Source organism: Bos indicus, chromosome 29 (genome assembly GCF_029378745.1).
Source record: "Bos indicus isolate NIAB-ARS_2022 breed Sahiwal x Tharparkar chromosome 29, NIAB-ARS_B.indTharparkar_mat_pri_1.0, whole genome shotgun sequence".
In the NCBI taxonomy this organism is placed as follows: Eukaryota; Metazoa; Chordata; class Mammalia; order Artiodactyla; family Bovidae; genus Bos; species Bos indicus.
This window is the reverse complement of record NC_091788.1, coordinates 33,606,201-33,677,084: the sequence shown is the minus strand read 5'-3', so window position 1 is coordinate 33,677,084 and position 70,884 is coordinate 33,606,201. Positions and strand designations below refer to the sequence as shown.

The 70,884-nt window shown below is 53.7% G+C and overlaps 1 protein-coding gene across 1 annotated transcript; it reads right to left on the bottom strand.

The window, feature by feature from the left end:
- Positions 1-19,320: 19,320 nt before the first annotated feature.
- Positions 19,321-66,648, bottom strand: IGSF9B (immunoglobulin superfamily member 9B). Its single transcript, XM_070783151.1, has 20 exons — positions 66,430-66,648; positions 57,326-57,523; positions 55,728-55,874; positions 50,460-50,611; positions 50,110-50,227; positions 48,953-49,094; positions 48,551-48,696; positions 46,324-46,466; positions 45,902-46,042; positions 45,703-45,819; positions 45,220-45,370; positions 44,407-44,518; positions 42,217-42,392; positions 41,030-41,256; positions 40,310-40,394; positions 38,068-38,229; positions 37,774-37,819; positions 35,573-37,222; positions 28,509-28,630; positions 19,321-24,966 (listed from the first exon to the last, which is right to left on the bottom strand). The coding sequence occupies exons 1-20, from the start codon at positions 66,491-66,493 to the stop codon at positions 24,758-24,760; spliced, it is 4,308 nt and encodes a 1,435-aa protein (XP_070639252.1). The 5' UTR covers positions 66,494-66,648; the 3' UTR covers positions 19,321-24,757.
- Between the last annotated feature and the right edge of the window lie 4,236 nt (positions 66,649-70,884).

Here is a 70,884-nt window from a genome sequence, read left to right as displayed (position 1 = left end):
GAGGCTGAACAACGCGCTGCTGAATAACCAACAAATCACAGAAGAAATCAAAAAAGAAATCAAAATTTGCATAGAAACAAATGAAAATGAAAACACAACAACCCAAAACCTGTGGGACACGGTAAAAGCAGTCCTAAGGGGAAAGTTCATAGCAATACAGGCATACCTCAAGAAACAAGAAAAAAGTCAAATAAATAACCTAACTCTACACCTAAAGCAACTGGAAAAGGAAGAAATGAAGAACCCCAAGGTTAGTAGAAGGAAAGAAATCTTAAAAATTAGGGCAGAAATAAATGCAAAAGAAACAAAAGAGACCATAGCAAAAATCAACAAAGCCAAAAGCTGGTTCTTTGAAAGGATAAATAAAATTGACAAACCATTAGCCAGACTCATCAAGAAACAAAGGGAAAAAAAATCAAAGCAATAAAATTAGAAATGAAAATGGAGAGATCACAACAGACAACACAGAAATACAAAGGATCATAAGAGACTACTATCAGCAATTATACGCCAATAAAATGGACAACGTGGAAGAAATGGACAAATTCTTAGAAAAGTACAACTTTCCAAAACTGAACCATGAAGAAATAGAAAATATTAACAGACCCATCACAAGCACGGAAATTGAAACTGTAATCAGAAATCTTCCAGCAAACAAAAGCCCAGGTCCAGATGGCTTCACAGCTGAATTCTACCAAAAATTTAGTGAAGACCTAACACCTATCCTACTCAAACTCTTCCAGAAAATTGCAGAGGAAGGTAAACTTCCAAACTCATTCTATGAGGCCACCATCACCCTACTACCAAAACCTGACAAAGATGCCACCAAAAAATAAAACTATAGGCCAATATCACTAATGAATATAGATGCAAAAATCCTTAACAAAATTCTAGCAATCAGAATCCAACAACACATTAAAAAAAATCATACACCATGACCAAGTGGGCTTTATCCCAGGGATGCAAGGATTCTTCAATATCCGCAAATCAATTAATGTAATACACCACATTAACAAATTGAAAAATAAAAGCCATATGATTATCTCAATAGATGCAGAGAAAGCCTTTGACAAAATTCAACATTCATTTATGATAAAAACTCTCCAGAAAGCAGGAATAGAAGGAACATACCTCAACATAATAAAAGCTATATATGACAAACCCACAGCAAACATAATCCTCAATGGTAAAAAATTGAAAGCATGTCCCCTAAAGTCAGGAACAAGACAAGGGTACCCACTTTCACCACTACTATTCAACATAGTTTTGGAAGTTTTGGCCACAGCAATCAGAGCAGATAAAGAAATAAAAGGAATCCAAATTGGAAAAGAAGTAAAACTCTCACTGTTTGCAGACGACATGATCCTCTACATAGAAAACCCTAAAGACTCCACCAGAAAATTATTAGAGCTAATCAATGAATATAGTCAAGTTGCAGGATATAAAATCAACACACAGAAACTCCTTACATTCCTATACACTAATAATGAGACAATATAAAGAGAAATTAAGGAAACAACTCCATTCACCGTTGCAACGAAAAGAATAAAATACTTAGGAATATATCTACCTAAAGAAACTAAAGACCTATATATAGAAAACTATAAAACACTGGTGAAAGAAATCAAAGAGGACACTAATAGATGGAGAAATATACCGTGTTCATGGATCGGAAGAATCAATGTAGTGAAAATGAGTATACTACCCAAAGCAACCTATAAATTCAATGCAATCCCTATCAAGCTACCAACATTATTTTTCACAGAGCTAGAAAAAATAATTTCACAATTTGTATGGAAATACAAACAACTTCAAATAGCCACAGCCATCTTGAGAAAGAAGAATGGAACTGGAGGAATCAACCTGCCTGACTTCAGGCCCTACTACAAAGCCACAGTCATCAAGACAGTATGGTACTGGCACAAAGACAGAAATATAGATCAATGGAACAAAATAGAAAGCCCAGAAATAAATCCACACACCTATGGACACCTTATCTTTGACAAAGGAGGCAAGAATATACAATGGAGAAGAGACAATCTCTTTAACAAATGGTGCTGGGAAAACTGGTCAACCACTTGTAAAAGAATGAAACTAGAACACTTTCTAACACCATATACAAAAATAAACTCAAAATGGATTAAAGATCTAAACATAAGACCAGAAACTATAAAACTCCTAGAGGAGAACATAGGCAAAACACTCTCCGACATAAATCATAGCAGGATCCTTTATGACCCACCTCCCAGAATATTGAAAACAAAAGCAAAAATAAACAAATGGGACCTAATTAAAATTAAAGGCTTCTGCACAACAAAGGAAACTATAAGCAAGGTGAAAAGACAGCCTTCAGAATGGGAGAAAATAATAGCAAGTGAAGAAACTGACAAAGAATTAACCTCAAAAATATACAAGCAATTCCTGAAGCTCAGTTCCAGAACAATAAACAACCCAATCAAAAAAATGGGCCAAAGACCTAAACAGGAATTTCTCAAGGAAGACATACAGATGGCTAACAAACATGTAAAAAGATGCTCAACATCACTCATTATCAGAGAAATGCAAATCAAAACCACAATGAGGTACCATTTCACACCAGTCAGAATGGCTGCTATCGCCACCAGGAAACTCCTATCCAAAAGTCTACAAGCAATAAATGCTGGAGAGGATGTGAAGAAAAGAGCACCCCCTTACACTGTTGGTGGGAATGCAAACTAGTACAGCCACTATGGAGAACAGTGTGGAGATTCCTTAAAAAACTGGAAATAGAACTGCCATACGACCCAGCAATCCCACTGCTGGGTATACACACGGAGGAAACCAGAATTGAAAGAGACACGTGTACCCCAATGTTCATTGCAGTACTGTTTATAATAGCCAGGATATGGAAGCAACCTAGATGTCCATCAGCAGATGAATGGATAAGAAAGCTGTGGTACATATTCACAATAGAGTATTATACTCAGCCATTAAAAAGAATACATTGGAATCAGTTATAGTGAGGTGGATGAAACTGAACCCTATTATACAGAGTGAAGTAAGCCAGAAAGAAAAACACCAATACAGTATACTAATGTATATATATGGAATTTAGAAAGATGGTAAAGATAAACCTGTATGAGAGACAGCAAAAGAGACACAGATGTATAGAACAGTCTTCTGGACTCTGTGGGAGAGGGCGACGGTGGGATGATTTGGGAGAATGGCATTGAAACATGTATAATATCATATGAGAAACGAATTGCCAGTCCAGGTTTGATGCATGTCACAGGATGCTCGAGGCTGGTGCACTGTGTTGACCCAGAGGGATGGTATGGGGAGGGAGGTGGGAGGGGGGTTCAGGATGGGGAACACATGTACACCCATGGCGGATTCATGTTGATGTATGGCAAAACCAATACAATATTGTAAAGTAATTAGCTTCCAATTAAAATAAATAAATTTATATTTAAAAAAATAAAATTAAGTCCAACTTTCCTATTTTTGCTTTTGTGACTCATGCTTTGGATGTCATATCTAAGAATTCATTGCCAAAAGTAAAGTCTTGACAATTTACTCCTAAGTTTCTTCCAAAAGTTCTATAGTTTTAGCTCTTATATTGTGGTTATTGATCAATTTTAAGGTAATTTTTGTATGTGGTTGAGGTAGGGGGCCCAATGTCATTCTTTTACATGTGGATATCCAGTTATGCCAACACTGTCTATTAAAGAGACTGTTTATCCCCACTGACTGGTATTGCCGTACTTATCAAAAACCAATTGGCCATGGATGTATGGGTTTATTTTGGAAATCTCAATTTTGTTTCCCTGGACTAAAATATCTATTCTTATGGCAATTAAGTATCATTTTTATTGCTGTAGCCAGCCTTTTGTTAATTTCCAGAGTTCTGAAAGTGTTGATTATCCATTTTTTTATTGTTTTTATGGAGGTGCAGATTTTCAGAGGTCATTATACACTCATCTTTGTGGATGACCAGTTTGTGTTAGTCTACAAATATGTGCAAAATTATTCAATAGTCATTGTGTAGTTCAAGCTTCATCATTATAAAAGTATTAATTTCTCTCTCATTTTCTTTTTCTGTCCCTAAATAAAAGTTTGTCTGATACTGAAGTTGTAACTCTGGCCTTTTTTTTTTTTTTTTTCGGTTGCAATGGTTGTGATGTCTTTTATTATCATTTTATTTTCATTTTGAACTTGGAAATTAACTGCGATCAGAAACACCCTATCCTATTTGTAAAATATATGTATATGTATTGCAGTATAATTTACATAGAAGTGCAAAGAACTTTCACAATCTTGACACATCTGTGTAAATATTATACAGCTTAAGGAAAATAACATTACCCAAACCTCAAAAATCTGCTCACATTTCCCTTCAGCTGTTTTCACCCTGTAAGGATAAACTTTATCTTGACTTCTCATAGTGTAGGTTAGTTTTACCTGGGTTTTTTCTTTTTCTTTTTTTTTTTGGTACTGTAAGTGAATTATATACTCACTGTATGCTTCCCTTTGTGTGACTTATTTTGCTAAACTTTACGTTGGATGTCTCCCTCATTGCTCTGTGATGCAGTGGATCATTCATCTACATTCTGGATATTATCCTGTTATGTCAACTGTACCATGTCTTCTACTGAAGGGCATTTGGGTAGTTGACATTTTATGTATACGAGGAATGCTACTGCTCGGAACATGCAGGTCTGTCTCATGGTACATATATGTTTCAGTACACATTTATTAAGTGTAATCTGAGCTTGAGATTGCTGTGTACAAGCATGGGTATGTTCAGTTTTAGCAGGCATGGACAGAGTTTTCCAGAAGTGTTTCCAGTTCATTTATATGAACTCAGTAATACTTAGCATTTTAATCTTTTTATAAATCATTGCCAAGCTGGTAATATTTTTCATTTGCATTCCTCTAAAGTTGAGAGCTTTTCATGTGCCTATTTTACATTTGCATTTATTTTTTCAGTTGCCTTGACAAGTCTTCTGACCAGCATACAACTGAATTTTCTGTCTCCCATAGTGATTTCTAGAAAATCACTTGTGTGTGCAAATCTTTTGCTGGTTGTATGTATATATTACAAATGTCTTCTCACACTTTGGATTTTTGTTATGTCTTAATAAACAAAAGCTCCTAACTTTGAAAAAATGATTCATTTATCTTTTCCATTCAGATAATCCTTATCCACTGAATTGGAGTAGTGCCTTGTCATAAACAGATGGCAGTGCGTTGTAGAGCTACTTCTGGGTTCTCTTTTCTATTCTATTAATCTGTCTTCCTTTTTTGACATTAATAGCACTCTTCCTTAATTTTTATCATTGGTCTTGATATTTAGTTATGGAAATTCTCCTGCTTTTAAATTATTTTTCATGATCATCTTGGCAACTATAGGTCTTTTGTACTTCCATATATATATTTAGAATCAAATTGTGAATTACCAAAAAAGAAACTTCTGGAATTCCAGTTAGTATTTTATTGATTCTGTAGCTCGACTTAGTGAGAAATGCTATTTTTAAAAAGAGGTTACCATTCTTGAACATACTGTATCTTTCCATTTAAGTTTTTCATTCTACCAACAATGCTTTTGTAGTTTTCAGTGTAGAGAGTTTGCATATCTCACTAGATTTATCTATTTTTGTTGTTTAGTCTCTAAGTCATGTCTGTCCCTATGGACCCCAAGGACTGTAGCCCACCAGGCCCTTTTGTCCATGGGGTTTCCCAGGCAAGAATACTGGATGGGTTGCTATTTCCTTCTCCAGGAGATCTCCCCAACCCAGAGGTCAAACCCACATCTCCTACATTGGCAGGAGGATTCTTTACATCTGAGCCACCAGGGAAGGCCAGGTTTATCTGTAGGTAGTTGTTATTTTAGTGCTACTTTCACCTGTATTTCTTTTTATTTATTTATTTATGGCTGTGCTGGGTTTTTGTTGCTGTGCAGGCTTTCTCTTGTTGCGGCAAGCAGGGGCTACTCTCTAGTTGCAGGGTGTGGGCTTCTCATTGCAGTGGCTTCTCTTATTGCAGAACACGGGCTCTACAGTGTGCAGGCTTCAGTAGTTGCGGTGCATGGCCTCAGTAGTTGTGGCTCCTGGGCTCCAAAGCACAGGCTCAATAGTGTGGCACACGGGCTTAGCTGTCCCACAGCATGTGGGGTCTTCCCAGACCAGGGATCAAACCCATGTCTCCTGCATTCTTTACCACTGAGCCACCAAGGAAGACCTCAACTGTATTTCTTATTTCAGTTCCATTCTATTTCAACTGCTTAGTCAGTAATAAACAAATGTTTTGAATTGTCCATGTATCCAGTAACCTTTGAAATTTACTTATAATGATTATTTCTAAATTCTTTTGGATTTTCTACATATGCAATCATATCACAGGTTAATAATGATCATTTTTTCCTTTCCAATTATTAGAGTGTTTCTTATTCTTGCTCTTTTGTTCTAGATAGTATCTTCAGTAAAATGTTGAGTAGAAATGGTATAAACAATCTGCTTTGTTTCTAAACTTAGAGGAAGAGTGTTCAGTATTTCACTGTTAAATAAGTACTAGATTTTGAGTAGCTTCCCTTAAATATAGTTTGTTCTATTTCTAGTTGGCTGAGAATTTTTGTCCAAAAAAGGTGTTGAATTTTACCACTTTTCCTCTGCATCTATTGAGATGATTGAAGGGCTTTCTTTTAGTCTGTTATTATGGTGAATTATATTGACTGGTTTTCACATATTAAGTGAAAGAAGTGAAAGTTGTTCAGTTGTGTCTAACTCTAGCCAGCCAGGCTCCTCTGTGTATGGAATTCTCCAGGCAAGAATACTGGAGTGGGTAGCTTTTCCCTTCTCCAGGGGGATCTTTCCAACCCAGGGATCGATCCCAGGTCTCCCGCATTGCAGACAGATTCTTCACCATCTGAGCCACCAGGGAAGCCCAAGAATACTGGAATAGGTAGCTGTTTCCTTCTCCAGAGGATCTTCCCAACCCAGGAATCGAACCAGTGTCTACTGCATTGCTGGCGGATTCTTTATCAGCTGAGCTACCAGAGAAACCACTGAAATTATGTGACAAACCCACTTGTTCAGTGTTTATATAAATATATACACATACACATAATATATAAGTACATATATATATACACACACTGGTATACATGTAGCCTCATTAGCTCTTTTGCCTCTTTGATAATAAGGGATATTGGCTTGTAATTTTTTTTTCCTTGTCAAATATTGGTATCAATGTTAGGCTGAACACATAAAATAATTTAGAAGTGTTGACTGTTTCTATCCTCTGAAAGAATAAATTTAAGATTTATATTATTTCTTCCTTATGTGTTTTGAGAAATTCATCTGTGAATCCATTTAGTTTTCTTTATTGGATATTTTTAAAGTAGAGCTAACTTCTTAAAATACATAGAGAATTATTCAGATTTGCTTTTCTTCTGTGTAAGTTTAAATATTATATTTATCAAGAAATGTAACCATTTTATCTAAGTAGTCAAAATTATTGGCATAAAGGTGTTCACACCTCTTGATACCTTTCTAATGTTTGTAGAATTTGATATGATTCTACTTATTTATTCCTGAGAATGCTAATATATGACTTTCGTGTTTTTATCTTCATTAGTTTTTCTGGAGGTTTGTCAATATTATTAATCTTTTCATGTAACTATCCTTTGTTGATTGCATGTGTGTGTCACACACATGACATTATCATTATCTTGATAATGTCTACCGTTATTCTTTCTTTCTATGTTCTTTGGATGTAGTTTGTTTTAGTTTTTTCAGATGACATTATCACGGATTGTAAACTATTTTCCTTTGCTAATATATACATTCAGAACTAAAAATTGTCCTCAGAACTTTGCTTTAGTTGATAATAATGATATTTTCAGTATCATCCAACCCAAAGCATTTTCTTACATTGCAGTTTCTACTTTGACCTTATGTAGAATTGTATTTCTTAACTGAAAACATTTTGGAGGTATCTAATTATTAATTTATAATTTAATTCTACTGTAGTCAGTAGAAAATTACTCGGGCTTTCTCTTTTGAAATGAACTGAGGTTGGTGTTCTCGCCCAGAGTACAGTCTGTTTTGGCAGCATTTGAAAGAATAAGCACACTGCAGATGGTGAGTATAGAGGTCTACATATGTCAGTCAGTTCAAGTTGATTGAGCATGTTGTTCCCTGTAGGAATTTAGTAATATCTTTAGTAATTTTTCCTTATTTGTTTTACAAGTTACTGAAGAAAAAATGCTAAAACCCTAAACTATGATTGTGTATTTCTCTATTTTTTCTTTTAGTTCTGTCAATTTCCACTTCATAAATTTTGGAAAGTATGCTATTAAGTACATACAAATTTAACATTGGTGTGTTGTTGTTGTTCAGTCACTAAGTTGTGTCCAACTCTTTGCAACCTCATGAATTGTTGCATGCCAGGGTTCCCTGTCCCTCACCAACTCCTGGAGTTTGCCCAAGTTCATGTCCATTGAATTGATGATGTTATCCAGCCGTCCCATCTTCTGTTGCCCTCTTCTCCTTCTGCCTTCAATCTTTCCCAGCATCAAGGTCTTTTCAAATGAGTCACCTGTTCACATCAGGTGGCCAGAGTAAACTGCTATTGATCAACAAATAGCCCTACTGAACAAAAACAATATTTCTTACCTTAAAGGTGACTCTAATTTAATATGACTATAGCAGCTCTCTTTTTTCTTAGGACTTAATGTGGTATATATTTTTTAATTTTATTATTTCCCATCTCTTTATTTGTATAATATGCTCCTCTAAAGGGTATACGTCAAGGCTGTATATTGTCACCCTGCTTATTTAACTTATATGCAGAGTACATCATGAGAAACGCTGGGCTGGAAGAAGCACAAGCTGGAATCAAGATTGCCGGGAGAAATATCAATAACTTCAGATATGCAGATGACACCACCCTTATGGCAGAAAGTGAAGAGGAACTCAAAAGCCTCTTGATGAAAGTGAAAGTGGAGAGTGAAAAAGTTGGCTTAAAGCTCAACATGCAGAAAACGAAGATCATGGCATCCGGTCCCATCACTTCATGGGAAATAGATGGGGAAACAGTGGAAACAGTGTCAGACTTTATTTTTGGGGGCTCCAAAATCACTGCAGATGGTGATTGCAGCCATGAAATAAAAAGATGCTTACTCCTTGGAAGGAAAGTTATGACCAACCTGGATAGTATATTGAAAAGCAGAGATATTACTTTGCCAACAAAGGTCTGTCTAGTCAAAGCTATGGTTTTTCCAGTGGTCATATATGGATGTGAGAGTTGGACTGTGAAGAAGGCTGAGTGCCGAAGAATTGATGTTTTTGAACTGTGGTGTTGGAGAAGACTCTTGAGAGTCCCTTGGACTGCAAGGAGATCCAACCAGTCCATCCTAAAGGAGATCAGTCCTGGATGTCCATTGGAAGGACTGATGCTGAACCTGAAACTCCAATACTTTGGCCAACTCATGTGAAGAGTTGACTCATTGGAAAAGACCCTGATGCTGGGAGGGATTGGGGGCAGGAGGAGAAGGGGACGACAGAGGATGAGATGGCTGGATGGCATCACCAACTCGATGGACATGAGTTTGAGTGAACTGCAGGAGTTGGTGATGGACAGGGAGGCCTGGCGTGCTGTGATTCATGGGGTCGCAAAGAGTCGAACACAACTGAGTGACTGAACTGAACTGAACTGAACTGAAACGGTATACAGTTCTGGATTTTTATCCAGTCTGACAATGTTTGTCTATTAACTGGATTATTTGGTCCATTTTAAATCAATGTAATTACTAATACATTTTAGATAGTTTTAAGATTAACATTTTTCTATTTACACAATCTGTTCTTTCCTATCCTGTCCTTGTTTTACCTTAGGTCACATATTATTTCATTGTTCACTTAGAGGCTGACTGTTCCTTTCAGCGCTTTAAAGATATCTCCACTATCTTATGTCTTCCATTGTCATGTGGGAAAGATTGTCATAAATCTTATTGTTGCTTCTTTGAAGATAATGATTTTTTTCCCCTGAACTTTTTAAGATTTTTCTCTGTATCTTTAGTTTTCAAGAAGCTATTGTGTGCCTGGTGTATTTTGCTTTGTATTTATCGTCCTGTGATTAACTGAGCATCTTGAATCTGTGTTCTGATGCTTTGACATCTGGAGCCTTGCTGACCCTGGAGGGACTGCCCCTCTGAGGATCAACCACTTCCCTGAGAGAGCAGATAACTTGCCCACAAGTGCACTTTCAAACACAGGCCAACCGATCCAGGGTCTACACCCCACCATCTCCTTTATCAGGCCGTCACACTCCAGGCCATTATTCCCCACCCTAATCACCCAAGGGCCAGGCACCAAACAGTAAGGCACCATCTGTTGGCCTTACTATTCACAAATGTCCTATACTTTAGGACACTAGGCTTCTCGAAAGTGTTGCCTGTAGACCGTGTCTCTGATTGCTAACTCCCCCTGCCTCACCATACTCCAGCCTGGAGTCTGTTCCATTATTCCATTGATGCTGTTCATACCAAGGTTACCAATAACCTCCTCGTCTGATGATGCCAAACACCTGCCAAACAGGTGTTTTCTGAGTAGTCATTCATTCTTCCATTAAGTTTTTAGTAAGTCGCACTTTTGTGATAGGCACTCGGGTTCTGACAGTGAATAGGACAGACGGGGCCCAGACCCCGAGGAGTTTACACACTAGTGAGGCAGACACAATGTGAGCAAGTGTAACAGAGTGCTAAGTGCACATAACAGGCGATACTTCTGCTGCCTTCAGGTTGGCAACCCAGGCCCCAAACTGAGGACAAACAGGAGCTGTGTGCCTCTTCTTCTCAAGAGGACTGGCTACCACCAGCACAACCTCCCAAGGGGCAGCATGTCAGCCTGAGCACCACCCCCCAGGCCTCTGCAGCTGGGGAGGGACCTGTGCAGAAGGCCTGCCCCGTGTCAGTGCCCAGGCAGATCCTGCTCCTCTCTGTGCTGCTGCTGCTGCTAAGTCGCTTCAGTTGTGTCCAACTCTGTGCAACCCCCATAGACGGCAGCCCACCAGACTCCTCCATCCCTGGGATTCTCCAGGCAAGTACACTGGAGTGGGTTGCCATTTCCTTCTCCAATGCATGAAAGTGAAAAGTGAAAGTGAAGTTGCTCAGTCATGTCTGACTCTTCGAGACCCCCTGGACTGTAGCCTACCAGTCTCCTCCATCCATGAGATTTTTCCAGGCAAGAGTACCAGAGTAGGTTGCCATTGCCTTCTCCCCTCTCTGTGCACGTGGGAGGAAAGAGCTGCCCCGCAGAGCAAGGGCTCTGAGATAGCCTGTCTTGGCAGGAGAGAGCGTCATCTCTCTTCTTGGAGTAGCCAGTGGCTGAACTGCAGAGCCTGTGACTCAACCTATACCCAAGAGGGGTCTCGGGGACCACACAGCACCCCTGACTCCTGACATTTGAACCTGTGTGCCTCCCCCAACCCCCAACGCCCATATTACTGAAGGAGGGAACCTGGCAGGACCAGCTCCCTCAGGAAGGTTGAACAGTTTGCTGATATTCATCAGTTACTAATGGAGAGTAAACATTGTAAATGCTGGTGGTTTATGGGCTGGGGCTGCGACGTCAAGGAGAAAAATACAGAGTGATCAATGATCTAGGATTTCAAAGCCCTAGAGAAAGGATCCTGCCCACCACCCCCAGCTGACAGAGACCAAACCATCTTGAAATCCTTCCTTGACACCATGTTTGTAGACCAAGGGTCCAAGACCCCCTGACTAGAGGGACAGATATCCTGGGACAGGGTCATGGTCCATCTGAAAGGTAGACTGAGGGGAAAGTACCGGACAAGTACTCAAGACTGAGGCATCTTCTTTAAGGTCATTTCTTGCTGCCTTAAACCTTTGGGGAAGAAAGAGGGGTATGGAAAGGGAGAGAGGGACTGAGGGATAGGAGAGGCAGTGGGCAGGGGGAGAGGGGAAGTGGGGAGGAAAAGAAGGGACATTGGTTGATTCTACCAGGTCTCACAGCCCATTCCTATCTCTAAAAAAGAGAAAACAAGCACCTTACTTAATCCCTAAGGTCACCATGGGTACCAAATGAAATGCACACGGAAGAATGTTCTAAAGTATGGAGCACTGGGTTAGCCTGAAGTTAGGGACAATTTTAAAATAGATGAAGGGCCTTTAAATAACAGTTTAATACAGAGAAGAGGCTGCTGACTGAAACTATTTATTTCTCCTCACCAGTTAATTTTTTTTAAACTTAGCTTTGCCACAGAGCTGACAGATCTAGCCAGAAAGGTTCATTTATGACCATATCCTCAGCCACACAAAATCCAGGGGTCCCAGTTTACAGCCTGTTGTTGCGGAGTTTGAAGGGTTGGCACTCTTATTTGTGTGAAAACAGGAGACTACAAAACAATCCAAGTACCTGCTTTTAAGAATTAAGACCAGAGTGTATGAAACATCAAAAAAAAAAAAAAAATATGTATATATATATATATATTTTTTATTAGACTCAAAAAGGACCAAGGAAACAGGAAATGGAAGCTAGGAGAATGGCAGCAGTTCACTGAGGCAAAGAAAGCCAGACAGACACTGGGAGGCATGCTGCTGGCACAACAGCCCCGCTACCTGGCTCTTAGGGCATTTTATATGGAGACTTTTTATCATAAAAGATGTTTGTAAATTTGTAGCTGGCCCTGTTTCTGTTTTTGTTGGGCTGGTGGTGCAGCTGCTTTCTTCACTTGGAGCCATGAGTGTAAAGAGAAATGCACTTTGGTATTTGCACTCCACCTGAAGACCAAAGGAAGTTAAAGCAAGCCTAGTCTGAGCTGGTACACGAGTAGCGTGCTGCTGAGGCAGACCCCGAGGAAGCAGGGCTGTTAAGCAGCAGGGTGCAGTGTGGCATGACCAGGGAGGAAAGTGTGCTGGTCTCAGCAGTCGGGTCCCTTGGGTCCACCCAGACGACGGCCCCTTTGGGGTTCAGCACAGAGTGGCTGCCACACCACTGACTCGTGTATGAAATGTCGCCATAGGCCTGCTTGTGAGGGCTAGGACCCACTTGGACAGATAGAGCCAAGGCCAAGGATTGTCTTCACCTAACCAAAGAGTCAGCATATCTTCTCCCAGCTCTTTAACATTTCAGGTGCTGTGAAAAGTCTACAAGTTAAAGAACTTTGTAAGTGGCCCGCTCACTTTTTGCTCAGGGGCTGACTTCTCTTCGTAAGGCCCCCAGCAGTGACTGAAACTGCAGCCAACACTTCCTCCTCACTCCACCTGCCCCTCACCCTGCCTAAGTTTCTTCCCCAAACTCCTACCACCTTATTCTATTAGGTCAGTACAAAAGTAATTGCAATTTCAGAGTGTGAATTTTATGTCATTATAACTAGGCTCAAACACATCTTCATTACTCAAAATAGGAACCATTACAATCAATACAATTGCCGACAAGAAATAAGTTTGTTTACTCCTATAGCATAAAACCCTGTGCTTTGGGATTCGATGAACCCTTAGAAAGCATCCTGCTGGTTATGGAAGCGTTTTCCCTGCAAAAAGTTTTCAAGATGCTTGAAGAAGAGGTAGTCAGTTGGCGAGAGGTTGGTGAATATGGTAGATGAGGCAAAACCTCATAGCCCAATTCATTCAACTTTTGAAGCGCTGGTTGTACGACATGCGGTCAGGCATTGTTGTGGAGAACTGGGCCTTTTCTGTTGACCAATGCTGGCTGCAGGCACCGCAGTTATCGGTGCATCTCGTCAGTGTGCTGAGTATACTCTTCAGATATAATAGTTTTGGCGGGATTCAGAAAGCTATAGTGGATCAGACTGGCAACAGATCACCGAACAGAGACTATGGCCTTTTTTGGTACAAGTTTACCTTTGGGAAGTGCTTTGGAGCTTCTTTCATACTACTGGTTGTCATATAAAACCCACTTTTCGTGGTATGTCACAATCCCATCGAGAAATAGTTGTTGCATAGAATAAAAGAAGACACTTCAAAATGACTATTTTTTTTTTATTTCAGTCAGCTCATAAGGCACCCACTAATTGAGCTTTTTCACCTTTCCAATTTGCTTCAAATGCCAAATATCTATAGAATGGTCAGCGTTGAGTTCTTTAGCAACTTCTCATGTAGTTGTAAGAGGATCAGCTAAGTTGATGGCTCTCAGTTGGTTATTGTCAACTTCAGACTGCCGGCCACTACGCTCCTCATCTTTAAGCCTCTTGTCTCCTTTGAAAATGTCTTGAACCACCACTATATTTCATTAGCAGTTCCTAGGCCAAATGGGTTGTTAATGTTGCGAGTTGTCTCCACTGCTTTAAGACCCATGGTGAACTCGAATAAGAAAATCGCTCAAATTTGCTTTTTGTCTAACATCATTTCCACAGTATAAAACACGTATAAAATATAAACAGCAAGAAATAAGTCATTAGCAAAAAACATAAAGCGAGGAATGTGCATTAAAATGATGTATAACATAATCACATTTAAGAACGTATTCCAATATCAAACGGCAAATTTCAATAATGCAAAACCGCAATTACTTTTGCACCAACCTAATACATCTTATTTTACAGGGTATGATTTCCTCAGCACTATCATTGCTTGCTGTCTGTCTCCTGGAAGGGCAGAGGCCTTGCCTGCTCGCTCGTGATAGATCCTGAGTGAGTGGAACGGTGACGCACGTGACTGGCCCTCAGGACACGTCTGCTCAGTGAATAAAGAGAACTTCCTTCATCTCTAGTCTTAAATCCTTCCACAATCTCGTTGAGCCATAAGTAAAATCTGGGGTTGATCAGGGGGACCAAAAGCCAGAGGTGAGAGTAGATACCACCAGAAATGACCTCCTAAGTATAAATAAAAGTTAGAAAATGAACTTTTTTAGCAAATTTTTATTTCTATCAAAATACAAAACATTTCTGAAGCAGAGTAATGTTACATGAGAAGCAGTTAAACCCTAAACTTCTTGAATTTTCACTTGCAACACTCCCAGCATTCCTTCACTGGCTACACATCTCGTCTCCCTGTGTGCCCTCTCTTCTCCCATTGCTCGTTTGCCCATGTTTGTGTTTGCTTGTTTTGCTCTTTAACTCATGATATGAACATGCAGTGTTACTGGCGATGCATTGGTTAGTATCTGGCAAGCCTGGAAATGCCAGCAAGGGGAGCCCAGCATGGCAACCCAAGCCAAGGCTGGCCACATGTCCTCTCCTAACTGAGTCTGGGGTGTCACTCAGCTTTCAACTGGCAGGAGCCTAAGGCCAAAGGTCACTGTCTGTGGTAGGCAGGGCAGGCTTTATTGCTTAGGCCACAGAGCAGGCATGGTTAAGGGGCACCTCCGGCTGGGTCTTTTGTGTGGATTGGGAAGAAGGGGTCGGGCAGCCTGAAGGGTGGCAGCTAGAACAGGCCAAGGCCCAGAACGGGTGGTCAGTGGACCCTGCAGGAGGAACCCCTTCTACAAGAAAGCAGCCAGAGCTGAGGGGAAGCAAGTTCCCTCCCCGTTCTGGCAGTCTGTGATTTGGTGGTTGGCAGTGCCTGCTTCTTGGACAGGCCCTATATAAATGCTTAGACTTTGGAGATTTTGAGGAAAAAGCACCTGGTTAAGAGTGTAGCTATTTCCATAAACCTCCACTCCCTGACAGAGGGGATGGGGAAGGAGACAGGAAATGGGAGGAGGAGGTACCCTCCCCTCTGATTACAACCAGCCCACTCCAGAGCCAGCCTGGGTCTCCCCTTCAGGCCCCCAGTTGGTGCATTCACTTTGGCATTGTGCACCTGTAGCACACCCACACACGAATGTACACACCACACCCCAGTCCCCCTCCCATACACACACACATGCGCACACACACACACACACGCCTGGTGTCTTCCCAGAGTCTACTCAGGATGCAGATGGTGTTCCATCTTCACAATTACCCTCTGCTCCAAGGGGTCTCCTTGGCCCACAGGTTCCCAAGACCCAGCCCCAGGCTTGGCACATGCTGGCATTCCCAGGCTTTTGAGAAGAGGGTGACAGAACAGGGCACTCACCAGAGACAGGTGGTACAGAGTGTAGGATTATGTTCATATAAGGCTTTGGTACAGCACCGGTTAAATGTTCTTATCATTTGACTTCTAAGTTATCTCTTAGAAGAAAAAAAAAGCTTACTGAAAAAATAGTGTTTTTATTTACTTTTGAGTTACATACCTGAAGTTCAAAAAGTAAGCCTCTAGTTGCCATTCAGATTCACACTCAAAGGTGTTCTGTGTGCAGCTGTACAATTTGTTGATTTGTCTTTAATAGTTAACCAAAGTCAGCCAACCAGTACCATGAAGTCAGCTGCCCATGATTACTGACTTTACCCAGTGCATACATACAGAAGAGAGAGAGAACACAAAAGCCACCCCTACGTCTCCCACCCCAAACCCCTAGGGGAAAAATAGAGGACAAAATACAGCAAGATTTAAGGAACCAGTGGGACGCAGGAGGTTCAGTCCAGCTGGCCTCATCAAGAACAGCACCATAAAGCACCCTAGCGCAGTTACGTGGTAGTATCGACATTCAAGAAATGGAAACGAGGTTTGAAGGGTCTTCACGAGAAGACCTGGCATGGATGGGGGAAAACCCCCAAAGAAAGTTGAAGACGGAAAAAGTGTGCCATGAGAGCAGGCACTCCCACCAGCAGGCTGAGTTGTACTCAGATTCCTAGAAGAAATGAGGTGAGAGGCCCCTGGACATCCAGAGGCGCAGAGCAGTTGGGGTCTTGGGAGGTGGCCGCGGGACCCCTCCCGACCCACCCTCAGTGTGTCTACAGACCGCTGGGTGAAATAGGGAAAAGAAATCCACACACATTGCTTCCAGGTGTGCTATGGAAGAATCATACCCAGGGTGATAAAGTATCTTCCGGTGGAAGAGAAAAAGTCGGGGACGAGAGGAACCGGGCGTCACTGACGTGAAGCTGCTATAGTCCCTTCAGGTCAGCTGCTGTGGAAGGAAGGAGCCACTGGTGGGAGCACCACCCCGCCTTGTGCCCCTTCCTCTGGCCCCACAGATGGCAGTTTGGAAATGAAGTCTGAACGAGGCGTTAAGACCTTTGGAGATTGATGTATACAACTTGGCAAGGGGGGCTTTAAACTGCTGTTCTTCCCTAAACCAGCCATTCAGTCTGAAGTCCCAACGATCAAGACCACTGCACAGAGTGTTCCCCCAGGCCCTGGGCACAGAAGAGACCCCTACAGGGCAACATCGGGGCCAGACCCTTCGGGACAGGCAGTGTGCTGCGTGGGTTCTCCTGCTATCCCCCCTACTGTTTGAGGTTGCCCAAAGTGGCTCAGCACGAACACCTGCATCAGACAGGAGATACAGGGCCAGAGGGCAGTGGGAACCCCACTTCCCCAAGCTACTGCTTGATGCCCAAGGGGGAAGGATACACCCACGCTGACTTTGGGTGAGGAACACTCAGTGACTCTGTCCACTCCAAACCCTGGTTCCATGAAGCAGACAGAGGTAGCAGAACTAAAACAACTCCACAGACACCCTCAGCACCCACCAAAGGGGAAGAGCACCAGCGTTCGGTGTCCCTCCCACCACGCGGGCACCAAGGCACAGGCACAGCCTATGGGGTGGCCTCAAAGACCTAGTCAGCACACTCATCCCACCAACCTGTCCTGATAACAGAGGTTCAAAGGCAGATGCTGTTCCTCTACATATAATCAGATCTCCATCATCCGTTGGCTTCACGTGCCTTTGCGAAAGGCCGGCTCCGCAGAGAAACTGGAGGTCTTGGCTGGGCTACCTACCCTTTCCCACCTTCCTGAGGCTCAGGGTAGAGATAAACTTTACAACCCCTCCAAGCTCTAACGTCTCAAGGTAGGGCTATGTCACTTGTCTTCCCTTTTCTTCCCGTAACTGACTCCAGTTAGAGGTAGAGGGGTGGGATGGGAAGGCTGAGGGCAGTGACTCCCTGGTGTGAAGGACCACACCTTAGGTGTCATGTGAAAAGAAGCAGTTTCAGAGTAGCCCCAGACCCAGTGCGGTACTGTGATGCAGGATACCAGAGGTGGGACAGGGTCTGTGGAGAAAGAGAGGATCGCTCCGGGAGCCAAAAGAACGGTAATGAAAGCCCTCTTGTCGTGGAGGTTCGGGCAGGCTGGACAGGACAGAGACTGTGTTGCCCTTCTTGCCCAGCCTCCCTGAAAAGTCTTACAAGGAACGTCTGGCTGCATCCTCCCCTGGTCCCCTGAGAAGACTGCAGGGACAACTGGTCACCTGCCAAGCATGGATATGGCCACTGGACCCCATGCTGGAGCTCCCCCAATGTAGACTGGACACAGACCACCATCCTCCAGTGTCCTTGGGAAATGGAAAGCGTCTTGAGCAGGTATGCCAGGGGCTGAAGGACAGGCCTGAGTGAATGCCAGGGCCCCTTAAAGCTAAACTGAGGCACGAGATGGGTCAGGGGTCAGACTCGAGCTGCACCCTCACCCCCTCTTCTCATGGTACTCCAAAAAAAAGCAAAAAAGCCCCACCCATGGCTGAGGCACGCGAGCTCCTCTAATGACCGAGTTCCATAAGACAAAACCTCTTGGCCTATGTGACGCCCTGCTTGGGGAGGAGGGGTCAGCATTGGCTCTTCAGTTGACGAGCATGATGCGAGCAGAGACTGCACCCACAGGTGTCTCCTGGCTGCCGGCACCATGCGGCCCTGCACCAGCTTCAAACACATGACCCTTGGCAAGTCAGAGAAAGAGCTAGCACCCAGGGACAACTGTTGAGCCGCAAGGTGTGAGATCCTTGCAGCGTATGTGAGGTCTCGAGTTCTCAGAGAGGTATTCTTCAGGGCACACACTTTCCTGCTCAAATGCTAGTGAGCACCTGTTCCCCCAGAAGCTCCAGCTCTGGGTCAGACTCTACGATACTCTGCTCTGTTCTAGAAGTCCCTGGCCAGGTGCCAGAAGGAGGCTTTGTTAAAATTAAATTTTCATATGTACACATTTCCATCAGAAAGACCCAAGTGACTCTGAACAGAGAATGTCTCAAAAGACAGACGAGGCATGGAGGAAGAATGGGTGGGAGAGAGGGCACCAAGGCATGAGCTAGAACCCAGGCCACCCCAGGTGGTCGTGCTCCAAACATGTCTAAGCACGAGTACAAAAATAAAGCAAACTATGACTGCATATAGATATATAGATATATAGACAAGCTAGCTAGCTAGACTTCATATATATGCGTGTGCCGAAGGCACAACCCCGCTCCTCTCCCCGGCTGCGGTCTGCTGCCCTCCCATCTCCCACTCCCCAGAGGCCCCAGCTCCCAACCACAACTATTGCATTCGGTCCCTGCACCCACCCACCCCCTTACATAAGCTCCCCTCTCTCCTTAAAATAGAACAAATCATATATATTTATATAATTTTATATACAATCTCCATAAAAAATACACTAAAGATGGCATATTACTATTTCACCCTCCTACCAAATTAGGAGTTGCCTCGCAAAGAAAAGAGTCAACCAAAAAGAGGGTCTGCTAGGCCTGAGGCTACTCAGGCAAATTAGTGTGTCCCTACAAATCTTTTGTACACACACACAGCACACCCAAATGCATACCACAAACATACCACACACACACACACACACACACACACACACCACACCACAAACGCACCACACACACCACCCTCACAAATGCACACGACATACCACACACATAGGCACCATACATACAGAATACACCACACACACACACACACACACACACACACACACACACACACTCTTACTTCCTGAGCCCAGGAAAGGAACATGGACAAGATAGCCCCCTGGGGCTGGAGGCCACAGAGCCAGTCTGGTGACTGCAGAGGGCCACGTGAGACAGCCCCACCTCTCTGCCCCAGCCAGGACACTGTCTGCTCACAACAGACCCTTCAGGTTCTCAGCAGGTAATAGAAATTTCCGATGAAAGTGATGGACAGTTTCCCTTCAAAGAACTGCAAGACGACTATAAGGACATCTGTCCCCATGCCAGAAACAAGATCTCTTAGATGCTGTAAGCCAAGAGGGGGCAAAAAGTCTCTCAGCCCTCATCACCAACACAAGGAGTCGGCATCGGCCCCTTCCCTCCACACGTGTGGAAACCCCACACACCATCAGAAGCACACTCACAGGGCTTCTAAGGCGGAAAGTGGAAACCACCCGCCATGAGCCCAACCCTTCTCCCCTCTCAGATTCCCTTCCCTACCCAACCAACTCCCCATCGCAAACCATCCACGAGGTCAGGATCCCTTGAGCCATGAAGAAGTGGGATGGGAAGGAAACGAGGTAACTGGTATGTACCTGGGGCGGAAGGGAGACCGTGGCCTGGTTCTAAAATAAACCCAGAGAATCCAGTGCCAGGGAGAGACTGGTAGGACTGGTGGAGCATATTTCTTCAAGATTCAAGAGGCCCAGCAGCTGTTTGTGTCACCATCAAGGGGGCTGGGACAGATGGCAACGGACCAGGCCAGGGGCTGAGAACTTGCAGCACTTCTCCCTACCACCCGGCCCAGCTCTCCCCACCAGCGATCCAGAGTGGACACTGTTTCCTCGCTGCTTCAGATCCACCAAGGAAGACTGGCCCAGTGATGTCATTAATGGCTACTGCCTACCGAGGATTCAGCAGTCCAGATGTGCTGCTTGTCTGGAAGGGACAGGCGCCAGCAGGGCTGTCTGCACAGCCGCCTCACTCTACCTCGTCCTACACAGACACCCCGGGGTATGGGACTGTCTAGGGATCAGACTCAACCTATTTATTCTTCCAGCTTAGAATGGGTCATGAAAACACTTCTACCCTCTCAGTAACCCAACATGCAAAACAGTACATTTGCTTATGGAAGCACTGATGAGAGCCCCAGAAGTAAAGCACTGGACCAAGGTGGACTCACTGCTGGTCAGTGGGGTGGTGGTGGACACCCCAACCAAACTCCCAGTTGCTGAAAGCAACTCTTCTCAGAGCAGCAGTGCAGCCCCAGGGGGCTCCAAGCTCCAGCCTCCCTTTATGTGGAGAAGAAAGAGCTGATCAAGGATGCCCACTTCCTTGAGGGAGCCCCTAGGAGCCTACCCACCTCTGCCCCCCTGCTGCTCCCCAACAATCCCTGCCCCCCAAAGCTCCATCACATGCAAGCAAAGCAAGCCCCAGATTAGCCACTAGCTTTTCTTTCCCTATGTTTCTCTATATGGTAATCAAATGTACTTTATGTACAGTTCTTCCCCAGCCCACCCCCAATCCCCTAAAAGGCTTTTTCTAACAAAACTGGAAGTAACAGCTCTAGCTGTGCACACTTGGGCCCTGAATTCTAATCCTGGAGAGTGACAAGGTCGCCCTGTTGCTCTCTGAAGTCTGCCTCCTCCCTGAGGCTATTTTGTCAACCTTGGAAAAAAAAAAAAAAAGCCTAGTCAGGAAATTTCACATCTGATCCTACCAGGTTTCCTCTGTATGAAAAGGGCACAGGGAAACAGCTGAAATCAGTTTAACCCCAAATATTTTAGATACCAAATCAAAAAGAGACAGCACTGAAAAATAGAAAAGGCGACTCCAGTCCACCCTACTTGAGACGCCCCCATGCACAGGATCATGGATCATGGGCCTCCTCAAAGGCGGGGCAGACCCTGCCCGCCCATCGTCCCCCTTTCAGACCCATGTCTGGGGAAAGTTGAGAGAGACAGGCTGAGGGCTTGTGGACAGAGATCACCAAGTGCTGGGCTGCATCCATACTCAACCCCACTGACGCCGCCAGCAAATCGAGAAAAGGCCCCACCTTCTCCTTATTGCTTGCTTTCCCCCAAACAGCTGCAGCCTCAGGCTCCCTCTGGCAGCACTTCAGCCTTTCCCTGGTCTTCAAGTCACCTAACCCGAAACAGTGCAGCCTCCAGGCATGATGCAGGAGGAAGGGTAGGCTACTTCTAGGCCAGGTTACCGGATGGGCCGAGGGGCAGTCTGGGGAACACCTGATCTCCCGCGGACTGGGGCCTGAAAGTTGGAGGAAGCTTCAGAGTCATCCCTGCACTTGGTGACGGGCAGAGCGCAAAGGGCATCTGGCCCTTAGGCATGGCTGCACCCCCATGCACATACATTCACACCTGCACATGCCCAGGACTGAAGCGTGTGCCTGTAACAGCCCTGTCTCCACCTCATGGACAGAGTGGACTGTATCCTGCTGATTTCCATCACAGTCCTTACAGGAAGTGCTGAACCAGCTCCCTGGGGTGCAGGAAGGCCCGCGTCCACATTCACTGTCACAAGAAGGAAGCCCTCTTGGGAGGAGTAATGAGTCCAAAGCTATTGAGAGATAGGTCGTCCTGGTGCCCTTCCCCAGTCCTGGGGACACCCAGCACAGCTGACACCCAGCGGCCGGCAAAAAGCACAACTCCAACCACTTGGTCCTCTGTGCTGAGGTACCAGGCCTGGCCGGGGGAAGGCAGGCAGGCAGGCAGGAGTCAGCACCGTTATTACCGCTGGCGACGGCGCCCGGCAGGGCCCTGAACGCCATCCCCTCTGTATCCTCTCCTGTTGTAACCTCAGAGCCTACAGTCCCAGCACAGGGCTCAGGCATGGCAGCCTAGCTCACCCTGAAGACACACAGCCCTGATACTGCACGCACGGTCCACCAGGACCTGCTCCACTCAAGAAACAGCCACCATGAGAGTACAGACGAAGGCCACAACTGACCCCTGGGCCCGGTAGAGGTGCCCGTGAGCCCCCTGCTGGGCACAGTGGCAGAGGTAGTGCTGCCTCGGGGAGGAAGCAGAGTCGCTGCTTCGCTGGAGCCACCGCCTGGGTGGGGCTTGGACACAGTGCCCAGCGAAGTACATTGGCCAGAAGGGGCAGGTTCCACCAGGTCAGTGGTGGGCAGTGGACGAGGCACAGCCACGAACACTGCTCCTGCCACTTCTTTCTCCATGATGGTCACGTTTGGAGAGAAACTGTAGTTGTGTGACATGCGAGGCAGAGCCCCAAGGGTGGACTGGGTCCCCACTCACCTGGCGTGAGAAGGAAGCACTGGGCTGAGGATTCACCCCTAGGATGGACGCTCCCACATTTGGGTTAGCTTGCCAAGGTCCCCAGACTGAGAGCCAGAGAAGTGTCCAGTGCTGTGACAGAGCCAATATCCAGGCAGGTAACTGGGGACAGGGGCTGTCCCCAAACCCACCAAGACAGCAGCACCAAGAAGGAGGTACTTGCAGGAACCTGATCGCCACCATGATTCTCGGGTGGCCAGAAGGGCAGACTCTGGCACAAGAGGAGGAGAAAGAGGCCAGATGCACCCTAGCCACACACAGGCCTTCTGCCCACCGAGGGCAGTACCACACTGCACACACACGAGAGACAGAGATCTCTCCTGTCGCCGTCAGACCACCTCACAGAGGCTTCTGGGTGCTAAGAGTCTGAGTTAGGAAGATAACTCGACAGAGAAAGGATGGACCCCAGCTCCCACATCCCACTCCTTCCACCTTCAACCCCAGGCCTCAGCCAGTTCTATACAAACAGCCCTGGGGGAAGAGGGGGCCCGGAGCACTCCCAGAACCCAGTATCCAGGCCCCCAGCTTTATCTGATCCCATCGTGTGGGAGTTCAGGTCTGCAGGGGGCACATGGGGAGCACGGAGAGGAGTGTGGGCGGGCTCCCCACACGTGGCAATTAATCAATCTGGGGAATTAGCTCCCACAAAAGGAGAGGAGGAATCCAATCAGAGCTTTGGAACAGCGCTCCGGAGGGCATGGGATATAAATAGAGCCGCAGCGCTGGGTGCTCGGCACAGATGGCTCTGGAGCGGGAGGCCCCCGGCCACAGGGCTCTGGGCCCGGCTGGACCCAAGGGGCCAATGAGGAGCTCCAGTCTGGGCACAGGGCCACCCCCGGCCCCGCTGCTAAGCAGCTTCACTTCCGAGCCAGACCACGAAAGCAAGAGAGATGCCCGCCTGGCCACCCACCAGACACCCTTCTCTGCCCAGGACCAAGAAATGGAGGCGGTGTTTAGTTCCATGGTAACGGACTGTTGAGCCCCCAGAACGGGCAGCAGTCACCGTGGCAAGCCCTCACTCTGCCCGGGACGCGATGAGGTCAAGACAAACGGGGGACCCAGATGAGAAGGCATGTACCCCATTTCAGTGGGACTCATTCCCGAGACAGACACCAGGGCCCCCGCTAGCTCCCGCCAGTCCTCCTTGCCCAGCCCACACGCCAGCTGCCCTCTCCCTCCTTCCCCTGACCACAGAAGTGAGCAGTTGCTCCCACATACATATATATACATAGAGAAACCCACAAACTACACACATACACATTTGCATCTATAGCTATATATATGTGGAGTCTGGAAGACGGCGGAGTCCAGCCCTCTTTCAGGACTCGAGAAACTGAACAGAAGCAGAGCACAGCGCGAGCCCCTGCTTCCTCTTTCACTCCACAGATATCTGAGGAGGTGGAGAAATCCACCTAGTGAAGCGGGGAGAGGGGGGGAGGAGGCAGTCTCCCCCTGTCCCCAGTTCACTGCCCAAACTCCACCCACAGCCACGGCGGCCAGCAAGCCCTCTGCCCTCTCTCCCGGACACAAGGCCAGCAGGCCGGGAGGCGGAGGAGAGGCCCACTCAGGCTAGAGGGAGAACAAGTGGAGCCAGGGTCTGAGCAGCCCTGGAAGCCAACAGCTGGGCCACCGCTCCCCTGGAAGGGGAGGACGAAGCCCCACACACCCATCACCCCGTGCCTGCCCTTGCCCCTCAGCCAGCAGCCTCACTCAGGGGACACTTAAGTGGCAGCATCACAGCAGAGTGGCGTGGCCGGGGTCGTCGTGCTCCACGCTACTGAGTATTGCCTTCTGGTCTTCTGGGAGCTGGCGGTGGCACAAGTCCGACAGACGGGCGAAGGGGTCGGGCCGGGAATGTCTCTTCTTCCTCCGGAGGCAGACAGCTTCGTCGGGCCACAGGACCTGAGAGTTTGGAAGGTGCTGAGCCTGGGAGGCAGAACCATCTAGGGAGGGGAGCAAGTGCAACACAAGACAAGAAAGGAAGAGAGTATGGTGAGAGTGAGAAGCCAGCGGTGCACCCCCGCTGCCCCCTGCAGGGCATGTTGCCTGGCCCCCAGGGCCACATGCTGGAGCCACCCACCTGCCCAGAGACCAGAGCAGAAAGTGCAACAGAGAAGACAGAACCCCAGCCACCCCAAGTGCTGCTCTAGTGGGAGCCGGAAAGCAGGGTGGGCATGGCTGCACCTCTGCAGACTCAGATCTAGTCAAGCAACATCTCTCATCTTGTATTTAATATTGAATATATTCAGTAACTTTTATCTAATTTTTTTTCTATTTTTTTAAAGAAATACTTACCCATCTCTCTCAGTGCCTCCTGGGTACCAGGCCATCATTCTAGGCACAGGGTTGGGACTCAGCACACTTTCCCCCCACCCACTCCCACAAGCAAGGATGGATGTCTCAAAAGATTTTACTTGTCCATATCACAGTCAGGTCTGGCCCACCCTGGACTGCCAGGCCATCCCTCTGCTGCATGGTACTTCTGGGGACACAGAGGTGAAGCCCTCTCGTTCTAGAAGATGATACTTCAACGTGGGGATGGGGAGGAAGAGATAATAGAGATTTAAAAACTACAACTGAAAACCTTTCAGATGCTGCAAGTGCTACCAAGAAAGGTGGCACAGAACCCTGAGAAAGAAAATCTGGGGTGCTGCTTCTGCCCTGAAGGAGCAACGCCGAGGCGAGTCTCGCATTACGAACCTTCCACAGGCCTAGGGGAGAAGTGTTCCCACAGTGTGATGGCCCCAAGCAAGGGGCGAACGCGACATGGGCTGGAGACCGAAGGGGGGCCGCCACACTAATGCAGAGGGAGCAGAGGCGGTGAGGCGGGAGGGCAGGCAGAAGCCTGTTCTGGTTGCAGGGGGACCTTCCGGAGGTTTTAGCCAGAAGTATGTGTGTACGTGTGCTGCACGTGTGTGTGAGCACACTCACGGGACTCTCTAAAACCACTCTGGCCGCTGTGTGTCGAATACACTGCAGGAGCCGGGACGGAGGCTGCAGGACCAGATAGGAGGCTGCTGTTCTGGTCCAGGGGAGAGATGGGAATGACTCAGAACTTAACTTTAGCATCTGAGACAGAGATAAGTGGCCGGATATAGTGTGTGTTTTAAAAGTTGAGTCAACAGGGGACTTTCCTGTTGTTAACACTTTGTCTTTCAGTGCAGGGGCTGCGGGTTCAATCCCTGGCTGGGGAGCTAAGACCCGACATGCCTTGTGGGCAAAAAATCCCCAAAAACATAGAAACAATGTCACAAATTCCATAAAGACTCGAAAAATGATCCATATCAAAAAAATCTTTAAAAAACAAAGCGGAGTCAACAGACTTCACCAGATGGACCAGATGTGAGAAGAGGATGGGAATCAAGGAGCCTGAGCAACCAGGCAGGGAGGAGAGACTTTTATGAGACTGGGCAAGAACCGGGAGAAGCAGACATGGAAGATTATCCATAACTATTTGAGACAGAACACCCAGAGGCATGGGCAGCAGGTACCCAGAAATATGAGACCAGCTCACAGACAAGGGCTGGGCTAAAGACAGAGCTTTGTGGAGCTGTGAACACATGACAGCGGACAGGACCACTTAAACAAAAAAGAGAACACAGGCATCTCATGGGACTTTTTTTTTTTTTTGCCAAAAAACAAAACACAGATGATAGATAAATAATATATAGGTAGATAGAATGGGCTTAAATGGGTTGAAAATTCAGCTTTGGACTCTTCTCTCCCAAAATCTAAAAAAATGTGTCTTCTTTCTCTAAACTTCAGTATCCTCAGCTATAAACTAATAGGATAATGGTACCACCCAAAGGCCAAGTGAGAACTGAGAGCTCGCTGCATCCCAGAAACGCAAGGGCCTCGGTGTCTCATTCTCCCATATGGAAGGCTCTCTGCGGTAGATAAGAAAGACCAGCAAAGAAGCCGTGTAGTGGCCTTCTCAGACAGCCTGTCACAGCACTCCAAAAACCACTGGTAGAATGAGAGCATGTGATAAATAGTAAGGAGTTTTCTAAGTCTGAAATAAGGCTGAACTATTTTTGCAGTTTCTTAGAAGCTATGTACAACTGCTGGGTAAACAGCATCCATTTCAGCAGAGATGTCCTTTCTATGAAATAAGGCAGTTTCACTCTAACTCATGGAGAGAAGTCTGCCCCGCCCTCAGACACTGAGTCCATGCCACAGGGACCCCTTAACACTGAGTTCAGTTCAGTTGCTCAGTCGTGTCCGACTCTTTGTGACCCCATGGACTGCAGCACGCCAGGCCTCCCTGTCTATCACCAACTCCCGGAGTCTACTCAAACTTATGTTCATTGAGTAGCAGATGCTATCTAACCAACTCATCCTCTGTTGTTCCCTTCTCCTCCCGCCTTCAATCTTTCCCAGCAACAGGGTCTTTTCAAATGAGTCAGTTCTTCACATCAGGTGGCCAAAGTATTGGAGTTTCAGCTTCAGCATCAGTCCTTCCAATGAATATTCAGGACTGACTTCCTTTAAGATTAACACTGAGTATGCTATGCTATGCTATGCTAAGTCACTTCAGTCGTGTCCGACTCTGTGTGACCCCATAGACAGCAGCCCACCAGGCTCTGCCGTCCCTGGGATTCTCCAGGCAAGAACACTGGAGTGGGTTGCCATTTCCTTCTCCAATGCATGAAAGTCAAAAGAGAAAGTGAAGTCACTCAGTCGTGTCCGACTCTTAGTGACCCCATGGACTGCAGCCTTCCAGTCTCCTCCATCCATGGGATTTTCCAGGCAAGAGTACTGGAGTGGGGTGCCATTGCCTTCTCCGTAACACTGAGTAGGACCCCAGAATTCCCATGTCCAACCAGAGGCCTGATAAAGAAGAAATACATAAGGAAACAGGGATATGTCCAAGGCATATGGCAGACTGAGGGGAAAAGTACTATTTATACTGTTAAAAAAATACACTAGGACTTCCCCGGTGGTACAGTAGGGAACACAGGTTCGATCTCTGGTCTGGGAAGATCCCACATGCCCTGGGGCAACTGAGCCCGTGTGCCACAACTGCTGAGCCCGCGAGCTTAGGGCACGTGCTCCACAACAGAAGCCACCACAACGAGAAGCCCGCACACCACAACAAAGAGTAGCCCCTGCTCACCACAACCAGAGAGCCCACGCAAAGCAACACAGACCCAGGGCAGCCACGAATATTTTTTAAAATACACTAAAACAATGCCATGTATTTTCTAAAGGTGTACGCACAAAAGGGTTCTGAACACACGTGCCCCCAAGAAGGATGGTCCCTAGGTTGGATGAAACAACATTGGGAGGACAATCAGATTTTAACCTTATTTTTCTCCTTTTTTGACATAAAAACTCTATTTGTATATCACTTTGCAATTAGCACTAGAGAGAAGCAAAGAAGAAGACACACTAGAGGAGCTGACTTTGCAGAGAACCCAGAGCTGGGATCTGTAAAGGCAGGTCGGAGTGGGGAGCGAGGGATGGCGCGCCGCTCCACATTTACCGGATCGTTTCTTTGACTTCGAGGAGCCCTTGGATGACTTTTTGGGCTTCTTTATCCGTTGGTACTTCAGAGCCTCCAGCCTCTCAGGTGCAGCAGCATTCCCGGGTGCAGGCGGATGTGTCCTGGAAGGGACAATTGGAGAGGCACAGGTAAGCTCATAGACGAGGGAGCTTTGGAGGAGGAGCTGGAGAAAGCCAAGCAGCTGCCCTGGAGAAGACACCTGCCTCCCTGATGCTCCTGGAAGAGAGAGTCCCAGTGGAGAGCTCCTGCAGCGGGAGGCCCATCTGCCGGGCCACCAGAGACCTGGGAGAGGTAGAGAGACAGGCTTTAATGGTGAACCCGTCATGCGGCCCCCAAGCTGCGGAAGGCAGCGTGGAGAAGAAAGCAGCTTCCGTGTCTTAAGTTCTTGGACCATCACAGTCAAGACCTTTAAGTGAAAAGTACAGGGGCAGATTAAAGGGGTTGGGGGGAGAGCAACCCCACCCCTGACTGTCCCCCCCGCCCCCCAGGAAAGATAGGCCCGGCCAGACAGGGCCCTAGTGTCCTGTGAGATCAGCCGCTCCTTTGCCAAGAGTCAGGCAGAACCCTGCAGCCAACAGCAGCAAATGGCTGTCATCCACCCACATTTTGGCAGCAGACAGGGCTCAGACTCCATGGTCACGTGAGAGAGCAGACGAGCGCAGACGTGGATTATGACGGTCAGTGTCCATATCGGGCAGTCTGGCAAAGCCCGGGACACCTGCAGCGAGTGTCTCCACGGTTTAAGATACAGAGAAACCAAGGTTGTTGGGAGAGGAGACCTGTGTCGGAGTCTCATCCTGCCCCAACTGAAGAGTGGAGGTAGCAGCTCACCTAACAGAGTGCCTGTGCAATTAGGTCAAAGGCGACACCCAGAGCCCATGCCACCAAGATGACAGAGAGCTCGAAGAGAGCTGAGAAGGTGGGCTGTGACGATCTGCACTCACTGGAGAGAAGAGTTCAAGAAAATCTAGAAGATCGTTGCCATTTCTTCTCAGAGGAAGCCAAACTTGGAGCGTGAGGAGTAAAGGGGGAAAGAGAGACATGGGTTGCTCTTTCTTTCCAGCCTGTGATGCTATCGGCACGCCATCAGGGAATCAGGGCCACCCTAAGCCCTGAAGTCTTGGGGGGAGTCACTTTCCCCATCTCCCTCCCCACAGCTCACTCTTCCATCTCCATTCCAATCAGTGCTTGGTAAATCCTGATTGAAGGAAGGAGGACAGCCAAACCTGTGAGGGGAAAAGAAGTCCCCAGCGGTGAGCAAGCAATCTAAGGTTAAAAAAAAAAAGAGGGGCGGGAAGACCACAGCTTCATCTCCCCAACATCGGGGATCTTTGTAGGGACAAAGCAGAAAACACGCAGGCTAATTGTAGATGAGCCTCTGGTTCCTGGGGCTTCTTGATCCAGCTGACAGTAAGGCAACCTGCATCTTCTGTGATAGATGCCATCCTCCCATGGCCTTTCCACAGATACAGTGCAGGGAAGCTCCTCCCAAGTCCAGGTCAGAGACAGCATCTCAATTCTCATCAGCCCCCTCGAAACACAGAGCTAAGAGCCCCACTACACGCATGCACGGCCTCAGAGAGAAGTAGGCCAGCTCACCATCAGAGGTCTGGTCTTCACCCAGAGACCCAACTGCCAGCTCCCCCTTCGTTCCTCTTTCACAGACACTGCAGTCTACCCCTGGAGGCCCTACACGGCAGCAGCTGGAAGGAAATCTGGAAGCAGACCGAGAATGCAGACGGCCAGGCCACAAGGGAGCATGACTCCCTGGAGCTGATGCGGTGGGCTCACCCCACTCATCCTGGACTAAGGCTTCCCGGTGCTGCCTGGAAGGAAAGAGACGTGAACACACGGCTTGGGTCATCCGCTTGCTGGTGCTGGCCGGCCTTTTCCAGGGGCAGACAAGTGAGCGGCACACCATCTGAGGAGGCGAGTGACAAGCCAGCAGGCCAGGGGCCAGTGTGCAAACAACACAATGCAGAGTGACCCACTGGGCATGAGAGAAACAGGTACAGGATGCCCCCCAAAACTGCAAGGGATTCTCCAGGCAGCTAAGGCTTCCAGGGTCAGTATCATCATCACTGTCATCATTGCTCTCATCATACAGAACTTGTTCACCACTCATCATGCCAGGCACTGATCTATGCTCTCTGTAGGAACTCCCCTGAACCCTGACAGCATCCCTAAGGGGCAAACATGAGACAGACCCCATTTTTCAGATGGAGAAACTGTTAAGAGCTTATGCCGTTTGTCTCATAATCCAGTTGTCAACACGACACAGCCAAGACTCTCAACGTCCCGTAAGCTGTGTGCACAGCTTCTTCCTGATGGAAACAGGCACAAGCCCCACGGGAGGAGGACACTGCTCTCACCCCGCAGCCCCACCATGCCCCGAGCAGTCAGCCTGCCCTGGACATCCGCACTGCCACCGTCTTGGACATTCACCCCATCGGTGGAAGAGCCAGAGAAGACAGCCTGGGTAGGGAAGCTGGCTCAGGTGTGCCCTCAACAAGGATTCCCAAAAGGAAGAAATAAGCCACTGGGAAGTGGACACAGGGGGAGCCAGTTTTCCTTATGAAGCAACCAAGCTCCAGCCCTTCCAGGACACCTGCTGTCCACCTGTTCCTGCATTTGGCTCGGTGTTCAGACTCTGACACACAACAGGAGAAGCCCCGAGGCACTGGGCTGCTTGCCCATACAGGAGGCAGAGATAAAAAGGCAGGGTCTGGAAGGACGGGGGTGTGGAGAGGGGGTCACAGTGGGCCTTCATATTCAGTTAATTAGGCAGAAAAGTCACACGAAGCATCCCAGCAGGCTGGAAGCCAACTGCCTGCTTCTCTGGAAAGGGGGACCCTATCCCCTGTCCAGGCTAAGCCCCTGGGGGACTTCTGGGCAATGCACTTTGATGCCAAGGATCTCAGACAGGGAGGTGAAGCCAGAACTCTCTTTCCATTCAGCCCCAGTCCTTCCAGAACACACAGAGTCATCAAACTTGGACCCCTCCCTCAGAAAGCACGAGCATTACTGGAAGGTGAGGCCTCAAAGCCAGGCATCTCTGGTGAACTCCAAGTCTATGTTCCCACAGTGTTTCTCTGTGGTTCAGACCTACCAAAGATGGCCTGAAATATACCTTAACGCTTTTTGACTCTTACTCATTATAAAATTCATGCAAAACCCAAATCAGTCACAGTCCCAGAGACCTCTCAGCTGCTTTTGCTGTGCCCACTCAGAGCAGTGGAGGGAAGACACAGCTCAGCTCAGAAAGGCAAGCCACAGTGCAGGATGGCCGAGACCCCACGGCTCTCCTGCCCAAGAATGGTCACCCTCCTGGCAACGGCAAAGCAGAAGGGAAAGAGTGTGGCCTTCCTTTCCTGAGTGCACACTCTGCCTGTCTGTCTATGGGACTGGGGAGGAGACCAAGCAAACCCACTCCCATCCACGGGGTGGCCAGGGCATGGGTGAACCTGCCTTCCATCGTAGCACAGCCACCAGGACTCTGCAGAGGGGCGCCCTCCCACTGTGCCCACCGACGGCCCCTCCAGTGGGCCAAGTGTGTGGCCTCCCAACTTAGGACAGGCTTTTACCAACGGGGCCGCATTCCCCGGGTTCACCCAGTACAAGGGTCCCCAACACACTCCGACACGCCTGCCTCATGGAGGCCATGGTCAGCATGAACAGGAAAGGGAACCTGAGAGAATGGGAGGCCCAGGCGGCTGCTGGTGTTCAGACAGGGAGCTGAAAGCCCTGGCCACTAACAGGCCGAGTCCTCCTAGAGACCACCCACCACTGCCTGCTCTGAGAAGGGAGCTGGAGGAGGAGGAAAAGGAGAGGAGGAGCGGCCCAGGACGGCTGTGGGCTGGGAGCAGGGAGTGGGGACAGAGCAAGAACGCACGTAGACGAGACGAGTCACACCTTCTCCAACAGACCCAGGGGGACACACGCAAAGGGGGCAAGACGGCAGCGTCCATGGGGGAGCCCGGCGCCTGCGGGGGCCCCCCGGCCTCTGCCCGAGCTCCTGACAGACAGCGCAGTGAGGGCCTGACTCTCGAGGCCGAGGAGCCGGCCAGGCCAGGCAGAAACCCAGCAGCTCCCACCTCATGACCCTGGATTCTGGGTTTGTCACAACAGTGAGGGGACACTCAGCCTGCAGGTGTAGGACACCAGAGAGGGGTCACAGAGGAGAAGAGGGCCCGGGCACTTTTCAAGAATGAAGGGGGAGTGCTGGGCCTGGAGTCATCAACTCCTCAGGGGGTCAAACTGGGGTCAGGGAGGAGAGAGGGAAGCTGGAGGGCCAGCCTGTCAGTGTCACTCAGCTGGCCGCTTGCAAGTGCTGTCCCTGGGCTTCCAGAGCGTGGCATCAGCCAGCTTCACAGGACCCGGCCTCTGGCTGCAGACACCTTCCCAGCTGCAGATCATGAGGAGCTGGCAAACAGGCTCTGATTTATGGGAGGCCACACTCATGTCTCGAGGAGACAGGCAGCCCCCCGCCTCCCTTGCCCCCTGCTATCTCCAGGTGGGGAGGAGACAAGGCTTCCTCCTGGAAGCCAGAAGTACACAGGGAGGCTCTGCTCCTGTCTGAGTGCTTGGTGCCCTCACTGGCTAGTCCCCAGAAGCATCCATGGCAAAAAGCAGCATCTTCTTAGCCACCACGAGAGTGATGGGGTTAAGGGGCCCACAGAAGCCTCTTTAAGAGGCTCGGTACCCTTCTGCTGTCAAGTTGCTGAGATCCCCACCTGGAAGAGGAGGCACTCACAGGGGAGCAGAGGGAGAAAAGTGGTGTTTGGTCAGCCCCTTGCCAATCCCCTACCTGGGGCCGGTTCTCTCCTCTAGGGGGCTCCTCCCAGAAGCCCCCAGAGCTGTGGCCCAGAGAGGGCAGGAGTGGCTGCTTCAGGGGCCTTGAGAGCAGCGAGCCTCCAGGCGAGGTCTGCGCCTCAGTCCTGTGACAGCCAAGAACAGGCTGCCGTGAGGGCTCAGGAGTGGTGACCTTCGCTGCCCAGGGCCCTCACAGGACGATGCGGGGCCTGGACCAGAGAAAGACCCAACTGGTGAAGAAAGGAGCAGGCCATAGCCCAGCCCCAAGCTACAGGGAGGACCGGTTATCAGTAGGATCCCCTGAGGACAGGGAGGGAACAGGGCAGGTCAAGGGGCCAGGGAGGGAGGGGGCCTCTGTGCTGGAGGCTGCTGGGAAAACCGGGCAGAAGAGAGCAAGGTGCTCACAGATACCCCGGGACCCAGACAGATTTCCCAAGTGCAGAGATGCAAAGCGCTCTAGGCATTCTAGGCCCTCAGGTGCATGCAGGCGCCAGGGCTTCTGTGGGAAGCTCTGGACAGCAGGATGCGGGTGTCTGGATGCAGAAACCAGGGGGGGCTCTGGGCGGGGCTCGGAAGCTGCAGCTAGGCGGTGGCCCAGCGGGCTGTGGCAACAGCATGATGTGGGGAGCCCAGGAAGCCGCAGGGAATCGGAGCGGAGGCTGCCGCCCCACAGAGGACCAAGGGGCTATGGTTTGGATTCCCCCGTAGAGGAAGCGATGGCCCTGCCAAAGCCCGTCCGCCGGTCCGCCCCCCACCGCCCGCCCAGCCGGAGCTCCCTTACCTATTGAGCTGAAGAGAGGCTTGTCTCGACAACACTGCCCAGATAGCTGAGATCAATCAGAAACAAAGCGGTTATCAACACGGGCGCCGGGACCACCCACGCACACCCAGAGGGGAGGGGAGGAGCACGGGGATCAGAGAACCGACAAGCGAGGAGGCCAGAGAATGGGGTGAGGGGCAGGAAGGAAAGAGACAGAGACCCAGACGGCACGATGGGACGAAGCAGATGAGGGCTGCACAAAGCACAGACGACAGGGCACGGCCCCCAGCATCTCCTGCAGACAGCTCACGGCTCTCCTCCACCTCCCAAGCCTCCTCCCCAACCTGAGCCGAGGGGTGGGCGGTGAGGCTTGTGCTTCCAGGTACCAGAGTGGGGAGTAAAGGGGGCAGGGCGCCGGGCTTCCTCCTCTCGACCACCTCCCGTCTGCCTACCACCAGGCCAGCCTCTGCTCTGGACTCTGTTCCCCTGCACAGGCGGCCACACCAAAGAAGAAGACCAAAGGACGGAACCAGAGGGGGCGGGGGCAGGAGATATGGGGTCTACAGACGGTGCAGGCTCTTCTCAGCAACTCGGGCCAACCCAAAGAAGATGGAGGAAGAGAGACAGACAGAGAAGGACAGACTCGGGGAGGAGGAAGGAGGAGGGAGGGAGAAGGACCCGAGAGAAAGAGCACGGGCAGGCGTCCAGGCTCAGTGGTACCTGGCACACCAGCTGCTACCATTTACAGTGGGCTCCCCCAGGCCGGCTGATCGCAGGGGCTTGTCTGTCTGTCTGTATGTCTGCAGCTTCCTGCGAGGCACACAGGTTGGGGTGGGGTGTGTGGCTCGGGCTCAGGGTTCACAGGCCTGAGATGTTGCTTTCAGCCTCCAGGAGGACACAGCCTCTAGAGATGCTGGGGTGGGTGGTGGGGGTTTGGCGGGTGGGGGGCGTTGAGGGGAGTGGGGCGGCGCTCACTAGGCAGCAGAGGGCAGGAAGTTGGGGACCAGAGCCTGGGGGCCCAGGGAAGCCAGGCCCCAGGATCCTGCTTTCAAGGAGGAGGGGTCAAGGAAGAAAAGGAGGCTGGACACGAGGTCTCCGGGCAAACCCTGGAACCACCCAAAGTCAGGCTCCCAGGGAAGCACTGGGTGACCACTCAAGGGACGCACATACCCTCCCCCATCCATGTCCTCTCCCCTGGCCGCCGCCCCGGGCGGGGGTCTCCTGAGAGCTCTGGGCAGGGTGGAGAAGATCCCTCACGCTCCTGGCCAGGTACCTGGGCAGGTAAGCCGCACCCCCACCCCAGTGACCACACCCTGGCGATGCCAAGACCAGCACTCCTCTCCTGAAGGATCTGCAGCATGTCCAGACAAGCCCTGTCATTCGGTGGATGGAGGGGCAGGGGCAGGGGGTAGGGGGGAAGGGGCGGAAGATGATCAGGTGCGGTGGGCACGAGAGACCAGCTCACACTCACCCTGAACTCGGTAAGGGTGGAGCGGGGGGCTCCGGTCTGAGCAGCTCCTCCCCCAACCTTCGAGGGGAAGGCGTCTGTCCGAACACATCCAAGCTGTCCGCAGGCCCCGTGGGGCCCGGCGGAGGGGAGGGGTAGGCTGTGGCCAGAGTGGTGAAGCCCACAGTGGGCCGGAAGCTGGGGCTGCCGCTGCGGCTGCTCTGGGATGGGGAGCCCGTGGATGGCGTGGACTTTCGCGAGAAGCTGACGGCGGCCGGCGGCTGCAGCGTGATCTCTGACATCTCAGCCTGCTGCAGGAGGCCGGGGCGGGGCCGGGCCCGCGCGGCCAGCTCAGGGGAGCCGGTGCGGGAGCCGATGGGGCTTTGGGTCAGAGGCGAGAGCCGGGAGGGCTGTAGCACCACTTGATGTAAACTGGGCTCAGTGCGCCTGGCCTGCCGGGGGCTGGGCCGGGGCCGGGGCTGGGGCTCGTACCACCGAGTGTCCAGGCCCAGCGCACTGGGGCCGCCGTGTGCCCCCGGCTCGGCCGGCTCGGGGTAAGGCAGCACGGGTATGCCCATGCCTTGGCTGGTGTGTCTCAGCTGCCCTTGGCTCACGAGAGGCTGCACAGGCCTGTCCTGCCACTTGGCTGTGGGGGGCACTGGGGCGGGGCCTCTGCCTGGCGATTTGCCAGCCCAGCCCTTGGGCGCCTCCAAAGACAGGATGCCTGGGTAGGCTGCAGGCATCTGCAGGGAGGCGGGCGGCAGTCCTCGGGGGAGGCCGGCCGCAGGCTGCAGGCTCTCACCCACTTCACAAGGGTGCAGCTGGTGGGGGAACATCATGGCCGGGGTCTCTAGACCCCCGAAGGGGAACTCCGGCCGGCCCCAGGGCTCTGGGGAGCGCCCACCCGTGGGCGTCTGAGTCAAGGGCAGTGTGCTGTTGGAAGCGTTCTCTCCATTCTCCTCGGGGATGGTGGGGTGGCCGAAAGGCCCCTCGGCGTGTAGGGGCGGCGAGGACATGACGGAGCTCAGGGGGCTGCCCACCTCCGGCATGTAGAAGGGAGGCGGCTCCACCTCCCCTGGACTGCTGCTGCTGAGGTACCCATAATACTGGCCGTGCTGGAAGGGCCGGGGGGCGGGCGGGCGGGCTTGACCGGTGGCCTGCAGCCGGCTCTCCAGGCCACCGGGGCCCTCCAGGCCACGGGGCTGGAACCGAGGGCTGTATGCTGGTGGTGGCAGGTAGGACTCCTGGCTGGACGACAGAGGGGTCAGCTGGGACTTGAGGGCAGCCACAGACGTGGGCACCAGCGGGTCCTCGTTCTCCTCGTCCGACTGGCGGAACTCGGGGTACATGTCGGTCTCCTCAGCAAAAGGGAAGCCCTCTATGCGCCGGGCCTTGGCGGAGGGCTCCACCTCAGAGGGGTCCATCACGAAGCGGCCATCAGGGCCCCTGCTGATGAGCTCGATGGGCGTGGTGGCCTCCGCCTCGGCCTCCGCCTTGGCCACACTGTACTTCTTGCTGCTGATGGCCCTCTTGGTCTTCTTATACAAGGACAACTCCTTCTCACGCGAGGGGCTCAGCATCCTCTTGGCTGCTGGCTGGCCCTGGTCATCGGAGGACTCGGACGGGGCACGGAGCGTGCGGATGCTCTCAGGGCTGACCTTGCCAGAGGACAGGCTGGGGACAGGGAGAGAGCAGACGGCGTGAGGGGGGCTTGGAGGACATGACTTCTTTCTGTTCTTCCCGCCAAGTACCTGAATCACTTGGCAGGGTGACAGTGAGGAGGAACGGCCGTGGGGCCACGCGTTCTGGCATGAGATACTCTGCCTGGCTCTCAACTGGCTAGGTGGGCGCTGTCCGTTTTCCAAACGGACACCCTGTTCCTACGCTTATTCCATCTGCTACTACTATTTGACACTTCTCTCTAGTCACACCTGCAACTTGACTCCTATATTGCTCAAGAAATGCAAGCTCCTTTTACTATTAACTTAACCAAAACATATAAAGAAGATACATCTGTTAGGATGTGGGAAAAGAAAAAACATCAAAGAAATATATTCTAAAGCCAAAGAGAAACAGTTCATCTGCTCTCTTGAGTTGTCTGCTTCCTCTGTCAGTGTGGACAACTTGAAACTACCATGCAGATCAATTAAGGTGACAAGGCTAAGCGAGCCCCCCACCCTCCACCCCGGACAGCCGTGCCCTCTCCTCCTGCGGAGGCCACTTACGGAGACTCCAGGCTCTTCCTGCAGTGTGTGATGGAGAGTGGAGGGTCTAGAGGGAGAAAGAATGGAGCTGGCTGAGGCTGATGCCACAGAGCCCACCCCAGCTGTCAGCAGGGCCCAGGGCAAAGCCCCGAAGGGAAGCGGCCCCCAGGCGTCAGAAATCGCTCCATCCAGGATCCTGCACCCCCACCTCTCCACCCTCATTCTGGTCCCAGCCACCTCTCCCACCATCAAGGCAAGTCCGCTGACAGCTCTGCCCACGAGGTCCGGTTTCTCTGTTTTCAAGGCGACACCCACCTTTCTTGCGCTTGAGCTTCCGCTTCCGCTGCTTGTTGACAAAGCAGGCGGCCAGGGTGCTGAACAGGATGGCTGCGGCCAGGAAGCAGATGGTGGCCACAATGCCAGCCAGGACCGGTCGAGCCAGCCCCTCGTCGGTCAGGTCCGGCTGCGGGAAGATGTCTGAGGGGATGGGGGTAGGGGTGGGGGGTGGAGCACAGGTGAGACTCTTCCCTCCCCCAGGGCCCCAGGCGCCTCTCCGCCCGCATAGGATCCACATGTCTAAGGCTCTGCCCTAACACTGAAGAGGCGGCCTGGTGGGAAGAGGTGGAAGGGCATCGGGAAACTGAGGAGTCGCCACCTGTATCTCCTCCCCATGGGGCAGACTCTCCAGGTGATGACCAGGCCATCACTCACCTGATGACCTCACCAGCTACCCTCACCAAGCAGCACGCTCCACCCGGAAGCCACGCCCAGTTGACCGGACGCTGCGGGAGCCTAAGTATCACATGGCCACAGGGACTCCCGCCAGCCTCTCTACGGGACCAGAGCCCAATAGGGTGACTGCAGCACCACAGGGCTGTCACTCCAGAATGCAGGCTCCCATTCTACCATGACGGTGCAGGTGGGCAACCCCTGCAGGGGGTCAGCACGTCCTGGCCATCACAGGCACATGCTGGCGTGGACAGGGCCATCAGACAACATCCTGTACTATTGGCAGAAGGGCCCAGATCCACAGAGCTTATGAGAGACAGTGGGATTGGATGGGTCCCCAGGATCACACATCACCCAACAGCTCATTAGGAAGTGCCACCCCGCAGGCTCATCAAAGGGAAGCCCACATATCTTTGATACATTTGGCCAGAATCCACTCCCATGTCGATGAGGACGTGGATTAAAACAACCCAGATCATGCTGAGTAGAAAAAGAGGGCTCAGCCTTTACAAGCAGGTGGCTGAAAGACAGGGAATGCTGAAGCAGTTGGAGGACGTTCACCAGGGACTCTAGCCACTACTGGGAACCAGACATAAAGCCACTGAGCAGAACAGTTCACTAGAGGTGCCCCCAAACCCTCAAGTCCTCTACCCCGGCCTGGGCTGCAGCTCTCCCCCAGATGGATGCCAAGACAGAAGTGTGCTGGGCTACAGCAGGCACCTCCGAGGAGAAAAAAAACAAGACCAGGTTTCCTAGGGGATCAGTGGTTAAGAAGCCACCTGCCAGTGCAGGGCTTCAGTGCCTGGTCAGGGAAGATTCCACATGCTGCAGAGCAACTGAACCCGCGCACCACAACTACTGAGCCTGAGCTCTAGAGCCCAGGTGCTGCAACTACTGAAGTCTGCATGCCCTAGAGCCCATGCTCCACAAGAGAAGTTACAGCAATAAGAAGCCCGCACACCACAGAGAGTAGCCCTGGCTTGCCACAAGTAGAAAAAGCCCGTGCAGCAACAAAGACCCAGCACAGCCAAAAACAAAAATAAATGAATTAAAAAAAAAAAAAAGAAACCAGCCCCACAGTGCCTAACACACAAGACAGAAGTGTGTAAGGCTCGCTTCCCTGCCACCCCACCATACCAGCATCTCCAGGAATCCCAAGCATGAGCTCGTCGGGCCCCCTCCTGCCCCCTGCCTCCAGGGGGCCCTGCAAGCACTGCCCAAGGACATGTGCCCCAACTTGATCGCTAAGCAAAAGCTTCTTCCCAAACCGAGGGAACCACTTCTGGGGGAGGGATCTGCTACTTGGCAGGGACTGTAACTGGAGAAACATGCGTAGAATTGGGACCAGAGCCAAGAGAAAGGAAGATAAATGGAGACAGTGCTAGGGAGTTGGCTTTATTTAGCCTGAAAAAAATCTAGGGAGAGGAAGGAGCAGAGGAAAACAACACCAAACAGCAATTTTCCAAATGAAACACCCTAATTATAAAGCTGCCTTACCAAGAGGCATCGGTAAGCACCGCTGACCCGTTTCTGTCTCTTTGCTCCAATTTGCACCCCCCACGTTACCCCACAAGTGGATAACACCAGAGGAACAGAAATTTGACAGCAAAAGGACTGAAGTTCTTTTTGACTGTTCTAATGAGAAGGTTAGCTGGATTTCCTTCTGTGGCTACCACAGAGAAATGGTCATGAATTCGGCTCTTCAGGTGGAGAAAGCCTACCCACCTCAAGGTCATGACACAGAGAGTCAGCTGGCGCCCCTCCTCTATTCCGGCTCAGCCTCTCCCCACATGAGCTGGTGTGCCGATGCGGCCCCGACCCCAAGTACCTGTGCTGGAGACGCCGGCAATGTTGCTGGGCTCGCTGATCAGATCCTGCATGACGGCCAGGACCCGGAACTCGTACCACGTGTCCTACAGCCCCAGAGATGACACCCCGTCAGCCGCGCAACCTGTCACAGCCACCAGTACCCTTCCCAGCTGACCCCCCGCCCCTCCCCCCGCCACCAACTCTGCAACTTGGGCTATCTGCCAATTTCCATGGGATAAATACTCGGACTGTGATAGATTCCAAGCTATACGTGTGAGGTCACTGAAAGCAAAACTATAAAGAGATGCAATGTGGGCTCTTGGGACCAATCCCAGCTCTAGAGCATCCAGGGAAGGGAGAAAGGAAGAAGGGATAAATAGCAGGCACATGTGCGATAAGCGGCTGCCTCTCTCCAGCTAGAGAGACGCCAAGGTATAAGGGGAGTCAGCTGGGAAAAAAATACCATGTTCTCCAGGGGCTGAGAACTGCTGAAGGAGGGCTCCCACCCTGGGCTGCCCATGTCGGACTCCAGCCCGCCCTGCGCTCCCTGGCTTTTGGCGGCATGTGGAGACCCCTCAGGGCTGGCCCTGAACTTGCAGACCTTGCCCAAACCCTGGCAGCAGCCCTGGGAGAGCAGGAGTGCAGGTGTGGCAGTATGCAGACAGCCTCCCGACACCTGAGCTCCCAGTGATTCTAGAAGCAATTCACGATCACTTCCAGCAAACACCAGGCTCCGCACCTGTGATAGGTCCCTGGCAAAGAAGTCCAACTCGGTGCCAGGAATGCCATCGTCCAGTGTCTCCCAGCGCTCTCCGACGCGGAACTCCAGGATGTAGCGGTCGATGGGGAAGCTGTGGTTGGCAGGTGGGAGCCAGGACAGGAGCACGCCCTGCTGGGTCCGGTTGGCTGTGAGGCACCTCGGTGGGGTAACCAGCACCAGGGGTTCTGGAGTTGTGACAGGGAATGCTGCAGGGCGGGGGGAAGATGATGAGGGGGTTGCTGAGGCTGCTGAACCCCCTCTACCCACGTGTTCCTGCGGCACAGGGACCCCAAGGCGGTGAGGGTCACATCCCCTGGGAGCAGGCGTCAATTTAAGGACCAGTCACATGAAGAGCCCTCCTGATCCAAAGGAAGGAGGCCGGGCAGCGGGCCTGAGCTTCCTGATTCTATCTCCAGAGCGCATCCAACAATACTGGCGGACGAGGGATGGCATCATGGCCCTCACAGGAAAAACATCAGGAACCACTGGCAACTAAGGTGGTATCTTTAAAAAGATACTTTCGTTCCCTTCCAGAGGAGGAGGAACACCTTCCCTCAGCACTGCCCTGTCCCTACAGTCCCCTCTGGCCCAGGTGGAAAGCTGGCCCCCATGGGGGGCTCTCTGGGGCAGGGTGAGCCTTCCTCCACAGCTGCCCCCTCGGTGGCAATAAAGGACCCCGGGCAACACTGGTGTGGAGCTGCCCGGTCACGGCTGCCCTCGCTGGCCGCAGACAGGGGACAAATGCAACAGCAGCCAGGAGGGCACGGCCCCTCCCAGGCCCCTGGGTCAGGAAGGAGGAGATGGGTGCACGCCTGCCACCAAATGAGGCTGGGGGCCAAAGGAAGGAACCAGCAGAGAACAGGAGGAGGAGAAAGGACCCCTAATCCCCCTACAAGGCCACAGGAAAACGGAAACAGGTGGTCAGCCATGAAGGATGAAACCAAAGCTCTTCCATCCACCCGAAGACACATGAGGCTGGCCCACAGGGCCCAAAGTGCTCAGCCAGGGCACTCTGGTCCAGACCAACCCCAAGGGATGGTGGGACAGATCCCTGCTGCGTCATCAGTGACGGTCATAGAAGGCACTTAGCAAGGTGCCTGCATAGAGCGGGCAAGAAACGTCTGCTCCATCCCAGCTCCTCCAGGAGTGCCCGGGCCCGGCCTCACCTAAAGTGTTCACAGTGACCACCTCACTGAAGGCGCTGGTGCCCAGTTTGTTCTGGGCCAGGACACTGAACTGGTACGCTGTCTCGGGCTCCAGGGCTTCCACCAGCAGCCAGCTGGGTCCCGGAGGCACGGGCAGGGACAGCCAGTCATGGGGCCCAAACTGTGCCCGCTTCATCCTGCCCAAGAGGGAGAGAGGATTGGGGACAAGAAGACGGGGTGGGTTACACTGGAGACAGGAGAGGGCACACAAGTGCTGGAGGTGGGGGGCACCCTGGCCTCCCCAGGTTTGAGGTCAGGAACAGGCTGCGACCACTCAGCTATGGCTGACCCTGTCCTCATGAGGCCAGGTCCCTAGCCACTGCTGGTGCCTCATCTATGAAAGGGGACCCTTGGCATTATTGACGCTCAAGAAACTGGTCGAATAACCAGTTGCATTCTGAGAGAACCTCACCCTGAGCAGAGTCTTAAGAGTGGCCCTGCCCGAGAGCGAGGACACTGGGAACAAGGCAGGTGCTAAAGTGGGAGAGTAATGATGAGCACCAGCGGGACCTGAGGGGAGGCCAGGTGCCCAGCTGCCTGGCTGCTCTGGGATGGTCAAAACTGGCCTGCCTGCGTGACCCAGAGGGCTTGCTCTGTTCAAGCAGGCTGGTGTCACTGAGGAGGAGCTGGGCACAGGACAACAACAAAGAGCGTTTCCCCACAACGGGGACAGGATTCTAAAGCCTTCAGGGTTAGAAGTCACCAAGGACAGCTGCACTGTGGGTGCAGAATGCTGGAATCCAGGGAGAGGTCAGCCCCTGCCCTGCAGCCCGCCACACTCCCCACCGGCCATGAAGCCTGTGCCCAGGCGCACTGTCCAGTGCCACCACGGGGAGGGGACGGCTTCCCGTTGGACTGGCCGTGCAGATCAAGGACCCCCGAGGAGGCCAGGTCCCTACACACCGATGGCTCACAGTTGCCTCTGCCCAGGAATTAGAGCCAGGGCAGCGGAAAGCACAGCAAAGAGAAGCCAGCATCAAAGGTCAGGATGGGAGAGCTGGAGGCAGGCAGAGAAAAGGGGGGAAAGAGCCCCCTAGCCCAAGACTGCCCCTCCCACCCGGCACCCCAGCAGGCAAGCAGGGTGACACAGCGAAGCAGAGCCACAGGCAGCGAGGGGACCAGTCCATGCCCAGACCTTCTGCTCAGGCCTCCCCGAAGGTGGCCACATGCCCTGCCCTGGCCACACAGCCCCCTGGCAGTACCTCACCTGCCCCATGGGGGTGGGACGGGGTTCGCTTCAACTCTGAGCACCCCCAAGCTCACCACCTAGGTCCAGTTTGTGTCCAGAACTCAAAGCCCAGGTACTCAGAGTCTAGGAAACAGGCCAGGTCCCTCTCAACCTCCCTTGTGCTGGAAGTCCACGGAGGGCTCTGCCTGAGTCTGTCTCCTCCTCTCCAGGCCTGGTGAGCCTGGGGCAACACGCACCCTGAGGAGACAGGTCTGGAGAGGAGGAGCTGAGGCTCACCCTCCCTGATCAACAATGTCGCCCCTAATGCAGGTGGCCAGCTCCGGGCTCGGGAAAACCCTAGGTGAGTGTGGACCTCAACCGAGGGCTCTCCTCCCATTTTTTCTACATCTTCTGTCCTCAGCCTGACTCACACATCACTGAGATGCCGGTCAACCCCAAGGTTTCGGCAAAGATCTCCAATCACTGCATCTCACCAAATGAATGTACAGCCAGGTACAAAGGCAATGGACACACAATCCCAGAAAGAAATGCCCATGTGCAGATGAGGGCAGGAAGGTGAGCGCCACTTCACACTGGTTTCTGGAACCATGGGGGAAGGGTCAGGATAAAGCTAATACTAGGCTTGCAGCTGGGCTGTCTCAGGATGCCCAAGATCAGGAGTCTCTTCCAGACTCCAGAGGACAGAGGAACCTACAGGAGCGAGCCAAGGACACAGAAGGGCCACAAGGTCAGCTGAGGACACTCACCACAGGATGGTGGGCCATTCGGGCCCCGGCATCATCCCAGACGCCCCGCCCACAGAAGCCTAGTCACCAGGCAGCACCACACCCACCATCCAGAGGAAGGTCAAGCGGGCAGAGATACACACCCTCCTCATAACCTGCCCCCCAAGCCCTGTGGACTGATGAGGGAGGGATAAGCAGAGAGCGAGGCGTGCAGGGGTGACTCACAGAGGTCCGTACCAAACAGAGAATGTCTGCTCAAATCCTCCGTCGTAGCCTGGCTCCCAGGACACATTGGCAGTTGTCATGGAGACCTGGACCCGGACACTGCCCGGGGCGTGGGGGCTGGTGCCTGGAGACCAAGCAGACACCTCAGGCAGGGAGGAAGGGAACCCGCATGACTGGGGCTGTGAGCCCGGGTGCCCTGCAAGCACGGTGGCCCCGGGGAGCAGTGGGGGCCATGAAGCTCTGAGGAGCTGGGTCTAGCCCCGGGCCCTAGGGCTGAAGGAGGAAACCTGTCCTGCCAGGGAGGCTGGTTCTTCCAGCAGGAGACGGCCTGAACATCAGGGATACGGGCCAAGGGTGGGGAGTCAACCCCTGGTCGTCAGGACTGTGCTCATCTGCAGAACACAGAAGTGCACCTGATGGAGGTCAGCAAAGCCAAAAGGCCCCGTCCCACACGACTCTGGCCTGAGACCCAAACACCATCGTAAGAGCAGCCCAGTCCAGCAGGCCCTCCACGTCTCCAGCAGGAGTTTGAATCCAGGGCCCACCACTCAGTGTGGTGATGCCAGTTGAGGTGTCCCACCCAGGCTGGCCTCGGTCTCTGTGAGTGAGCCTGAGGGGAATACCAGCTTCCACTATGCACCACTAGGTACCGAGTTTAAAGCCAGTGGTAAATGTTCAATGGCTGTTGTTAGGACAGTGGCTGTCTGTCCCAGAGGGGCAGGCATAATGTCCAGGCTGGGGTCCTAGGGACAATGTCTCCAACAGCAGAAGAGCCCCACGAAACGGGACACCCGCGCCAGGCCCCGCCCAACCCCGAGCCCGTACCGATGACGGTCAGGTGGGTGCTGGCAGTGATGCTGGTGACCACGTTGGTGGCGATGCACTCCCACTCCCCGTGGTCCTCCTTGCTCAGGGCGCGGAACTGCAGGCTCCCGCTGGGCAGGGTGTTGTGCTTGCTTCTGCTGGGCTTCCCTACCTTGGCCAAACACGGGGGCGGGAGCGGGCGGCCAGGGCAGAAGAGAAGCCACCGACACTCAGGGCTCCAGAAGGGGGTCAGCACTGGGCTTCAGCCCACAGCCCTCCGCTGCCCCTTGGGAACAGAGCAGTCCCGGCCGTGCCCCCATGGTGCTCCCCGCAGCCCTCCACTGCCCCCGGGTCACCCTCGGGGCTGCCCCTTGGGAACACAGCAGTCCCAGTCATACCCCCATGTCGCTCCTGCAGCCCTGGAGCCGAAGGGTACCTTTCTCCAGGTGATGACGGGAAGGGGCCCCTGCCCCACCCCCCACGAACCCCAGAGCCCAGGGGTACCTTTCTCCAGGTGATGACGGGGAAGGGGTCCCCAGCCGCGGCACAGGGGATGAGCAGCTCCCGGCCGGCCTCCTGCCTGTACTCCCAGCCCGGTAGCACCGTGAAGTACGGGGGGTCCTAGGAGAGCAGGCCAGGCTGTGACACCAGGCATTTCAGGAGCCCACCTGCCCATATGGAGGCACCCGCAGCCTTGCCTCACCTTCAGGACAAGCCTCGCAGGGGCAGACTGGCCCATGGTCCCCAGGGTGTTGTAAGGCACACAGGTGTAAGTGCCAAGAGCCTCCTCTGTGGCCTCCTCGATCCGGATGGAGCCGTCCTCCATCAGAGTCCAGCCCAGGTTCTGCCGGGCACAGACAGTGGAGCGGAGCTGTGGTCAGTGCTGACATCCAATCCAGCCCTACCAGTCAGACCCGAGCTGCCCCTCTGTGGGCAGACATGTGGGGTGGGGCATCTCAGGTCTGGGAGGATGGCCAGACCTGCTGGGCTTGGCCCCGTGGGAAGCAGCTCTTTGCTCTCCCAGAACTCTGAGGGGAGTGGAGGGGTCCTGCCGGGAACCAGATCCCTGGAGGCAGCATCTCAGAGCCAGGGGCCTCCCGAGACCCACACGCAGCCCTCCAGCACCTTCTCAACCTGCAGGGGGCGGCCATCCTTATTCCACTTGACCACGGTGGCCGGCGGCTCTGCGTCCACGGGGCAGCGGATGTAGCCGTGAATCCCCACGGGCACGTAGATCACAGGGGGCATGTTGAGGACTCGGGCTGGGTCTGCAGGAGTGGGAGTTGGGGCAAGGAGGGATGAGAAGGCACAGCGGGGGCCGAGCCACCCCACAGCCCAGGGCCCAGCACTCTGTGCAGCACCAGGTGCCAGGCCAGCGGGGCCACAAGACAACACGGCCCACCCCCAGGGCTGACCGCCCAGAGGCCAGCACGGCCGTCCCGTTTGTCCAGTCCTGCATCCTTAAGAACCCCCATCTGAATGCACCGAGGCACTGCCGCTCCTGCCCACCTGCAGTTACCCCCAAACACCTCTGTCTGCAGACTTGACAGCCAGCAGGGACCCTCAGCACCCCAGCCCCTAGACTCCCAACCTCAAAGCCAGTGTCTGGCCACTGATAAGACCGGTAAGATGACAGCATCCCTCCCAAGTAGGCGGGACCCCAGGCCCTTCCTCTCCCCACACCCTCGGAACAAGGCTGCTTCTGTGGGCTCCCTCCTGCCTCGGTCTCCCGTCTGTGTAGCTGAGGTGCAGAGTCGGCCACGGAGCCTCTGGAAGGTTCTCGGGCGACAAGAGCAGCAGCCCCGCGACTCGGGTGAGTCATCACCCGGGGGCCACGAAGGAGAACGATCCAGAACTCCCCGGGAGGCGGTGGGGATGAATGGGCGGCTCTGTCAGCGTCTGGAGCCCTTCGCAGAAGAGCATTACATAAATACCAGGCCGAGGTGTATATTTAGACATAGCTTCCTACTTTTGTATGGTGGAAGCTTTTTTTTTTCCCCTCCAAGGTTTTCAAAGGGTTTATGAATGGGAAATACTCTGAACACCGCTTTTTAGTAGAAATAAAGATCCTTGTCTCACCCACCTGAAAATCTCATTCCTCCCCCCACCCCGGATTCTCTTTGAAGGCAAGAAGGAGGTAAGAAAGGACAAGTGGGAGTGGGTGATGCGCTGGAGGGAGACGGGAAACCACTCTTCCCTGGCAGGCACAGCCACAGCTGGAGGATAGGAGTCCTCATCCAGGCAGGTCAGGGTCCTCTGGGACCACTCCTACCAGCCCTGTGCCTCTGTCTCTGCCCCTCTGTGCCCCATGACACAGCAGATGGGATCTTCCCCACGAGGAGTCTGCAAAGGAGCCTCTTCCTCCGGCAGGTGTGGGTGGGACAGACCTGATGCCCAAGGTCACACAGCTGTCTTGGGGCCTCACAGCTCTCAAGAACCTGGGACTCACAGGACAGCAGCTGAGAGTGATCCTCTGCTGTGGAAACTGGGGAGGAGGCCTCTGACCCCAGCAGCAGCAATACTGCATGAGGGCATGAGGCCAGCACTCGGGCAGCCCCCCACCAGGCCCCTGCTCTGCTGGTCTCCTGGGTCACCAGCTGTTCTGCTCACATCCTCAGCTCAGACACCGCTCCAGGCCCTCTCCAGACAGTCACACTCTCGCCTGCCTGCCCCTCCGTGCTGTGGGGGAGCTGGTTCTCCCACACAAGCCGTCAAGTGATGGAGTGCCTGTCATCTACTGCATCAAAAGGGGACCATGTTGCCTGAGTGACAGAGCCATCGGCCAATCAGGAGGGAGGGACAAGCCCTCATCACACTTCCTCTCCCCACCACAACCAGCAAGCTGAACGATGCTGCACAGAAGCCCTCGGCTGCTCTGGGTCTCAGGCAGCCCCGAGAGCTGCAGAGGGAAGGCCCAGAGGGGCCTGGTGCTGGCAGGAGTGGATGAGCCACTGGGAGAGGGCCTGTGCCCCTTACCAATACAGCGGGGGAGCAGAGACCTGGCAGGACAGTCACCCCACCAGGTGTGAGCCACACACATCCTCAGATAGTGAGAAAAAGCACCTCATTCCAGGTGCAAACAGAGGATCTGGCCAGCACCAGCACAAGGACAGTGTCCGGAAGGCCAGCCTGGCCCTGAGCCCAGCCAGGGTGAGGCTGGTGGGATGGATCAGTGGACAGGGACAACCGCATGGCTGGGAGAAGGACCCAGAGCGGGCTCCATTCATGTGCACTAACCAGCCCCGGTCGGGCCTCCTCCAGGGCTGACCCCCTCCCTCGCCCTGGCCCCTCCTCTGCCCACCTTCCCTGAGGCCACCCTCCCGTCCCCAGCATGGCCAGTGCGCCCACTCACACTGCACAGTGAGGTACGCCGAGGCCGAGGGCGAGCGCCCGAGGCTGTTGCTGGGCACGCAGGTGTACTTCCCCGCATCCTCTGGCTTCACCCGGAAGATGATCAGGGTCCCGTCGATGAGGATCCGCACCCGCAGCTTCAGGTCGCTGCAGGGACACAGGACACATGGAGGAGAGGGTCTTCCATGCGATGCCAGGGCACTGTGCCCGGGAGTCCTCCCCATGGCTGATGCGTGGGATAGACACCCCCCACACTGACACTGGTCTCAGCGCCCGGAGCACAGGAAGGGGACCCCAGCCCACCCTCCCATCCCAACCAGCTCCCAGAGCCCAAGGGCAGTCCCTGCTGGGAAGCCTCGCCCCTGGGAGGCCTGGCTGGGCTCAGGGCAGAGCGTGCACTCACTTCTGGAAGTAGACGTTCTCATCCTGCCAGTACCAGGTGTAGGTGAGGTTGCCGGGGTAGGCCTCCGCCCGGCAGGTGAGCAGCGCGTCCTGGGAGATGTTGACAGTGATGTTCTCAGGAGGTGAGACGATGAAGGGAGGCCCTGGGGGACAGGGACAAATGTGACCTCTCCTGGGGCGGGGGGGACCACAGCACCAGCTGCGGGAGCTCTGCCCCTCAGAAAGGGGCGCCCCTAGCCCCGGGAGGAACTGAGCCAGCAGTGGTCCAGAAGCAGGCAGCACAACTGAGCAGTTGTCATGGAGACGCATCCAGCTGCTGCCTGTGCTCAGGTTCTTACTCACCCTGCAGGTCCCAAGGATGCACGGGGTCCACAGGTGTGGCTGCACACAGCTCGTGGCAGACACCCACCCATGCACAGTCCCTCTGCCAACCTGGCCCCCTGAATAGCCAACTAACCCCTCCATAGATACAAACACACAGCAAGGAGGAAGGCCACTCTCTCGACCCACAAAAGGAACCGGCCTGCCTCTAGAGGAGTAAGAGGCTGACCACAGGTGAAGGGGCATCAGGGAGAGGAGGCAGGAGAAGCAGAGGACACGGCTGGAGTTCCAGCAGCCCTGGTGCTGACTTTCCAGACATCCTGTGGCTGTCACCAGCTCTTGCCCAAGTCAGGAGGCCAGGTGCAGCCACCCCCGCAGCTCCCTCCAGCAGGGGTGGGGGAAGTGGAGCAGGTGGACAGAGGCCACCCCTTCTGGGGGGCTCAGGGCCCCAGGCAGAGCATCACAGGTGCTGACCCCACAGACACGAGCCCTGCCAAATGCCCTTCATGTTATTTAAGCCTCTGGGGTTGGACTCAATTCAAACCCTTACTTATTAAGGCAGTCACCAGAGGATGGAGTCTGGTGGGGGAGGGGGCAGTCCTCCCCCGGGGAAGGTGGAGACACCACAGGACACCACCTGGACATTCAGAGAAACCAGAAACCCAGTCGGCATGGCGCTTCCTGCCACCCCATGGGAGGGCCACTGAGGGCCACCAAGGGAGCCCGCAACACAGGGATGAGATCCCACCCGGTTCCCTACCATCCCCAGCTAAGCCACCCACACCCTGGGAAGACCCCCAGCTCAGTGGGGCCAGGACTCCCTTCAAGAGGCCTCACCTTGGACGAGCAGGTGGGTGGTGTGCACCGCCTCCCCCTGGATGCTGTATGCACGGCAGGTGTAGGCGCCTCTGTCCTCCCGACTGACCGACGTCACCGTCAGGCTACCCTCACTCACCTGGAGCCAAGGAGACGGATTCAGCTCCCACCCTGGGCCCCACCAACGCCTTCCCAGGTGGAGGGGGCCTCGGGGCCTGTGCACTGGGGAACCTCCAAGGTCACAGGTACCGCCCAGTCCGCCTGCCGCCTCCAGCCCTACCTGTGCCTCCGCAAAGGTGAATTGGTGGCAGGACAGGAGGCGGGGGGCAGCAAGGAGGGGGTGCAGCAGCCCGTGACAGACCCACACTCACCTGGTACTTGTTGCTAGCACCTAGGAGTGTCCCCTCCTTCAGCCAGGTGACAATGGGCTTGGGATTCCCAAAAGCTATGCAGGTCATGGTGACGCTACCACCCTCCTTGGCCTCAATGTACTGGGGAGGTGTTTCTGTAAAGGTGGGAGGAGCTGCAAGAGACCGAAGGCATGGGGCAGGCTGGTCAGCTGGCCATCCCGCACATGGGCACCCTGCTCCGGGGCCCACCCCACAAGTCCAGGGCACTCCTGGAGGCAGGAGGTAAGCAGGAGACAGGCTCTGCCCACCTGCCTTCTGGAAGGGAGACCTGGAACTCAACAGTCTGGCTGGATCCCAATTCTAAACTTTCCCTTTTGTAGCCACCTAATTCCAAATAAAGGACTGTTTGTCCAGCACCAGGGTGCCCCAGAGGCTCCAGGGACATGGGGATAAATGAGGCATCCATATACCTGCAGCCCTTCACACCTCGACCATCCACAGACCCATCTTTCCATAACCCCAGCCCAGCCAGGCCCACGGTTGCAGGCCATACACCATCTGAGCCCCATCAGGCCTAACGTGGATCACAAACCAGGTGGTGTGGGATCGCCTAGACCCTGAAGAAACAATCCTACATCTTCTCCCAGCCCAGCCATGGCCACTCCCTCCCAAATTGCTCCCCCAGCACCTGCTTCAGAGTCCTGACTAAAATCCCACCCTGTTGAAACAATCAGCTTTTAACACATCCCATCTCATCTGTCGAAGCTGCTTTTAGAAGCCATCTGATCACCCCCAACCCTCTGGACAATCACCTGGGGTCTTCTGGCCCAGCCTGAGGGTCCACAACACCAGGCTGGGCCTGGACTTCTGACCTTGTCTCAAGGCTCCAAGCTCAAGTTCAAAAGCCACTCGCCCTATAGCCCTGGGCTCAGCTATTCTGGGGTCTACCTAAAACCCTGCCCTCCACATTGATGGGAGGAATGATCCAGGTAGAGTCTGTGAGAGGAGCTGGTAAAACATAAAGCTACTGAATGGTGGTTATCTTGCCAGTACTGCCATCGCTGTTAGCTGCCCAGAGCTTCTGAGGCCCCAAGGAGAAGCTGTGAGAGGGGTCTCCTAGGAGGTAGCCTCGCCCCAGACCCAAGCAATGTTAGGGGTCACAGCTGTCCACCAGCCACCACACATCCCTCAAATCGACTCCAACACTCCAGCCTTCGTGTCTTCCTACGAGTGCCAAGAAATTCCATCCCTGGGATTGCTGCACCTGCCATCCCCCCTTCCTGGGCCATACTCACATCCCACCCTTCTGGTGCTTCTACATCTCTGCTAAAATGCTGCCTCTGCCTCACCTGGTCAGCCGGTCGAGGAAGGCACTTGCTGCAATCCTGTCCCCTGAGACAGTTTAAAGCACTTACGACCAAGTCTCCTGAGAGCAGAGATCTCCATAAATCCCAGTATGTGCTCAGCTTTTAGCGCAGCTCATGTATGGAAGTGAGAGTTGCACCATAAAGAAAGCTGAGCACCGAAGAATCAATGCTTTTGAACTGTAGTGTTGGAGATGACTCTTGAGAATCCCTTGAACTGCAAGATCCAACCAGTTCATCCTAAAGGAAATCAGTCCTGAATGTTCACTGGAAGGAATGATGCTGAAGCTGAAGCTGAAGCTGCAATACTTTGGCTACCTGATGCAAAGAACTGACTCATTGGAAAAGCCCCTGATGCTGGGAAAGATTGAAGGCATGAGGAGATGGGGACGACAGAAGATAAGATGGTTGGATGGCATCACCGACTTGATGGACATGAGCAAGCTTCAGGAGCTGGTGATGGACAGGGAGGCCTGGCAAGCTGCAGTCCATGGGGTCGCAAAGAATCAGACATGATTGAGCAACTGAACAGAACTGAAGTGGCAAGTTACAGAGTCTCAACAAATGGCTGAATGAACAGATGAATGCAATGAAATAGCTGCATGCCTGCAAGTGCACGTGCACACGCGCGCACACACCAACACAAATGCAAATATAAAACTGAAGACAAGATGATGGTGAGATGACCTTCTTCAACAATCTCCCCAAAGCTCCGCTCAGTGTGGCCACAGAGGTGGCCATGAGTGAAGGCTGGGTGACCGGGGAAGCGGTCTTCATCACGCACAACCAACATCTTTGAGAAAGTCAATCCTAACCCGACGTTAAACACACCAAAAGTGATGGTAAAACACATTCTGTGTTAGTCGCACAGTCATGTCCAATTCTTTGCGACCCCATGGACTATAGCCTGCCAGGCTCCTCTGTCCATGGAATTCTTCACAAGAATGATGGAGTGGGGAGTCATTCCCTTCTCCAGGGGATCTTCCTGACCCAGGAAACAAACCTGGGTCTCCTGCACTGCAGGCAGCTTCTTTAGCATCTGAGCCACCAGGGAAGCCCCAAAACACATTCTAAGCCCTTGCAAAGGGATCCTGGCTTCCGAGCCCCAGACTGCCTCCTACCCTGGCCCGTGAGCCCATCCTAGCAGAGTCCTGCTGCCAAGCCTGCTCTTGAACTACAGCTCACACAGCCTCGGCCTCTATTACCTCTGTGTCACGCTTAAGGAAAAGATAATACAATAAATTATGTCCTGAAGTGACAAATTAATTACTAATTACATAATTACTTTATTATTTAGGTGCTAATCAGGAAAGCACTTTGAACAATTTCAAGTTTTCAGGAAAATAATGGTTTGACTCCCGATTATTTACCGGATTAGGTGTGAGCCTGCCAGCTGCATTTCCAGCTTAATTCTTCTTTTTTCACACATGCCCTATAATTAATCATGCAGGTTAGAAATAGGCTGGCCTCTCCTCCAAGCAGTTCACCGACAGAAAGCAAGGCCTGACTCGGCCTTTTCTAGTATTTCATATGCAATGAGGAAATAATTGGATTTTCTTCCTCCCAACTGGCCTTGAAGAAAACACAGAAGGAGGAGGAGACAACTTGTGATTCTAATTTTTCATTTTCCCAGGGTGATCCCGGTCAGAAATACCTGACATTCTAGTTTGAAAGAAATGCAATGTTTGTGCTCCAGACTCTTTCCTTCAATAAGGGAAGTGTTTACGCCAGAAGGAACCTCAGAATGCAGGAGGGAGAGAGAGAGGGTGAGGTCGCTCACCTTGGGAGCGGGGCCCTGGTAGGGAAAGCATTCCATGACGAGCTGAGCTCCAGTGCTAAAGCCTGGCCCTTCATTCCAACAAGCAGCCAGGCTCCCGAATGTGGTGGCTCTGCTTCCTCTGGGCCTCCGGGCATGCTGTTCCCTCTGCCCTGGAACACCCTGCAGGCCTGATCCCCCGACCCCCCTCACCTGGTCAACTCCTCTTCCCCAAAGGGTCTCTGCCCAGGGCTCATTTCCTCAGAGAAGTCCCTGTCCCTCATGCTTCCAAAGCTCTACTGCAGTTGCCTCTGGACCTGATTGTCCCCTGACGATCCTTCAGAGCTCAGTCTGCACACCCCCAGAGCCTGCCGAGTGGACATTCAGGAACGCATGTTGATCATGGGTCGATTCCCAAGGGCTCTTCGACCACCCAGGCTGCCTCTGCCAGCCCGAGGCCCCTCCTGGGCTGCCCAACTTGGTCGTTCTCTCCCGTGATGGGGAGGGTGACCCGTATCCTGCAGAGAGTGACCCCCACACAGCCAACCTTCCAAACGCAGCACCAGGCGTCTTCATCTGCAGGGCTTCATTTAATCTTCACTACAGCCCTGCACACAGGCACGGTTCTTGGAAACAGAATAGTGAAGCTCAGCGAGGGGAGGCGGGTGTCCTGGCTCAGACAGTGAATGAGGTGGACTCACGACACAAGCCGAGTCTCGTCGGCCCGTGTTCCCCGCTGGTCCACCCGCCTCCACTCCCTGGACAGGACCCAGCGGTGATGCGCGGGAGGCAGGCAGGGCTGTGACGGCATCAGCCCACCTTGGGAGATGGCACAAGAAAGCAGGCAGCGTGGGGGCTCTTGGCTCAGCGCTCCATCAGTGGTGCCATCAGCGGTAGGTTTACCTTCTTAATTACATTTTGCTTGGACTAATATTAAGCTGAGTTTTCATTCCCAGCACAGACAACAGCTGGCATTGAAAGGAAGTTGACTCAAAAGCTCACCGGTAGTGGGAACAGCCCACCCAAGGTTTAAAATAAGCCCACCGTTGGTCTCTGGGGACTGACGGACAGGAGTCGGTTGCATGCAGTGAGTCAGCAGCCTGGACCACTGCCCCAAGGCCACCACTCCTAGGTCTGTTTGGTCCCAGAGGCCAGTCTCAGACTAAAACACCATTTTCCCAGGGCCCTCGATGGGTTTTCAGGGCAGAAGGTGCACGACCTGATCCAACCTCATGAGACAAGGCCAGTGGAAACTGGGAGAAGCTCACAAGCCAGGACACTGCCAGTTCCTCTCTGCTGAGCATGGAATTCAGGGTCACAGACATCATACCCACAAGGACCTAAGCTGTGCCTGGGCGTCCAAAGCACACGTGCCATTGAAGCCTCAACAACCAGCTCAGTATGTGTGGCACGTGGCGGCTGAACACACTATATCACAAACTGAATCAAGAGTAAAATAAAGCAAAGCAAAAACCCTGCTCTCCTCCACCATGGGGATCACTTCTTCCACTTTCTCTGGGTTCCAGTGTTCCCGGCTCCTTGGGAATTTCCCCTCCCAAAGGAGGGCTCCCAGGGGCACAGGGGACCCTCAGTCCCAGGAAAGACTCTGGCCCTGTGAGAGACCATCACCCTTCACCCCAGGAAGTAAGTACCCACTAGCATTGGAAGGGTTACCCTCCAGGCCAGGACCAGCAGGATTGCCACCCGGCCCTGGGTTTGTCCTGCTGCTGCCCATCAGTTGCAGCTCAATGGCTGGCTGACACTCAATGGTTACTCAGGCAAATGGACTAAAGGAAGGCTCTAACAGGGGATCCCTGAAGAGGGTCTTCCTGCAACTGCCCTAGAATCCACCCTGCAGATGCTCAACCCTCCCGGATTCCAGAACCCAGTTCCCGCCCCCACCCATGGTGACCGCCGTCTGTCAGGAGCTGCCCGGCCTCTGGGACTCCAGGACGACCAAGGGGCCAGGGGTGTGACTGGTATCTGACCGGTGGGCCAGGCCAGGGTCTCCAGGAAGGCTGAGGAACTTGGGGCACAGCTGCACCAGGGTCTCCAGGGCAGGCTACAGTCAGGGGCTGAGTCCCAGGGGCATTGGGAAAAGGCTCAAGCACACGCAGGACACACACCGAACACGCTCGCACGCAGGCACACAACCCGCACACCGCGCACCGTGGATGGTGAGATGCACCCAGCTGCCGTTGTGGAAGGTGTCGTACTGCTGGTCGAGCAGGAGCACCTTGCACTCGTACCAGCCCTGATCCTCGGCACGCACCTGCTCCAGCCGTAGGGATGCCTTGTCGTGGAGGCTCGCACGGCCTGTGGAGAGGGACCAAGAGGGTCAGGGCAGGGCGCTGCCCCCTGCAGCCCTAGCCCCACAGGGACAGCCTCCCTCGACCCCAGCCCAGGGCAGGCAGGCCCAGGGCAGAGCGGCCCCAAAAGCCCTGCTCTCTCTGCCCACCAGCTGCACCAAGAAGGCTTCAGTTCTCTGCACCGTCCCATTCTCTAGGGACGGAACAGAGGAAGGAGCTCTGCTGAGGTGGGATAGGAGAGGATGAGTGGCCCTGGGAACCTCCGGCCAGGCTGAGCAACATCCTGTCCCGGGGGTCCCCGTGGCTGCCACGCCCAGCACCCTGTCTGTGTGGCTTCCCTACAGCAGCCAGGGGAGAGGCCACCAGGGACAGGGTGCTGACATCCCCTCCCAGTCCTGCCGCTGGGGCCAGAGAGCAGAGAGGACTGGTCCAGACAGAGCCCAGGCCCCAAGCTTGGCTGGAGTGGGGGTTGCATGTAGCCTGAGAACTCAGAGCAGCTGGCAGGTAGAGCTCTAATCTACTCCAAGCCACCCTCCCTAACTCAGACCCCTTCCCCAGAGTGCCCTCCGGGTCCTCCCTCAGCCCAGCCCATTCCTCGCCCCAATGTCACGACCTCCTCTGCTTTCCTCCTTGTGTTTTCGACACTGGCAATCTGCCTACAAATCAGACAGTCCCAACCAACCAGGGCCGGAGAGACAGACACAGGAGGAGAGAGAAGGGCAGAGAGAGAGAGAGAAATAGAAGCTGACAAAAATGCAAGGCAGACCTCAGAGCCCAGAGGTAAAGATAAAACCCATGTCCTGCCAGCTTCCTCTTCCTTTAAACCCCAGCGCGCACACACACCCACACACACACACACACCGGAGCACACACTCACATTGCCCCATGCCCTCCTCCCTGGTGGGCAGGCCCTTGGCAGTGACTCAGTGAGGCCCAACTGGCAGGAGTCATTGCAGAACAAGACACAGGGGGCCAGGAGGAGGAGGCAGAGTGGGTGCCCAGACGCTCCCTCCACCCAGGACAAGAGGCCCCAACTTCAGAGCCAGAGGGAGGGAGTGGGCGAAGCCAGACAGAGCAAACCCCATGGCTGCCTGCCGAGGCTCTGACTCAGCTGCTTCTACTGAGCCGCCCTCCAGCCGGCCTCCTCTCCCACGCGGCGGGCTCTGGGCCTCCCTTCTCCTCTGGCCTCCGGATCCGCAGGGCCCCCTGCGGATCGGTGAGGCTGTTCAGGAAGCCCTGTGTCTGCCCCACCTCCTTGTCCCTCTCCTCTCACCACTTAATTAAAACCTACCAGAGTGCAAAGGATGGGAGGACAGAGGCAGCGACTGGAAAACAGAGATAAGAGGCCCATCGGAAAGGACGAGAGGTTACAAGACACAGGCAAGAGGGACAGGGCGGGCCCCCGCGCCCCCCCCCCCGGAGCCAGGCGGGAAGCCAGGGCAATGGGGCAGCCCTTACCTGCATATTCAGGGTCCACGTGAGGCGGGTAGTAGCCGAACTTGATGAAGATGGGGATGGGCACCCCAAACTTGAACCATTCCACAACATAGGGCGGGGGCTGCCCCGTCACCGGGTGGACCACGTCGCATCGCAGGACCACGCTCTCTCCAGCCCTTGCGGTCACGAACTCGGGCTCCTCTCGCAGGCCGTGGGCACCTAGCGGGACAGCTACATTGGGACGCAGGAAAGGAGAGGCCAGGAGATCCTGCCCGGCTGTCCCAGAGACCACCTCTGCCCTCCCAACCCTGAAGAGCACAGCCCGACCATGCCTTTTCCCAGTGACACTCCTACCAGCTCTGAGGAGGGTGGCCACTGAGAAGGTAGAGGGGCCTCGGCCCCTCTGTGGACACCAAGGTCCGGGCAGGCACTGCAGCCAAGGGTGAATGGGGACCTCTTCCTGCACCAGGATGCTTCCTGCTAGAGCACAGCAGGGAGACTCGGAGCCAGCGTCCTCCCACGCCCCACCCCCAGCTCAGCCTGATGTTCACAGCACCAAACAAGAGCGTTCCACACAGGAGCGGGGAATCCCCAACAAGCTGAGCAGAGGCTGCTCCTGGCATCGCCAGAGGGAAAACCCCACCGGCCTGAGCTGGCCTCTCTGCCCCTCCTCCCTCTGCCCGCCTCGCCTGCCGCAGAGGAGGGAGCGGGAGGGGCCTCCATCCCTCCAGTGTACAAGCCCCAAGTCTATCAGCAGGAGAAGCCCCAGACATCACCATCCGGACCGCAGGATGCTGGGGACACGGGAGGGGGACCCTGGGGCCACTAACCTCAGCCAGCTAAGGGGACCACCCCTACCTGGCAGAGGACAAAGCACGTGGCTAGATAAGGCACTAACATCCTCCAGAAAGGGACTGGGAGGGATGGGAGGTGAGGCAGGGAGAGGCCCATATCCCCCAGCCCCAGCCCCAGCCCCAGCCCCAGCCCCAGAGAGAACAGGTTAACCCAGGCTCCGCCCCAGGTCTGCAGCCCCACCTCCAGCCTGACTCGGGCTGCCACACCAAAGTCACCTTGTCCACCTTCCTTCCCAGTGAAAGAGCTCGATGGGAGGCCCCTCCCCCTGCCTTCCCTCCCAGCACCCACACAACCCACCAGACCCCGCCCCTCTCCTCCAGAGCCGGCTGGGCCCCTCCAGGCAGCACCACGGACAGCGGCTGCTCCACTGAGGCTCTGGCCTGACTCTGCGCACACCTCTGACCCCTGTGGGCTCCTGCCAGGCACCTCTGTCTGGCTCTCCTTTGTGTCTCTGTGTATCTGGCTCTTTCTATGTGTCTTTCTATTTGGTTCTGTCTCTCTCTCTCCAGTGTCTCTCCTGTGTCCATCTCTCTCTGGCTCCTCCTCCATGTCTGTCTCTCTGTATCTCTGTCTCTCTCTAGCTCCCACCCACATGGGTTATGCTGTCTACCTGCTCCCCTTCTTTGTATGACTCTATCAGCGTGTGTTGGGGTGGGGGGGTACATGTGGGGTTCCGTTTGCCTATGCTGGGGAAAGGGTTTTGCTTTTCTGCTGCCTGGCCCCTGTGTGCTTGTGTGCTCTGCCTCTCCAGGTCCATGTCTCTGTCGGCCTCTCCTTCTCTCCCTCCCGCTCCAGCTCCCTCTCCTCCTCCCGCAAATTGCGGAAGAAGGAGGAGGCAACCCTTCTGGAAGCTGATTGGCTATTGGTGACATCACTGTTTTCTAGAGAAAGAGCTAAGATCACAGAGTATTTTTGGAGCAGAGCACAGTGTTGCCCTCACCTGCCTGAGGCCCCAGCAGGTTTCCCAACCCTCCCAGACCTGCTTTAGGCAAAGGCTAAATTCCAGCCCCTCAGGGAAAGTGTAGCAGGCTCCTCCCAGCCCCCACCCCATCCCCTGGGGGCACCAGGCAGGGACTGGGCCCGCCTCAGAGCACCCTGGCACAAAGGCTGACCCTGGGCCCTGGAGGGGTGGGCAAAGAACAGACATGTGTGCACATGAGTGTATGTGTGTACACATGTACATGTGAGCATGCAGACTTTGGAGGAAAGAAGAGGAACTACAAGAGCCAGGGCAAGAGGCGGGAGTGCCTCCCAGGGGTGGCCATCTGGGGCAGGGGGCAGGGTTGCTTGCCCTCCTCTCATAGAAAAGGTTCTAGAGGCTCTGGGAGGCAAGACCTTGACTGCCTCATTCTCCACACAGCAACTGGGCAACGAGGTGGCCTCTTCCACACCCACCCAGGCTCAGGGCTGTGCACCCCACCTGAGACCCAGCCAGACCTGGGCCCCACCCCACAGGTCTTCCCACGTCCCTCCGCCAGAGACAGCAGCTGGAAGAAGACATGGTGAGACCAGCAGTACAGAGACAGTGAGCAAAGCCAAAACAGACGGGCTTCCAGGATGAAGGCAGTGGAGTGGGAGGCCCTGTCCCAGCCCCCGCACTCAGGCCAGTCTTCCTGGCTTTCAGAATCCTAAAATATTTATCAGCTTTCCTCATCTCAACACACACACACACACACACTCTGCGTGTGCTCTCACCCATCACCCACGAGTACTTCCCCCTCAGCCTGAGCTTTTCTGAGCCAAAGCATGTCTAATAAAACACTTTCTCCAGAAAAGCTTGCTGCAAAAAAAAAGAAAAAGTAAACAGGCTGGCAGCAGAGATGGAAGAGGGGTTTGATGGAGGAGAGAAATGCCTTCAAACCTAGGACACAACCCAAGTCAAGAGCAAGAGAGATTCCAGGGGCAAGAATGGAGACAGACGGTCAGGGTATGAACAGACAGGCAGAGACAGAGACACAGAGAGAGGTCAAGGGCACCCAGGATTCTGCCAGGGACACAGAGACATAGGCCTTCAGAGGATGGAGAATTAGGAAAGTCAGGAGGGAACAGAGCCAGGCTCCAGGAACAGTAGGGAGGAGGAAGAAGGCGGGTGGGGTGGGGGGGGGGGGGGCGGGGTGTGGGAAGGCAGAGATGGATGGTACCCAAAGAGGGAGGGCTTCAGGAGGGGAGGCCCCAGACCCCTCCCCACCACAGAGGCCTGCAGCAGCCTCAAGGGGACTCTGGCACCCGCAGGGTGAGCACCGCAGGGAGCACGAGGTGTCCTGGATTCCATGCACCCTTTTCAGAGATGGCAGGACCCAGCTGTACCCGGAGGAGCAGAGCAAATCTGCACTTTGGGGTTTTGCCCAGCGCTCCCTGGTAGGGAGAGAGGACACAGGAGGAGGAGGTGCCCCGTGGTCTGGCTAACCTTTCTGAAAGCCCACAGGGTGCAGACCTCCTGCTCTCTGGGCCAGGTGGTGCCCGGCAGGTTGCCAGGTCCAGGGCTGCCACTGGATCCCTGTGAGCACAGGACCATGAGCCCTCCACAGCCTGGCACAGCCCCCACCCCTCTTCCCAAGCTGGAGCTCTTCCAGGGGCGGGGCTGGGGGAGGAGAGGCAGCAAGACTGCAAAATCTGGTGGCAGCAGCCAAGGTCTGGGAACCAGGCAGGGAGGGCCAGCCGCCAGACAAACCAGCTTCCTCTAGGTCACTACTACATACCAGGTCCTTGTGGGACCCCAACACCCATCCGACAGACGTACCACCATCTCTGTCCCCTGGCTGGGCCAGCGGCCGGCGGGGGGCGCGGGGGGCAATTAGGTAGGGGCAGGTTCCAGCTGTCCTGTCTCCCCTTTGCCCCCACTTGCCCCCCGCCACAGGCTAGGTACCAAGGCACAAGGCCCCTCCCACACTGACCCAAGAAGCAGCCCCCTCCCCTCTGTTCCCTGAATCAAAGGCCAGCCCCTCCACAGTGCACTCAGGACAGGTTCTCACAGCCAGACCCCTGCAGTCCTGAACCCAAGAAGGCCAGCGGGGCAGGCCTGGGTCAGTAGGCAGCTGCGGGTGCAGGGCTGAGCCCACTCTGCCTGGGACCCAGGAGCTCCGGCTCTGTCTATCTGCGGCACAGGGAGACCTCCCCACCTCAGTGAGTGAGTGAGTACACGTCCCCGGGGAGGCTCCCCCCTTCCCCCGCCCCCTTGGGCACCAGACTCCCAAACCACAGGCCTGTTGTCTAATAATACCAGCGACAGCCACCGCCACCTCCATCTGCCAGCCTAAAAATAATCCCTGCTGAGTCCAAAACAGGCACAGCCCCCAATAGTCCCCCAGTCGCTCCTCTGTGACAAGCCAGGGGGTTCCAGGAGATCCCAGGAAGCTTGAATCGGGCTCCCCTGGAACGTCCTTTCCCCCCTACCCCCACCCGGGAGATGCAGACCCAGAGGCTTGCATGAGGAAAGCAGAGGAGAGACTCCATACACACATAGCCAAGTGTGAGATGGAGAAACAGCCATGTCCACATAAGGCTGCACCCTGGGTGTCCTTTGCAGACAGTGGGTGGGCCAGAGGTCACTGGGATATTCTGCCTCCAGCCAGGACCCCCACACCCCACCTAGGAGGTCCTTGGAGAAGTCCCCACCTTTTAAGGTCTCCCTGTAGCTATTCTTCTGCCCCAACTCCCCATCAACCTCTGAGGGTAGAAGTCAGAGATCAGGTGAGCCCAAACTGGCCCTCCCATCATATAACAAGGCACTGGGGAGGGATAGGACACCTTTCCTCCATGGGTGCCTCTCCTCCCTAACTCTCCAGCCCAGGCAGCCCAGGAGGCAGCAGCTCTTAGCCACCTTAATTTGCTCTCGGCTAGATTGTATTTCCAAGAGCCTGTTCCCCAGGAGCCACTGGCAGGAAGCAGTCAGTAATCCAACCTCCGCTCTGCTCCTGCAGCAGCTCCTCCAGCTCCTCCGCAGAGAGGCCCAGCCACACCCACCCTGCCCACCGCTGGTGTGGGCCTGGTCCAAGTACCCCAGAGCTAAGCTGGGGAGGGCCTCAGGTGAGGTGCCAGGTGGACGAAAGTAAGCAGGGGATCGAAGCCCGAGTCTGCTCACAATGAAGCGTCAGCACTCCCCACCTGGAAGCCGGAAAACCAGGACAGCAGCTTCCTGCATGTTACCCGGACAGTGTATTACCTGCCACAGCCCAGCTGGCCAGGGGCCTGGACCGGGAGGGAACTAGGGGGTGAGGGCGGGCAGAGGGCACTACCCAGTCACCACCCTTTCAGAAGAACAGGCAGGCTGGCTGGGACCTCGCTTGTAGCCTGGCCCACAAGGAATTGTTCTCCAAAACTCTTCTGGAGGCCCTGACTCTGCTCACCAATCTCCTGCTTAATCACACAAGAGAGAAGAGAAAAGCAGGAAGATTCCTAAGAAAAATAGGTCAGCTGCCTCAGGCAGGCTGAGCTGGCTCCCCTGGGCAGTGCCCCGGCAGGACCAGGCTACAAGCTGCCTCTGCACCCAGCTCCCAACCCCCAGGGACCAAGTCCCTTCTCCATTCAGGAGTCTGGGCTACTGGGTAGCCAAGGTCAGAGCCACCTCTTAGCAAGTCAGACCCGTCTTCTGCGTCCCCTGGCTCTGCCTGTGTGTGTCCCCCACTGAGGTTTTCTCTCAGAGCTCAGTCTCCCTTCAACCCAGCCCCAGGGCTGAGCCTCCAACTTTGGAAGCTTCTGAGCTGTCCACACTCACGTGTGGAGCAGAGGGTGGGAAGAGCTGGGTGTCTGCTCCAAGTCCAGCCTCGCTGCCACCCACGGCCACCAGCAATCAGACAGGAAAGATGCCCCACCTCGCGCCTGGAGACTCTGGGTCTCCTGTCTGCTACATTCATGTGCAAACGCATACACACAGTTGCACACACAGGCAGGCACACACACAGATATGTGCAGGCACTTCTAGCAGCTACCACCAATGATGGCTCTTTCCACAATTCACATTCACTCTCTTACACAAACTGCTTTACCCATCACTGGGCACAGACAGGAGAGAGCTGCCCTGGGACCCTGGCCTAGCCCAAGGAGGCAGAGGACTGGAGAGGGTTGGGGAGCAGGGGAGGGAGTGCGGCTCTCCCTGTGGGCCAGGTCCACTCCCACCCACTCAGCGCAGCAAAGCCCTGACAGCCAGGCCTGAGGCAGACAGCCAGGCCTGAGGCAGAGATCTGAGGATGGAGAGCACAGGGCTCTGAGCCAGGAGAGGCCGGCCAGAGAGAGGCTGGGGTTCAGCATCTCCCAGCCAGGCAGCCTCTGCTCCTTTGGGTAACTGGATCCTAGCTTTCTGTCTCAGAACCTCAAACCTGAAACCACCACCAGCCCTGGGACCTGGCAGCTCCGGGTCAGCACATGAGACGAGCTTGGGGCCAGCAGCTGAAAGCTGACTCTCTTCCCACACATCCCCTCCTCAGCTTCTCCCAAACGCGTGCTGCCAGACACACCCCTGCCTGCCTCCAGCCGCGGGTGCTGGGGACACAAACACGCATGCCACGTCCTGAGCCAAGTCCCGCTCAGCTGAGAGGCTGCCTGTGGGGGTCTCTCTAGCAGATTCCAGACCTAAATGCCCTCCCTCGTGCCTTCACCACCAAAGGAAGGGAGGAAAGGCCAGGCTGAGAGTAGAGAGCATTAGTCCAGCTACCAGCACTGTCTGGGTTAGAACCCGCTTTATCTGGGGACAGCAGTAAGCCAGGCATGGAATCTGTGGTCCACAAGAGGAGGCAGCCTTGGTGATAAAGGCCGGGGTCCTCCGCACCAGCTTGCTCAGCGAAGGCCTCAGGCGCAGACTCCACTCACCACCTTCCAGGCTCTCTGCACGCCCTCCCCAGCCTCCACACTGCCCCCCAGACACACAGGATTCAAGCCACCCCTCTCTCTGTCCCAAGCCTTTCAATCCTCTGCTGGAACAACCACTGCTCAGCCAGACCCTAAGACAAGCATCTCAAAGTCCCTCCCATCAAGAAACTCCTGGAAGTCACCTCTGCCAGTTAGAGAACAGCTGAGCTCTCACAGCAGCATCTGAAACGCTGGCCCATCAGCCCATCTCCCACTCCCGGAGGCCGTAGAGATGATGCCTCCTGGGTGTCCTGCAGCCTCTCCACCAGGTTCCAGCCACTGACACAACTCTAGTTCTGCAGATCTCTCAAAGGATTTCTGAGCAGCCCTCCACATCTCCCTGGGCAAGGTCAGCGGGGAAGGCAAACTTGGTTCTGGACAAAGGCAACTGTCTGAACTCCCCCTGGGGACATTTCCAGCTCCCAGTGCCCTGAATCATTCAGGGGAAAGAAATGGAACCAAGATCATCATCAGTTACTTACTCATGACTTAGCGACTAAACCACCACTACCACAGAACATTCAGCCAGCCCCTCATTTCTTCACGGCACTAATGTTCACAAATACCCCACACGCTCATACTGTTAACCCCCAATAAGGCAAGTGACAATCAGAGAAGCAAAGCAATGTGTCCAAGGTCACAGGCCAGCAAGTAGCAGTGCTGGAACTTGAGTCCAGATCCTTTACCACCACACACAGAGCCCCTAGGCTAAAAAGACACCCCCCTCCCCGAAACCCACAGGGATGGCAGGCAGGGGTTCATGTCCAGGCACCCCGGACAGAAGGACCTCTCCATTCCCGGAAAGAAGGCAGAAGCTCCAGAACCAATAACCTTCAATGCTGGGAACTCCTTCCTTCTGTCTGGCCCTTCTGTGTGCTGCTATAATATAAGCACACATTTCCCTTGATTCTGTGCTTAAACTTGCAAAAAGTCCATCCTCTTCCCTGGACTCCTCAGGCTGGGATCCTATTTCAGAGCCTCCCTTCGACATCTCTCTTTTATTCAAACATCCCAATACATCCTTTTGTGCGACAGTCCCATAGCAGGAACATACCACAAACTGAAGGGGAGGAGATGGAGGCATCAGAAGAGTACAAGGCAATAGGGAAGGGGCGAGCACTGAGGCTGGAGACAAGTTCTCAAGCGCAGCTCAAGCCACCTCACACCCCCACCCCACCCCACGAGCTTCTGGTCTGTTTCCCCACCTGACAAAGGAAGAATTTTAAAACCACCCGGGGTCACACACCATATAATAAAAGCACTCTTCTCTTCGCCTTCCTCTGCCTCTGTTTTCACACCCCCGCAAACACCAGCGAGACCGATCTCATTGCAGAAACTTTTCCAAATCACTTCCCCTCCCCCTACACAGCCCCAGACAAGGTGAGCAAAGGGTCCTCCTGCGCGAGCGCGGCCGGGCGCTGGGTCTTCCGCTGTGGGTCCTCCTACTGCTTGCTGTCCACCTGGCGGTTCTCCCCGGAAGCCATCCCGGCCGGCCCTGGGGACCTGCCCGCAGCTGGATCGTGTCTGAGCGCTGAACATCGCGCGCTCAGAGTCCGGGCACCTCCAGCTTCCATAGCAGGGCGGAGAGCCGAGGTGCCACACAGAGGCGTGCGGGCCGCTCTGCGGTCTCCAGAGCAAAAGCCCGCGTGCTCACGCGCGCATCACCCAGCTCACTGGCTTCCCTCTGCCCTCTTCCCAGCTCAGACCGGAAACAGAGAAAGAGGAAAACCTCCCTCCGCCCCGAGAGGCGGCAGTGGAGACCCCCTCCCGCTGCTCTCGGCCACAGCAGCTGTGGCCAGCTGTGGCCGGCTGCGGCGCGCTCCCGGGGAACTTTTGCCCGGCCAGGCCGGGCTCAGGTACAGCGGAGCCGGACGCGGGCAGAGCCAGTCGAAGTCGGCCGCTCCTCAGAGCAAGCGAGAGACTCCCCGCGGAACCAGCTCTTTTCCTCTCGCGGCGCTCCGTGCGCCCCGCCCTGCGAGGGGATCCGATCTCCGGGTGCCACGACGTGTGGTCCGGAGGGACTCGAGCCCAAGCCGAGCCCGCACCGGCTCCCCTGCGGACCGGTGGCACTGCGCGGGGTCCAGCGTGCCGCAGCCAACCGAGAACCCGAAAACTCCCTGGCGGCAGAGTTGAGAAAGCCACCGCCTCCCCAGCGCTCGAGGCGGCGGCTGCGCCCGCGAAGGGCACCGGGCGCGGCACCCGCTGCAAAGCCCTGGTGCCAAGGGTGGCGGCGTGGACCCTAGCCCGAAGCGTTCTCTCCAGAGCGCCGGCAGCCCGGGTTCAGGCCCTTCCCGCCGACCGCGGATACGGCGTCCCCCCTCCTCGCGGTGCCCGGAGCGCGCCCGCCGGGAGGGCGCGGGCTCAGCAGGAGGACGGAGCCAAGATCCGCGGGAGGCGCAGGGGAGGGACGCTGCACTTCAACTCACCTTGAGCCGCAAGACCTCGGGCGCTGATCACACTTGCTATCAAAGTGGCCACATACCAAATCATAGTACTACCGCGCGCCAGCCAGGAGCCTCATCCTATCGCAAAGTGCCCCGCGCAGCCTACGCCCCGCGCCGGTGCTCTCGCGGCTCCTGCGGCTCCTGCAGCCCGGGCGGCCCGCTCCCCATCCCTCCGAGGATCCGCTCGGCTCGGCGCGCAGCCTCCCGCCCGGCGCAGCGGCACCTGCACTGGAGCCCGGGCGGAGCGCAGCCAGCGCCGCGGAGAAGCCCGGCCGCACCGCCCCGGGCCCGCCCCCGCTGCCCTTCCATTGGGCGCGGCCAGCGAGCCCGGGGTCCGATTGGCCAGAATGCCTGCCCGTCGCGTCGAGGGGGGCGAGCCCATTCAAGGTGCGTTGACGTGTGGCAAACCCAGAGCCGCAGAATCATGCGCATTGCCGGGGAGAAGGCGCTGCCGCGTCTCCGCTAGGCTCTGCTCCCTGCTCCCACTGCATGGCAAGTTTCTGGGGGAAGGAATGTGGCCGCCGGGCCGGCCAACGGGACCCTGGAGTCTCTGCTACACTGTAGGTCTGAGGGGTCGGTGCCCCCGCCCATCCAGGGAACCCAGCATCCGGTTTCCATCCAGCAAAAAGGCGTCCCGGGAGGACGGTGCTGATTCAGTGATGGGGAAACCCGGGAACAGCAGCCTGGGGAAGCTGAGAACGTCCTTCACTCGAGATCTTTTCAAAGGGGTCACGCGCTACCGCCACCTCCCCTCCTCCCTTCCACACTCGGCCACTCTTTCCTCCCCAGCGCACTCTCTGCCACCCAAACATGAGATTACGTTAAGTTCCATCCAGCCTGAAGGCAGGGGGATGACTAAAATGACCTCTAAAAGTGGCTAAGATTTGGGGTGAGTCATTGGCTCAGCTGCAGGAGTGTCACGGGCCCCCCTCAGGAACACACGTGTGCACACTGCCACCCCCAGTGCGGGTCATAGTTGCTCATCGCCAGGAAGTCTCCACTTTGAGCAATGAAAGTGTTCCTTCTTCTTCTAAAAAGACTGCCTCCTCAAGCACAAGATTCCTCCCCCGTCCCCACCTGCCTGGGAGCCTGGCCCCATCTCAGCAGGAAGAAGCCAAGATGGATTTCGAGAACAGTGTAGGGATCTGGGACAAGGGACCCAGGGAAGGGGAAAGTGGTCTATTTCTCAACCTCCCCCCTCCCCCCATTATAGTTGTATTTGCAGAAGAAATAAACCAGCATCATGGAAACATCTACAAACAGTCCCCTCACACCAGGGATCTGAGGCTGCAGTGAAGATGTCTGATCTTTCACAGAGCGAGAGCAGAGGTGATAGGGGCTCAGTTCCCCAGGATGGGCAGCAAAGGGGGCTCAGGAAGGTCACCCTCATTGCCATCGCAAAGCACTTGTCAGCCACAAAGCACTGGCTCTAGCATATGAAGCTCAAAGGGAAAAAAAAAAAAATGAGGGAAACTTGCTTGTAAGAAACGCACACATACATATACACAGACACACAGACCATGCATGGAATGTGGCCTGAACATGGGAGGAACAGCCTTCCCTGAAAGGTGAAGCCTCTTAGCTCACCACCAGCCAGGACATGGAAAGCTGGAAGGCCCCTTCCTGGCACAGCAGCAATTACACTGGGCAATCTAGCATCTGGATGTAACCTGGAGAACCAGAATGCTTAAATGACCTCCTGCCCAGTCCAGCCACTCTAGTTATGAGACGTAACTCTGCTCGTGCAGAGATGCCTCTCCCTGAGCCCTCGTTTTAGGGCCTCTTTCTCTGCCAAGATGCCTTTCTTGGGGATGTGAAGCGAGTTGGAAGCTAATTCCCAGCCAGCATGCCCAAGATCTAGAGCTCCACCCCCAACATATACATGAACCATGGTCCTAGGGCTTTGAGCCTCACTAGGATCCACTTGGAGAACTGGCAATAACAGGATTCTCTTTCCAGAACCTCTAAGCATCTATCTGGCCTGAAGAGAAATGCTGGACCCCCAGGGCTGCACATGTCCCTAGCCCTTTATAGGTAGAAATATGGCCGAGTGGGAAATGTTCTTCTAGGGACCTGAAAAGTAGGGAAGGGGGCAAAGCCACTATCACCATCTTCTTGATTGTTTTTTCTTGGCCATCAACTTTTTCCCACTTTGGATGGTAGTTTCTACTAGGAAACTAAAATTGTCAAACTGAAAGGAAAAGTAACACAAAGAACTTAAGAGCATGAGTTGAGTTAGGAAGGGGTTCAAAAGAACTATCTGAAAAGAAGACTGATTTCTTCTGGATACATCTATTGGAAATGCAGTGGAAGAAGGGGGTGAAGGCAGAGAGGAAAGGGAGGAGACTTGAGATTCAAAAGGAAAAAGTTACCTTCATCATCAGATGTGTCTCAGATTTGGTTTCAGATCTGCTCAAAAGAGATACAGAGTATCGGATCACAGTGAGGAATGAGACCAAAGTCTTTCCCTCTTGCTGCTGCTGCTGCTGCTAAGTCACTTCAGTCTGTCCGACTCTGTGCGACCCCGTAGATGGCAGCCCACCAGGCTCCCCCATCCCTGGGATTCTCCAGGCAAGAACACTGGAGTGGGTTGCCATTTCCTCCTCCAATGCATGAAAGTGGAAAGTGAAAGTGAAGTCGCTCAGTCATGTTCGACTCTTAGCAACCCCATGGACTGCAGCCTACCAGGCTCCTCCGTCCGTGGGATTTTCCAGGCAAGAGTACTGGAGTGGGGTGCCATTGCTTTCCCTCTTGCCACATAGCTAATCTCCAGACCCAGGAAGGATGGGACACATCCAGTGATAGTCTCAAGGCGAGTGTGGACCCCCGCATCCAAGAGGGACATGAGGGAGGGTATGAGCCACTCCCAGGATGTACACCACTCTCAGTGTACCTGGTTAGTTATCAGCATCTCTGATAATACAGATGTGTGATAATACCTTACATCAAGTAAGGGAATAGATGTCATCTCTCCCACATATTGGAAATGCAGTATGCTAGTCTTATGGGTTTCTCCATGTAAAACCAGCTAGCCACCTATCCACACATTCCCCCTGGGCCCCTGGAGGATGAGTGTCTGCAAAAGCTTCAAGTCCAGAAGAGGAGGCAGGGACTCCTTCTTCACATCCACTGAGCCGTAGGACTCAAAACCAGGAGTTCACTCACCCTGCTTGCTCAGTGGTTCCAGACCCCTTTATGGAATCCTAGTGGGGATGTCCATCGGCGCACGTGCACAGTCAAGTACCCGAGAGGGTGTTCATGTCTCTATAGTCAGGGAACCATATCAATTTTCTTGCTGTACAAAAAACCACCCCAGGGCTTCCCTGGTGGTCCAGTAGTTAAGAAGCCACCTGCCAGTGCAAGGGACACAGGTTCAATACCTGCTCTGGGAAGATCTCACATGCCACCAGGCAACTAAGCCCTGCCCCACGACTACTGAGCCCATGCTCTGCCACGTAAGAAGCCACTGCAATGAGAAGCCCATGCATCACAACTTGAGAGTAGCCCCCACTCACTGCAACTGGAAAAAGTCTGTGCAAAAGCAATGAAGACCCAACACAGCCAAAAATAAATAAATAAATAAATCAGGGTTTGTTTTTTTTTTTTTTCATTCCAAAATGTAATGACTTATGATAGCTCAGTTCATAAAGAATCCACCTGCAATTCAGGAAACCCTGGTTCAATTCCTGGTTCAGGAAGATCCGCTGGAGAAGGGATAGGCTACCCACTCCAGTATTCTTGGGCTTCCCTTGTGTCTCAGCTGGTAAAGAATCCGCCCATAATGCGGGAGACCTGGGTTCGATATGTGCGTTGGGAAGATCCCCTAGAGAAGGGAAAGGCTAGCCATTTCAATATCCTGGCCTGGAGAATTCCATGGACTGTATAGTCCATGGGGTCACAAAGAGTTGGACATGACTGAGCAACTTACACTCACTCACTCAAAACAAGAGTCATGTATTCACTCACACATCTGCAGTTTGGGCAGGGTGTGGTGGGGACATCTGACCAACCAGGCGAGGGAAACTGTGCTTTGTAGATGCTCACTCATACGATCAGCAAGTGATGCTAGCTGGCAGCCAGGGCTGCAGGCAAAGAAATACAGTTGCCCTCCAGGTGGGCTTCCCCGTGGGTGCTTGGGCTTCCTCACAACATGGTGGCTGGGTTCCCAGAGCTGGCATTCCAGTAGAACCAGGCAGAATATGTACTTCCCTTATGTCCTTGCCCTGGAAGAAGTATAGCATCTCTTCCACCAGCGTCAAAACCTTGCTCTGATTCCAGAGCAGAGAATGTAGATCTGTCTCTCAATAGGAACAGTGTCCATGGCTTCTGGGCTGGGAGGTCGTGCTGTATCCTCCGAGGGATGATACAATTTGCCTTGAAAACAGTCTCCAAAGTGTAGCCAAAAATTACTCTAGAGGGAATCCCTAGAAAGAAAGG

Bases quoted from the DNA above. Each gene is read 5' to 3' on its own strand.
- IGSF9B (XM_070783151.1), bottom strand. From the start codon at position 66,493: ATGATTTGGTATGTGGCCACTTTGATAGCAAGTGTGATCAGCGCCCGA. The intron at 45,371-45,702 runs GTACCCCTGGGC...TGTTTGGCCAAG, and splicing joins CCGTCATCACCTGGAGAAAG to GTAGGGAAGCCCAGCAGAAG. The intron at 28,631-35,572 runs GTGAGTGTGAGC...TGTCCCTTCCAG, and splicing joins CCACCCTTACCGAGTTCAGG to GACACATCCGCCTGCACCCG.